The 72,089-nt window shown below is 38.4% G+C and overlaps 3 protein-coding genes across 3 annotated transcripts in view; 1 reads left to right on the forward strand and 2 right to left on the reverse strand.

Moving 5' to 3' along the window:
- ASIC5 (acid sensing ion channel subunit family member 5) overlaps positions 1-3,425 on the reverse strand; it is a 16,609-nt gene extending 13,184 nt beyond the window's left edge. The window contains exon 1 of the mRNA XM_074588862.1: positions 3,305-3,425. Coding sequence (XP_074444963.1) covers positions 3,305-3,344 — 40 coding nt within the window. The 5' untranslated portion in view covers positions 3,345-3,425. The remainder of the gene's footprint in view (positions 1-3,304) is intronic.
- Positions 3,426-14,257: 10,832 nt separating this feature from the next.
- On the forward strand, positions 14,258-26,597 carry TDO2 (tryptophan 2,3-dioxygenase). Its single transcript, XM_074589742.1, has 12 exons — positions 14,258-14,397; positions 14,758-14,857; positions 15,996-16,086; positions 16,919-16,989; positions 18,662-18,789; positions 20,427-20,613; positions 21,809-21,916; positions 22,863-22,974; positions 23,088-23,145; positions 23,673-23,752; positions 24,374-24,464; positions 25,665-26,597. Exons 1-12 carry the CDS (start codon positions 14,363-14,365, stop codon positions 25,816-25,818), a joined length of 1,215 nt encoding a protein of 404 aa, XP_074445843.1. The 5' UTR covers positions 14,258-14,362; the 3' UTR covers positions 25,819-26,597.
- On the reverse strand, positions 26,500-37,881 carry CTSO (cathepsin O). The gene is made up of 8 exons (XM_074589743.1): positions 37,456-37,881; positions 36,304-36,409; positions 35,188-35,321; positions 33,839-34,006; positions 32,235-32,356; positions 30,883-31,046; positions 30,332-30,424; positions 26,500-28,485 (listed from the first exon to the last, which is right to left on the reverse strand). The coding sequence occupies exons 1-8, from the start codon at positions 37,675-37,677 to the stop codon at positions 28,451-28,453; spliced, it is 1,044 nt and encodes a 347-aa protein (XP_074445844.1). The 5' UTR covers positions 37,678-37,881; the 3' UTR covers positions 26,500-28,450.
- Between the last annotated feature and the right edge of the window lie 34,208 nt (positions 37,882-72,089).

The raw sequence follows: 72,089 nt of genomic DNA on the forward strand, positions 1-72,089 counted from the left end.
AACAACAGGTTGCTGTGAACCTACTGTAAAAGGCTAAGCGTCTGATTCTTACAGTAACGTACCGTTAAAGGCCTGGTCCTTCATACTTGCTCTGAGAAATACGGTAGAAAGAGAATGATATGGAATTAGATGAAAGGGAATTTCACTCTTTCATCATTAAAAGTTTTTGGATAAAACTTGAAAGGTTACAGATTCAAAAGGAAATCTATTCTCTTTTCTTTAGGTTTGTACTAGCCTGATTCTATAACTTTGAAATGGGAATGATTTTAGTTTTCATTTTCCCCATGGTTTCTACAAACTGATATTAAAAAAAAAATAGTCAACATTTTAAATTCTAAGCTTAAGAGCTATAATAGTAATGAATATAATCAATACCTGGAAATGTAGTAATTTTCTTACACTTTTTGCTGAATGATCTTTTGAGCATGGATTTGAACAGAACGTTCTCTCTCAAAATATCCAAATGAGGGAAACTCAGTAAGACCTTTCCTGCATCTAGTCATAAATGGACCAGTCTCTTTACAAAGTGCTTCATTTACAGATTGCTATCTGCTGCTTTATTCTGTCAATAAGGAAGTCCATAAGAACAGCAAATCAAAGAATGTTTGTGAGACAACAATAATTAGGATCTGAAAATACATTATTTAGATCAGTGTTTAACAGCAATTGAATGCTCCCCTAATTCCATTTTTAACCAAAAAAATAGATTTAATAGTGTGACATGTTGTAGGAAGAGAAGACTGTAAGACTGTAAGAAGTCCCTTTGTAAGACTGATTTACTTGAGGCTATTGCAGTTGGGCAAAGGAGCAAAGGGGTGTAAGAGTCATCTGCCAAAGCTATCGTGACCACATCAGCACTCTGGGATGTTGCTTTGGTCTCTGCACAGGCTCTGGACTAGGATAATGAAGTCCCAGATGGTCCTGGATTTCAAAATGTTTCTGAAGGGAAAGGCTTTTCTTCATGCTGTTCTTTAAAGATCTACGTAAGAACTTTGATCAATACTGGTGTAATTTACTGTGACCCCTTTTTATCATGAAACAAGTTTCTGCTGGAAAACTTCAAAGTTTGTGTCCTAGCTCTAGTGACTATTGGATCCTTTTGCGAAGCTGTTCAGCCATGTGTGCTTTTGTACATCGCACTGGAATGGAGTGGATGTCTGGTTTTGCTGCACCTGAGATAGGTGGCATTCATAGGTTTCTCTCTCACCGGAGCATGTGCAGCAAGACAAGGACCTTGCGTGTTCCCTGAATAACAGGAGAACAAAGTACATTCCTGGCTTCTGTCTGCATCTGCTGCCCATAGACTCCAACAAGAGGCCACAAGCAGGTCAGACCCTTTTCTCCTTTTCTGTGTGTGTTTATTCCTACTATACGCACTCTGCTAGGTAAGAGAACAGTAGCATGGCCCCACATGAAAGTCCGCTGCCATCAAAAACCCCTAGTAAGCTTAATCAGCAGAAGTGTAACTTAGAATCTATGCAAATATGAAAATAAAATGTATTTCAGCTCTTGTGCATGGCTACTATGGTAAATAGGAAATGATGTTTTATCTCACTGTGAAAATTTTGCTGTTAATACATAAGGTTATCTAATATCATACTGCTGTTTTCATTACTGTCTTTCACCAGAGAAATTAAAACTGCTACTAGATGAGAATCTTTTAGTATCCTTACTCTTAGATTTTATTAGAAAATTATCTAATTAAAAAAAAAATATTATTAACTACATAGGGTCAAGTAGTAAATTTCTAATACGAAATTTCTCACATGGTGGACTGTAAAATAGTATGAAATGTGTAAGTCAGGACTAACCATTTACTTTGGCATTTGGTCTATTTATAAGGAATAGGCACCTTGCAGTTATATGATTAATAATAGAATGGTTATTTCAGATCTGAGTTAATAAATCGTAAAATAATACACCAAAATAACATCAGTGAGTGTGAGATTATAAATTATTAACTTTTCATCCTATGCTCTGTAAAACTTGGGCTGTGCATATCTGGGCTAAGGCTGTATAATCAACAAAGCTGAAGCAGCTGGGGGTGAGTGAGAGCATCCAAGCTGCTGCCAGATAGACGGTAAGGTCTTGCAAGACCTTAGACAGACATTAGGTCTTAGACATACTAAACAATAAGGTCGTGAGAAAGCTATGTTCTTTTAGTAGCAACACAAGATACATTTAATGTGGGCACTACAGTAAAAAAATATTTTTGTCAAAGACGTTAATAAAAACAATATGCAAGATCCAATGATTAATGGATGGATAAGTAAAAAAGCAAGGATGTAACTAAATGAGAGGAATCTACGTCCAGGAGAAAACCAGGTGTTTGGAGCAAAATACAGAATGTTCAGGTAAGAACTACTAAGGTAGCTCATGTGTTCAGGATGAGCTGCAGATGCTTTTCCTCAGGAAACACTGTTTACTGGAGAAGCGCTAAGAACCATTGTGGTTAGTCAGATAAGCCTGATTTTTCTAGTCAATGCTGTTAAAGAAGAAATTACTTCCCTCCATATATAACCAGGAATACATGGCCAGGGGCATACTGTTATAAGCTTATCTAAAAACCTTAGAAATTCACAATATCTTTAATGTTAACACTGTATGCTAAATTTAAATTATTATTTAAAAAAAATCACAACACTTTAGTCAGCAGGTAATTGACCACAATCTATAACTACTTGTGCAGGAAAGTGAAAGATAATAATAATAGGCTCTTTGATCAAGCGGGGAAAAAGATGGCAACAGGACCCAGAAGGAAGAACTGAAGCTGGAAGCTAAACTCTTGCATAGCAGAAATACAGTACAACATTTTTATTTTTGCGTTCCTAAAGTTTAATTGTGATTGAATTTTCATTGATGAACATATTTAAAAATAATGCTTTAGCCAGAGCTCTTAACTGGAAGGAGTTACTTTAGGGAGGCTATATGTGGCCCCTGTGCAAGGATTAGTTAGTCTAGATAGATTTGTGATTTCCTTTTTGCCCTCATCTAAAAATCATTAAGTGTGGTATCATTCAGAGAAATAATTGCCTAGTTAAAACTGTTAACTTTATTCTAAATGCATAAAGGACCAATAGCCAGAGACTTTTTCTCACTTTGTAAGTGTACAAATTTTTTTTCCACAAGCTTTTTTTCTCTCTCCCTTCTTTGTATCTTGAAAATGTATGCTGCTGCTATTTTTGGACAATATTACAAAAGAAAGAAGACAAATTTTTTCATTTGGTTGTCAATCCTGAGAAAAACTACCAAAATGTAACTAAAACTCTCTTGGTAAAGCGTTCTAATAAGTCTAGTTACATACCTTTAGCATCTGATTGAATGAATCTCCCAAGCTGGTCCATGAGGCTGTGCCTATTTCAGTAAGGAAGGAATGGGTAAGTAAGCTGCCTTATCACTGTGATCATTGCTAGGTAATGGCTTTTATAGAAAACTAAATGGGAGGCGACACTTGATGACACATAACACTGGGCAATTTACCTGCCAAGGTTGCTATGTTTTGCCTTTAAATAACATGGTCTGCAAAGTAAAAAAGAAGATTAGTTTTATGACAGGATCAGATGTAAGTATGTATATTTCAAGTACATACTATACTAACAATAGCAAAAGTGCAGGCTTGTCTTCTGTGTTTCATCACCTTAAAAATTACTCCCTTTCATAATTTTTCCTTTTATTTTAGTAAGACCAGTCATCTTTGCTGCTCAGAACTGAATAGATTCTCTTCAAGTAGATAAGGAGCCCTTCCTGCTCTGGAGGGCGATAAATGTCTGCCACTAGGTTCCCACCAGCAGCAGGATGCACTTCATCCACACTTTGAATAGCTGTCTTCATAACCAGCTCCAGATTTCATTTCTTGTGGGTTTTAGCAAAAACAAGCTGCTATTCCTGAGAATTAACCCTGTGGACAAGGATGAAAACATGTGCAGAGTCAATCATTCCAGTAACTCCTTATGAAAAAGGCCTACAGGAAGGATAGGGAGGGACTCTTTTTCAGGGAATGTAACGATAGGACACGGGGTAATGGCTTCAAACTGAAAGAGGGGAGATTTAAGTTGTATATCAGGAAGAAATTCTTTACTGTGGGGGTGGTGAGACACTGGAACAGGTTGCCCGGGGAAGTTGTGGATGCCCCATCCCTGGAAGTGTTCAAGGCCAGGCTGGATGAGGCTTTGAGCAGCCTGGTCTAGTGGGAGATGTCCCTGCCCACGGCTGGGGGTTGGAACTAGATGATCTTTAAGGTCCCTTCCAACCTGAACCATTCTGTGAAAAAGGAGAGAAACTGCTTTTGTGTTAGATGCATGGCATGATCTTGTTTGAAATTTGTTTCAAGGAAACAACTGAGCATCCAATAAACGGCAGTAGAAAATACTGTGAAATTCAGACCTGGGACAGACTTGATTAATGCTTTAGGAAATAAATAAAAAAAGAAACCCTTCACATTCCCTCTCTGATCCGCAGGGATGGGAATGGCTGCTGTTTCTTCCATTCGCTCTCTTAGTAATGGTCCAGCTGACTGCCCACAGTGTTGTTGGGTTATCAGTTATATTGGCTTGCCGCCACAGTGCCTCCCTCTCTAGTTGTTTGCTGACTGTTTTCTGGCCATGTTGTTCGAGCTATGAACTGCGAGGTAAAGCACTGAACTCCATTTAGTCGTTCCCGTGTGGCAAGCAGAAGATTTCTGTACTCAGCTTCTTGGAAATCTCTGCTCCGTCTGTCCCTTTTGCCTCACAGCTGAGGCTCTTTGCCAGGCCAAGCTTTGCGCAGCGCTTGTGCTCACTCAAGCAGCGAAGTGCTTAACAGAAAACTGGTTTTCAACATCTGTATGTAACTCAGCCCTATCTAATGCACTGCCTATTAATGCAGTGCTATTAATGCAAACCACTCTAATTCACAGTACCCAGACAACGCCTCTTGTTTGAGTTTTTTGAGTCCTTAAAGCAAATTATGTTGGTCTTTTATACTGCCATGTGCATACAATTAAGTACAAACTGTAAGTTGCTCTCTACACAGCAAATGTGATTCATCTTACTGTTTCGTTTTTTGTTGTTGGTTTTTGGTTTTCTTTTTTAATTCTGTGAGTTGATGCCTTACAAAGAGTCTTTATACTTATGTAACACTTTAGATGAACACGAATTGTGTTCTCTGGTTGTGTTTTACAAAAGAAATTAATTTATACAATGTTCTTTCTTTTATGGTTGTTTTACATTAATTCTTAAGCTAACACTAGGGGGCGAGGACCAACCATCTTGTATTCATTTTTCCCAGTGTGTGTCTGGTTATCTAAGCGGTACATTCCCTAATACTTAATGCAGTAAATTTTAGGAAACCCAACCAATGACAGAGGTGGTCATGATTTTTTATACTCATACATATTGTAAATTTTGTACTCAACCTCAGTGCTGTTCAATTCTTCTCTTTCAGTGCTAAATTAAACAAAAAATAATGCTGCAGCCAGCATAACTACATAGCTATTTGCTCAGACAAATAGCTAATGTGTTTCTGATAAAGTTATTTCTTTATAGTCTAGTTAGAATCATAGAATCGCTGAGGTTGGAAGGGACCTTTAAGATCATCGAGTCCAACCTTTAACCTACCCTGACAAAAACCACTTCTAAACCACGTCCCTAAGTACCACATCTACCCTTTTTTTAAACACCTCCAGGGATGGTGAATCCACCACCTCCCTGGGCAGCCTATTCCAATGTTTAATAACCCTTTCAGTGAAAAAATGTCTCCTAATATCCAATCTAAACCTCCCCTGACATAACTTGAACCCATTTCCTCTCATCCTATCACTTGTCACCAGGGAGAAGAGGTCAGCCCCCATCTCTCTACAACCTCCTTTCAGGTAGTTGTAGAGGGTGATAAGGTCTCCCCTCAGCCTTTTCTTCTCCAGGCTAAACAACCCCAGCTCCCTCAGTCGTTCCTCATAAGGTTTGTCCTCCAGACCCCTCACCAGCTTTGTAGCCCTTCTCTGGACACGCTCCAACACCTCAATGTCCCTCTTGTAGCGAGGGGCCCAAAACTGAACACAGTACTCGAGGTGGGGCCTCACCAGTGCCGAGTACAGGGGGATGATCACTTTCCTAGTCCGGCTCACCACACTGTTCCTGATATAGGCTAGGATGCTGTTGGCCTTCTTGGCCACTTGGGCACACTGCTGGCTCACATTCAGCCGGCTGTCCACCAACACCCCCAGGTCCTTTTCTGCCCGGCAGCTTTCCAGCCACTCTGCCCCAATCCTGTAGCGCTGCATGGGGTTGTTGTGACCCAAGTGCAGGACCTGGCACTTGGCCTTGTTGAACCTCATACCATTGGCCTCAGCCAATCTGCAAAATATCTTGCAGGAATTCTTATGGGCTGCTGAGAGAAAATACATACATACATGCACACACACAGATATGGTGCATATTTAGCTTTCATTGGACAACTTTTTTTCCCAGAAATTGTTGAAGTGTTTTCTTCCAACTTGTGTTTCATTATATGAGGTTCTTTCTGGAAGTGCTGTATAGACATTAATGCTTCTTATAATGTTTTGTCTAGCTGTCTTTTTTAAGTAGAACCCTCTCAAATATTATCTCCTTTTAAGACAGAACAAGTAATGCATTTGCTAATATAGGGGAATGCAAAAACTTATACTCCATTCATGCAAAAATATTAGTGAAGAAGGAGAAACAGAGCAGGAAAACAAGGAAGTGACTACCATCTGGATTGTAACAATGCATTGTCATTGCCATTTCATGACAAATGCTGGGATATGTAGAAAATGGTAACTAATTGTAAATGCAAGCATCTGTCTCGTACCTTCCTTCAAAGCACGTATGCCAATAGACAGCAATGGAAGGGGTTGCAGAAAAAGGGGCCCAAAGACAGTTTGAGGACTCATTTCGCCCGTCTCTGGCATCAAGGCAAAACCAGCTGTGCCTGGAGAAATTGAAAGGTCTCATGAATGTTTTCTAGTGCTCTGCAGATACTAGAAGTGTCTTTATTTTTTGTTTTCTTATGTCTGTCGTATCTTGCCATAATTTGAACTGGTTGCTCCTTTTTCCATCCCGCTGTATATGGAAAATTATTTTTTATTCTTCCCTTTGAAGGATAAGTATTTATCACTTTTCCCCGCAGTCTTCTATTAGTTACATAGGTCAAGTGTAATTCCCTTAATGGGCCATATTTTTTACACCAAACATTTGTTGTTCTTGCCATTCTTTTCTGATCTGTTTCCAAGTGGTCTTATCTTTCTTGAAGAGTGGTCCCCAGGACATAATACAACTGACAAATCCTTTCTGATGCTGGATGGAGAGGAGGGTTTCCATGCCATGTGGAAAACTTCCAGTATAAATTTTGTTCTTTTCACAGTTTTGCCTTTTGTTCCTTAATAGGTGATTTTTAAATATCTGAAATGCCCAGATAGTTTCTAAAGAATGTCATATTTGCTGGTTTGGTTGTCACAGCTGAAGTTCAAAGAACTACCCTTTGCATCACTGAAGCTGCACATAATCTATTTCAGTGCATTAAGATAATTTTGAATTCTAGCCCCCATCTGCCAGCATGGTATTATACCTGCCAGGCTGTTCTCATTTGTCAATATAAGAAGTGTGCAACCTATTCCGTCATCCTAGCCATTAATGATAATACTGAATAGCATCAGATTAGCAAATTGTTATCAGCGTTTGTCCTGAACCAGCCCTTTGCACTTGCTAGCCAGCTGTGCCATGGGGTAAGCAGCAGCACGAATTGAGCCACGTGGAGGCATGGGGAGTAGCTTCTGGCTCCAGATTTTGATTTCACTGACTGGTACCTGACTGGTAACGAGGATGCAGGTGTTTAGGAGGGGAAAACCAACAGCCTTCCTATACTAAAGAATTGCAATTCTGTGTCTGCAAGGCATTAAAAGAGGATAGGTTGGCTTTGGGACAACTCTGTGGCATGTATTCAAGATTTTTTGTTTTTCCTGAGTTTATAGTTTTGGCTGATATTGATACATTTCATTGATGAAAGGAGGGAGTTTTGGCAATAACAGTGAAAGAACATTTTATCCATAGTTGGGAAGTAATTATCAGTCAGAACATGAGGAAGATAAATTGTTTGTCTGGGACAATTCGGAGAGCAGGCTGCTTCACCGTTGGAGTACAGCTCGCAGGCAATCCGTGAAAGCACAATCAACATGAGTGCTGTATATTTAGAAAATACAGGTGTAGGAGGGACTGGTGGTAATCTAAGAAGAGTTCCTTTTTAAGCACAGGTTGGGGCAGGAGATTTGGTACCAGCATTAACAGGGCCAGATACCATGCAATGTGGTAGAAACTCTGCTGCATTCTGCCGAGCCACAAATGATAGATAGTAGGGGAGGGATTGTGCTGGGACGTGTGAAACGTAAATGGGAGTTAAAGGTATGCTGAGAAGTGACAACACAGTTATTTGTGTTTAAGAAGTAGAACAAATACAATATTAAAAAAAATAAAATAAAATCCTTGCAGCACTATCTCTTCTCTTTGTTTGTAGTTTGCAAGACCTTGAGCTCTGTTCCTCCCCCAGATACAAATGTCTGATTGGATTATTAATATTGCATCAAGCTTAAGCTTGTTTGTTTTAGTCTTGAGTCACTAAATTTTATTTTTCTTAAAGCAGACTGTTAATTTCAAATGCTACTTAAATAGCAATTTCAGTTTTGAAAATAACAAAACACTCATTTGAGCAGACGACATGTTCTGGTGACATATTTATCTTCTTCTCTTTACCTTCCTTTTATATGTATTTATTCACCTGTCTGTCTCTTGTTATATCATTAAATTGGCTGTGAAAGTGATTTTTGTTCAGTGTTTGTATAGCAGACAGCACAGTGAGGTTCTGGCTTAGGCCGGAAGTTCACCTGTGCAAATTGGGTGAACCTTGTCAACCAAAACCTACCAGTAGCTGCATTTCACTATTATAGTTGCAGTTTTATCCAAGAGACAAACACTTCATCAGTATAATATTATGGAAATAACTCATCTTGTATGCTCACATCTATAAATCAAAAAGATATTTGCCTTTTGAACTTTTCATCTCAAAAAGGTCGCAACAGAATCTGCACAAGTGCAGAAAAGGGTAACTGAGACTAAAAGGCATAGTACAGTTATTTCTCATAAGCCATGGCTTAGTAACAAATGGAAATTAAAATTATTTGATTACTTGGGAGGAAGTTTGAAACTAGCACAGGAAAATATTCATCCACATGATACATGCTTCAGTTATGGAACTCATTGCCGCAGGCTGTGGATTCACAGATGAAGGGTTATTAAATGCAAGGACACAAGTATTTTAGGAAGTCCTGGACTATCAGCATTGGAAAGTTAGGTGGAGATACGGGGGAGTTACCTCACTGTAAGCTTGCTTCTTAGTGGTCGGTTTTCTTGGTTGGGTTTTTTTTGTTTGTTTGTTGTGGTGTTTTTTTGGTTTTGTTTGTTGTGGTGGTTTTGCTTTTTTTTTTTTTTAAATGTTTGATTCTTTGTTTTGTCCTAATAGCTCTTCCCAAGACACCTGCTACTTTCTACTAGAAAGTCTTCAGCATGGCATGACCTACTTGGATCTTTTATCCAACTCACTGCAGCCACTGTTATGTAGGTAGAAGCCATCTGTGCTGGATAACTCCTAGTCTGTAATTGTGGGACGACAGTGTTGGGAAGCTTCAAGCGTCATTTGTTTGTAGCCAGAAGGTCTCCAAGCTCTTTGTTCAAGTTAATGAACATTGGAAAAACAAATTTATCTGTGATGATTTTGTAATCAGAATGAAAGTTTGAGAAGAAGAATGTGTGACACCGTCCAAACCATTTATGTGTGCATTTTTAATTCTCCATAAGTGATTTCATGTAAGATAACTTGAGATTTGGCTTGGGTGAACAGGTCACTTCTAATTTAGCAGGAGGGAAGACTCTTGTTGGCTTCATGATACTATGTAGGAGGTCATTCTTACCTACCTGTCCTCATCAGACTAATGTTTTAGACATAAAGCTCCACACAGTAAGAACATGCAGACTCTTGGTTCCATCTGTATCTACAAAATATGCTACAGGCTACCTCTGCCTTACATCAAACCTCTGCTTGGCCAGGCTAGAAGGACGCTCCCCTTTTTGCCCTTACAACTCACTTTTTCTGTCCAAGTAGGTTCAGTTATTCTCTGCTCTGTGACCTTGTTACAGCCGAGATGAGCAAAGCTAGCCCAGCACCCCATGTCAACAACTGGGGAAGGGGAGGTAAACAAAATAAGAGGACAAGGGTGGATTAAGAAGGGTGCTTAACAATTCCCATACTTAGTTATGAAGGCCACGACAGTTCATTTGAAGGCCATGAAGTACAGTTCTGGGAAGCTGTGGAGTTTTTTTTCTGCTGTGTTTAACTTTTTGCCTTGTATTTGTCCCAGTCATGAAGCAGAATGTTCTCACTCTGCTGAAGGTTAGAGTTCTCTGATATATTTCTGGGATGAACAGAAGTCTCTCTGTCTGATTTTCAAGGATTAAAAGTAAATAAAAAGAGTGCACACACTCTTGGTTTTCATAGCCTTGCTCAGTCATCCACAGCATGAACAGCAAGCTGCGTGTGTGGTTACATCTGCTCCTATGTGGTCTGAGTGTTCAGCATGAAAAAGAGAAATGGTGGCGCATTTTGAGAAAAAAGTAATACCATCAATTAAAATGAAGGCTATGTTTTGCTTTCAGGTATATTCACATGGAAGAGTTTTTTCATCAAGACTCATTTATGATTATGTTACTATAAAGAGATGGCAAAGTAGCTGTAAAACTCCTGTCAGGACATAAAAGCCACTCAAACCACTCAAAGAAAACCCAGGTCCCTACAATGATGCCCAAATTTGAGCAGCATGGCAAAAGCACATCTATTTCTAAGGGTCTTTGCAGCCAAACCAGAGTTGAAGGCTCTGAGTTGACCCAAACCTGAGGGCTCCTTCAATCTGTGCTATCATCTACACTGCCAACAGGCAATTTCATAATCAGGTAGTACAAGTCACTCTTTAAAAATTCTTTTTAGTACCAAGTTCATTACACGCTTGTGAAGCCTTACTGAGATCACATGAAGGTAGCCAGTAAGATCAATGAGTGATAGTTCTGTATTGTCTATGGGTTTATTTCAGGGGGTTTCGAGGTTTCTTTTTCCACTGCTCTTGGACAGTTTGAAGTCTGTTGTAGTTGGAATGGCCAGAGAGCAGAACTCAACTAGCATGAGATTATTTCCTTAGATGAATGGTTGCAAGGATAACATTATCCATAATATTAGTCAGTTTTTCAGGAATGGTCAATCTACAGAGCTTGCCCCAGCTAGATGTGCAATGCAGGGCGGAGATACCAACTTTCAGTCCCATACTTGCTTTTGCTTCTCTCTGTAAAAGATGAATACAGGGGTCTCATTTTGTTTGCTTGTTTTTGAGGCAGGGCAGGGGAGAGGTAAGGCTTTTACTCAAGAAGTTAACATGAAGCCACTTCCAACACTTCTAGTTTTCAAAATGAAACATGAACTGTTAAATTACTGCAGCATCAGACTGATTGAACTTATGCACATTTTATACTGAACATTTATTTCAGTCAGGGTTACCTATGAGAGGTAGAAAAGAGAGCAAATTATTTCTAGCTTGCGTGCAAAATCAAAGCCTTCATATGATTTGTCTGATAAACATGGTTTTGCATTCAATGAAAGAATGTAGTCTGTAGTATTCAATTTACAAAGTATATACAAAGTATATAGAGCATACACTTTAGATGCTAAAAACATTTTTAAACAAATTTACCAGATAGTCTTTTTTTTCTTAAACACATATTTGGTTTTGGCTTCTCATAAAAATACAGAACTTGAGCTTACCATCTTCATTCTGCATTGTGTATGAAAGTAAAAGCTTACTTATTTTTAATTATCTCTGCCGTGGAAAGGAATTGTTAAGTTGTTGGGTTTTTTCCTAGGATCTGAGTGAACATTTTGAAAAGTGTTTCATGTATTGACAGCACTGCAAAAGATACTTTTGTTTCCTATTTTAAATCAAAGCATGGTGTTGTGGTTAGAAGAATGTATTGGTGGCCCAACTGTGGGCTTGAAACAAACTGCTCATGATTCTTTTTTCCAATGTCTTTGCAGTTTTCTGATGATTTGGAGAATGGTGTTTTTGAATCCTCTCATGTATATCATAAGATTCTTGGTTGCTGGTGAAATACAAGGGGAACTGATGGAAAGGCAGATATTGATGATAAGGGACTCAGAGACGCTTGGGAACGTCCCCTCAGCAGGAGGGTCCTGGGGACCGCCAAGCCTCCTATATGCACCCGCGCAAGAGAGTTTAACAGGAGAAAGTGAACATGGTCATCAAGCAAGAGCAATGAGTAGTGGATGTGTTTCATTTGCATTGTCAAGTTTCACAAGTGATACTAGGCTGGTGGTTTTTCGGATGGAGGTGCTTTGGGACCAATCAGCTATGAGGTCCCTGAACAGAGAGTTTGACCATGTTGGAAATACTGGAAACAACTTTCTAAATCATTGTATTCTGGCTGATTTATTTGATTGACTGAAGCGCGTCTGTTGCTGAATCAGAAGGGGGTTTGTATAGTGCTTGGTACAGATAGTATCTTCAGCTAGATTTTTGAGAGAGTTTGATAATGCTGAACCAATTAAGGGTAGTATTACTTCCCAAATAGGTAGTTAATGTTTTGTTAAGCACAGTTTAAAAGGGTTCTGAGACTTCAAAGTCCTTCTTCTACTGGGTAGGCAATACAAAGGCTGCAAGTCAGAGGCTGTTGCTCTGGAAGTTTTTTAATGCTCTGTGTCCCACAGAAGAAACTAAATCTGTGCAAGAAAACAGTCAGTAACTTCTTTGGTGAGGTTGAGAGTTCAATATTTTTCAACTGTCCTTATTTTTACTGGGTTCACACTCTTTCTTTGCCTGTGCCGTGAGAAAAGGCAACAGAAAGTTTGATTTCACTGTGGAGGCTCAATCTTGATGTTTCAGGTGAAGGTGTATAGAAATGATAAGGTAAACCTTCCTTGTCCATGCCTTGAGGTAATAGTATAGCGAGCGACTTTATTATTACATTTGTAATCAAGCTGTTTGAGTGCAAACGGGATGGTGAAAAGCACAGTTTTTAACATGTGTGTGCCAGTGCACAGTCTTCACCTTCATCTCTACTTGCCCGTATGCTAAGCAGGTTTATAGATGTGTGTGGTGAGAGGATTATTTTACTCTGTCAGGTTTTACAGCATGAAGGAAGGACACCTTGACCTTGCTGACAGGTTGCCTCAGTGGGGTCCTACTTTTCTTGTGGCTTAGCTTAGTTTTAAGCTAATATTTGTCCAGCCTGACATACGGCATCTGGCTTAGCAGGGTGTACATCCCATCACCCATGCACTGCGTATGACTTTTTTTATGAGCCAGCTACTCTTAAGTGACTAGAACAGCTGAAACCACCACACAGACATCGGTAAGCAGCGTAAGTCTTGCAGAGAGCAAATGGTCTGGGGTCACAGGGGCCCTGTAGCTTTGTTTGCAGTAAAACTGAGCATTAACTTTTTTCTTTTTTTTTTCTTTTTTTTTTTTTGTTTTTTCGGAAAAGCCTGGCAAGCAGGAAAGAAGTGCACACTAGTTACATGTTAAACTGATGATTAAACAGAATTGGGTAACATTTGTCAACAAATGAGAGTGAAACTTTTCTGTGAGGAAATAAAATTAAGAAATTTTCATGAATTAAACGACTGGAAAAATAGCATGGGATGTGCGTGATTGTTTTTAGTTCTTTTACTTAATCTGTGTGCATTTTTTGGAAGTATGTGTATTACTTGAGATCTCTTACAAGTATTATTCAGTCTGCCATAGAAATATGTTCTCCTTACCTTACCCTCCTCTTTCCATATGTTTCACTTTTTAAAACAAAAAGTATGTTGGTACAAAGGGCAGCAAATTAAAGACCGACTTTAACAATTGCTGAATTTATTAAATATTGCCTTTTTCTCAGACACAGACCTCTCATTGATTTACCCCTTACATCTGCCTCGGTCCCCAGAGAAGCAACCGACAGACACCTTGCAGTAAAAAGCACAAAAAGTGTGTGCCATAGGACAAAGCAAGTATGCCAGCCGTTCCTGTTTTGACTGTCTGGAAAAAAAACCAACACAAACCTGGAAAGCCAATGGCACATGGACTTATTGACCTTTGTGCCGCGATAGTTTCTGTAATTATTGAATAGCAGGGATGGGCTGAGGACTAAGGAGGAGAATCTGGGGGTTGGCCTAGGTGGTGAGATAAGGTTACATATAAGGCAACTGCAGCGGATTTGGGAACACTAACGGAGTACATTCCCTGGTGCGCAGCTCAGCGAGTTCAGGTCCTGGAATCATGAGCGGGTGCCCCTTCGCGGGGAACAGCTACCTGTGAGTCCCTCATCCTTGTATTTTGCTTCATAACTTTAGTTCAAATGATATAATGTTAAAATATGAAAGCTCAGAGAGGAATTAATGATAGACAGCTGTAGCTATCGCTAAAGGAAAGGAGATTGTACAAGGACTTGCCTGAGCACTTGTTATTTAATGAACTAGATGTAACACTACCAGCCATTACTGTGACAAGCTATATTTCTAAGTGAACTGTTTTTCTCAAAATCCTGCTTTAGTGGTTCATATTTTCAAAACAAATAATTGTTTGAATTGTAGATGCACCTGTTAGTAAAAAGGCAGGCATATTCATAGCCCTTTAATTAGATAGCTTATATATTTACTTAATTTTCTTCTTAGATTTAGCAAGCTATCTTTGGAAGATGAAAAAGATGATAAATCACAAGAAGGGATAAATAAAGCCAGCAGAGGTGGACTTGTCTATGGAGACTACCTACAAGTAAGTTTAAGAGTTGCATGTTTATCGCCCTGGTCTCTCTTAACACTTGAGCCAGGACCTGTGATTAATGCTTCTCCCAGCAGTCAGCCAGTCCCTAAGACAGGACCCCAAGAGCCCTTCGTCTACCTGAGCTCTCCATGTCTATTCATGGGCACAGGTGTCTGTCTCAACTGGGATGGTACAGGTAGACTGCGGGATGGCTTCTCAAACTGCAGGGAAGCTGGATATTTTGGGGGGTTTCGTAGGGAATTATTTATTTTGGTAAACCTAAAATGTGAAGTGGTGCACCACAAAAGGCTTTCTTTGGTCTGACAATCACCACTTGGCAATTTCTCCACGTCAGCAGGCCATGTGCAACTTCTCCGAATTATTGCGTGAAAGCCCAGAATGTTTGGCAGAAAAAATATATTGCAGAAATCTAGGGGGTGGGATGTTGACTAGGGGTGGACACAAAAAAACCTCAAACAAAGAACCGCAACAACTAGAAGTAATTAGAAAGAAGTAAAAATAAAACACCATAAGTAATAAAAGAATCTAGACTTTTTTTTTTGGTGACAGCATGAACTGAAATGAGCGGAATTACTCTGTGCTTGTGAACAGAAGACTGATTTGTTGACATTCTACATGGAATCTTGCAAAGATTTATTTTAAAATGATTATGATTAGATTGTAAATTTGACTCAGTAAAAAAATCAGTAATACCAGAACTGAAATAACTGGTACAGCCTCAAATCAGAGCTCTTGTGTAGATGTTATTGCATAATTACCCAGACTTTTACTATAGGAACTCCATTGTCATGGAACACAACAATATAGATGCAAGATCTGGAAAACATGCTGGATATTTTGTTTTCTCCTTTTTAGAAATAAAAATACAATTAAAATGATTTTCCAAACTTTATTACTTGAGGTACCTAAACTTTTCTTTTTAGGCAAGTTTTTTATTTTTTAATTTAAAAAGTAAAAATGACACCTGAGACCATTTAGTCTAACTTCTCATACAGCCTGGAATATGAGGCCTATATATGTTTGGGTTTTTTTAAATATTATCCTTAAATATTAGCTGTACACAGTAGGACTACCATTGCTATTAGCAGAATCGAGAGTTTTACAAAACAGTCCTGTCTTTATTTTTAAGCTGAACAAAATATTGAATGCTCAAGAACTTCAGAGTGAGAAGAAAGGAAAAAAAATCCATGATGAGCATCTTTTCATTGTGACGCATCAAGGTAGGTGGTTGGGAGAAGTTCGGGGTGGCTGACTGGTGTGTTTGCCACGGGGAGTTATTTGGTACTGAAACAAGCAATGCACAATTTGTTTCCATTTTAGACACGGTCACTACAATTGCTCTGTCTCTTATGTGCATTTATGTTTGTATGTATCCCTATATCACTTGTAAGGCTGCAATCAGCACTGCTTACGAAGACATAAATATAAACTTTGGATTTGGTAAACCGTTCTGGTTCTGTTTCTAGAGAAATTAAGGTGGTGAAACACATTCTCTATCTTAGTAACAAGCCACTGTGCAGCTTATTGTAGCCGAATTTTGTGTGTTGGCTTGTGCCCCCTCTGAAACTTCAATCAAGCTTTAACCATCCAAAGGCTGTCTAGAAGCCAGCATAGTGATTATGTGCTCCCTAATATCCACGTGTTTTGCAGGCACTGGCCTGATGACATTTTCCTGTTATTGACAGTAAACATGTAGGTGACATAAAGGTTGTAAGCAGCTCTGGGGTTAGCTTTTGTTGGAATATCAGATCTAGATTTTTCTCTTCCCCCTTTTGTAGTGAACATTCTGTACATCAAATATCTGATGCGTAAGGCATGCTTTAAAAAATCTGTCAGCATTCTCAACATTAGATTATTTCATGTAACAATATAGGTAAAGGACAGCATACTGCAACAGGTAATTCATTTGTGTATCAGCATCTTTTTATACGCCAGCAGTGCAAATGTAGGCTACCCATTTCAAATCAAAATGTAAGTTTTACTTCTTAAACGCTATGAAAAAAAAACAAAGTAATGCTAAAGTTAATGCTAACAACTCCTTTTTTGTTGTAGCTTATGAACTTTGGTTTAAGCAGATTCTGTGGGAAATGGACTCTGTGCGGGTGATCTTTCAAAATGGCCACGTAAGTTAAGAGCAAATATTCATTTTAGGAAAAACCAGCCCTCTCTTGCCTCCTGCCTTCCAGCCTGATATATTTGGCTTTACTAAAGCAACATGTGCTCTTTTTTGAAAGCGGCATTAAAAAAACCCAAAACCAGTGAAATTTGGCTGAGTGGCTCTTATATCCTAATAGTACAGACATTTGATCTGCAAAAACTGCAGATGCTGATAACTGGAAAAACTTACCTTGGGAATATTCTACTGCAGAAGAAGCATGCTCAGAGGCAAAACTGAAAACCAGAGGGCTAACAGATATTTTTATGTTGAAAAGTCACTCCTGCCTTTGTTCAACTTTTTGAAGTATATGACTATATCCTTCCATCCAATACCTGCTAAAGAAAAGGAAAACTCTTTTCAGCAGTTGTGTATCATGAAATCCAACAGAAAAGCAATAATCAAAATCAGAACGTACAATTGTATGATAATTTCTGAAAATTACAAATATAACAATAATACTTTGAACATCTCTAACCATTTCCCCAAAGCTAAACACACCTCATAACAACAGATAACAAAGAAAAACTCCTGACCTGATACTACATCCACAAAAAAAGGCTGACTGCATGTAATTTGAGGAATACCTTTAACGTCATGAGTGTGTGTATATGAAGAAAATTTGAAAATAGACCAGACTGAAAGAAGGGACCTTTTTATCATAATGTCCAATGAAAATGTTTTTTGTTGTCCTCCACATTCATAATTTTGTTGGCTTTTTAGTTGAACGTTATATCAAATTATAACCGATCAAATAAGTTCCTCTTAAGTAGAATAATTTTTCATTATTTATTTTTGTGAAAAATGGAACGTCGCTTATAATCAGATTTTGAAATGCCAATGTTAAGGCTAAGTAGACAGCAAAATGATTAAGGAAATGGTTATCATCTTTCATTTTTGTAGTTTGGTATTTTCTGGTTGCATGCCCTGATCTTAGAGAGAAATTTGATTCCAATTAAGCTAATAGGAATTTTAGCAGAATCCTCTGCAGGCAAAATGTTCAACTTTTGCCAGAAGAAAGCTTCTGAGTTTTCCATTTAATATTTTTAATATCCTACCAGATGCAGTGTTCTCTGTTTTCCTCTGCTTGCAAATGCACATCTCTGATGAACATCTTTTTAGATGCGCTCTCCTGACGTACCTCTCAGGAGCGGTATAATACCTCTTATTCTCTTTCTCAACCTGCCTTATAACTTCTTCTTTCACAGTAGTGGAAATGATTATAGAAGTGATTGGAATAGAAAGCATAATATAATTATCATATTATATCATATATCATTGAAAATAGCATTATAATCATTGGAACTGATAACGATATAAATGATTTTGGTGTAGAAGATAATTTCTTGAGGTGACTTTTGTTTCAGTCAAAAATGTTGAAAAGAAAAAAAAAATCCTATGTATTTGGCCTAGTTGTAATATATTATCAGTCAGAGAAAAACAGATTTCATTCTTTTAAAATTATAGCTTCACTTAAAAACAAGGCTCTCTATTCAATATGAGATTCTGCTGCTATGGATTTCATGTGGAAAGGACTTGTGAACTATAGTGATGTCCAACAATGAAAAGCCCTGAAATAAATAGGTAGAATATAAAGAGAACACCATTCTGTCTGGTTATGATCCTTATTTTTTCTACAGGTGAGAGATGAGAGGAACATGTTGAAGGTTATTACTCGAATGAACAGAATTTCAATGATTATGAAATTACTTGTGGAACAGTTCTCGGTTTTGGAAACTATGACTGCATTGGACTTCTTTGAATTCAGGTAAATATTTATATTCCTCCATGGTAATCCACAAACTGGTATTTCCCATCCTTAGAACTGGTTGTGAATTTTGCATGTGCCTTGGCAGCTTCTAGTACGTGCATCATTCAGTAAGGTGAGAGCGCACCTTAGAGAGGCAACCGTGACGTTAGAGTGCAAGGGTCAATTGAGAAGAAGCTGAGCTTGAGTGTGAGTCCAGAGTGCTCAGCAAAGAAGGACAAGTTAGTTGTTGATGTTTGTGTGGTGCTACTGAACGGTTTCAGAGTAAAAAGTTAAAACAATAGAAACAGCTCGTGGTTCCATTAACAATTTACTTTAAACTTACCTTTGCGCTGTTGCAGCCGTATTCTATAGCAAATCATAGAAGTGCTTGGGTGAGAGAATGCGCTCTCCCTAGATTATCAAATACATATTTTGTCTGCCTTGGTTTGCATAGTGTTTCCTTGCATCGTCTTTTCAGTGTCTCTGCAGTGCTGGGGGCTTCAAGTGGATGAAGGAAGCATTGCTGACTCCTCTTCTTTCTCCTCAATAACCTCTGCTCTCCAGTAGCTGCCCAATGCATGGATGGGCCGGTGGTTGATAGCTCTTCTGCCCAGGCTTTCTTTGGGATCCCTTGGCTTGCCTCACTTCTCCCATGGCATTTCTAACTCTTGCTTCAGCTATGACCTTCCACCACACTACCGTGTGTTATAGCTTTATCCGCTGTCTGCCTTCCTGTTCTTGTTCTGCTTGTGTCCCTGACCTGTCTGACTCGTGACCTCAGTGCCTTCCGGCATCCTATCCACTTCTGCATTGTTTTAGTACCCTTTCCTTTCTGCCTTTTAGTGTTTCCTAACTAAAAAGTACATGAAACTACAATTTTGCTTCTTGTGGAAGTCTGAAACACCTGTATCCTCTTGCATTGCACTACAGCAGAGGAAATTCATGGGCTAATCCTCTGTTTTGGTGCATTCTTGCTTCTGCTTTTCAACAACATACTGTCATTCGATAAGAAAACATAAGATCAAATCAATGATTTGTTTCTGCCAAATATTACATTTCCAATTCAAAGTGCATTACAATTATCTAGGAATATGGGATTTCAGATTACTTTTATTAATAATTTTTTTCAGCATAGTCACGCTATTTAACTCTGAAAGAATCCCATTAATGAATCCCTCAAACGAAACCCACTAAATTTTTTTCTGAATGTTATTCTATTGTATACATAGCAATTGTTCTGTATAACAAGCCTATTTAAAATGCATTCATTTTCACTTTAATGACAGAGAAAATTTTGTAATAGCTATTTGGGGTGAAGCTGCTTGTTCTGTCTGGAAAGGATGTGTTTCCTCCTTTACATCACACACACAAAGCTGCCATTTTAACACACAGTACAAACATAAGTGTGTGTATATATATCTGTGTATGCACAAACAATATATAGCTAGAAAATTAGAATATGTTGTACATACATTCTAGTTGCATTAAAACAGCTTGGGTTTTTTTCTTAATTGCAACCATAAAAAATGCTCAGATATCTATTTGATATTCTTCAAATGTGAAATATGCATTTTTTTATTTTGTTGAGAACCAGAAAACCCTATCATTGTAAAATAATATCCCATATTTTTGTATCTTTTCTTCTGTTCCCAAAGATACTACCTAAGCCCGGCCTCAGGTTTTCAGAGCCTGCAGTTCCGCTTGCTAGAGAACAAAATTGGTGTTCCCCAAAGTCTGAGAGTCCCCTATAACAGAAGGCATTATCGGGATAACTTCAAGGGACAGGACTATGAACTACTGCTTAAATCGGAGCAAGAACCAACACTACTGCAACTGGTGGAGGTAACAACGTCCGTCTTAGACTGCTTTGTTTTCCCCCATCTCCCAAGAATGTCCTTCATTGGTGTCGCTGACAAATTCTTCTTCCTTGAGAGAAGCAAGCATGCGGGCAATTTCCCAGTCAGTTGTGTTTTGGATTCTTACCAAATTTTGTATGAAAGAGACTTAGTCATTAGTAAACCAACTGATTTTTCACAGCATTTCCTCTTGTCTGACAAGTCTGACTGTTAACTAGTAAATTGCGTTGTGGAAATATGAGCTCAGAAAGTAAATGTACTGTTTCATTTGAATTGGTTTTCATGACTGTAAAGCCTTTTTAGAAGAAAACTTCAAAAATATTTCCACTGTTACTGATGGCTACTAGAGAGGTTAAAAAAAAGAAAAGGAAAAATGAAAACCCAAAATGGAAAGGAGAAAAGGTGTTTAACAAATGTTGATTTAATGACTTTTTCCTCAAAGTTACGAATGACTCACAGTAATTTCTCTAACTCCCTTATAATTTTCATACACAAAATTAACATAACTTTCTAAAGAATGATGCAGTATAAACCTCAGTAAAACCATCCACTCTTATTAGCCTTACCCATTTGTCTAATGACGCCTGATACAGAATATAAAAGAAATACCATAAGAGAAGGACCTAAATTAAGTGATCTCTAAAGTGAGAAAGATTCCTAATTTCTCCCCCCCCCCCCCCCAATTTCATTCCCAAAGGAAACCAAAGGGAAAGCTTTGCTAAGTGGCAAGTAAACTTGTGTCCTGTATCATCACATATTGTGGTGTAAGTTAATGACAGACTGCTTGATCACTATTCAGCCTGTCTGACATGATAAAAATAGGTTGTAGAGATGGTTCTGTATCTTCCTTCTGAGATTTATCTTAACAATGATCCTATATATGTGGAATAAGATTGTTTTCCTATACCTACAAGAGAGTTGATTTTAAAGATACTCTTAGAGTGAGACAGCTTTTGTCTTCCAACACTGGTCATTTAAACTGGAACCTGTGGGTGTTTGCAGCGCACCATTACACAGGTATAAGTCATCTCCGTGGACATGCTCACTCCAGCAATAAGCAACTCTATGGGATATTAAACCAGAACAACTGCAGCAGTGTCATTTATGTTGTTAGAACTTGTAATTCTAGGGTAATGCGCTTGCATTGTTAATGTTTGAACACATCATTGTTATTATTGAAGGCATGGCTGGAAAGAACTCCAGGACTTGACGCAGAAGGATTTGATTTCTGGGGACAATTTGAAGTGAATGTTTCAAAAGGTCTAGAAGAGGAATTTGCCTTGGTGCAGGTATATATTATTCTCTTGATCTAGCTATAAGCAAAGACAGCTGGCAAAATGACATCCTGACATCAGTTTGACTTTTGGCCCACTCAGTTTCTCACTGACTCCACTTAATCGTCAGCAGCCACTGTCTGCAAGAAGCAGAAAAAATTGCAAACTTTTCCAGGAAATCTGAATAAGTTTGGAATTTGATATCTACGGTGGTTTAAAGCATGTGATACATGGATTATTTTATTGCAAAAGGAAAGAGACAGTATCAATGGAAGGGCTGAAATTGATTTTACTGAAACTACAACTTTACTTTCAGTTAGAACTTGCATTTACAGTTCAGAGTAAAACTCCACAGAGTCTGGGTCCGTGAGCTGAGTATTCAGTGTCACTATGACCAGCCCGTTTCTATTTAACAGGATTTGGTGATTTGCTGCCATGTGATCATGTGAATTACACTAGCAAATAAGCACAAGAAAATCCTTGAATATTGTAAGACCTGTAGCTTTAGGTACATTTATAATGGGAAAAAAAGCACCATAACATAATAATTAATCGATTTCCTGAGAATATCTGTTTATAACTTTCTAATTTATCTAAACTTTTTTTATTTCAATTTTCTTACCCATAGCTGTGCAAAAAAATCAGACTTCAAACAAATGAAAATTAAGTGTTTTTAAGGCCTCTAGGCCTAAAGAAAAGTGATAAGCTGCCAGTCTGTTTGAACACTCATTCAAGTGAATTATGTTGACAGCGATTTAATTGTACATTTTGTGGTAATTGTGTTTTTTAAAGGACAGTGACTCAATGACTCATCTACCTTGTTTGAAAATACAGTTCTTACATTTAAGATGTAAACTTAGAGAGTACTTACAATGAAAACAGAAATTACATCATGGGTCATTCAAGTGCTTAATTTTTCGTATTGAATACTAAAATCTGGTTTTTGTTTTAAATACCAAAGGCCAAACCAGAATCGGAAGAAAAAGATGACTTATTATCTGAATTCCAAAAACAGAAAGATGTATTACTTTCCTTATTTGATGAAAAACGCCATGAACATCTGCTCAGTAAAGGTAGATTTTTTTAATATACGTCAATATGCACTTTTTATACATGATACATGTTATCACATAATAGCATTAAATTTGTGGGAGAATCAGTAACTAAAGACACTTGTATTTTGCAGGAGAAAGACGACTGTCTTATAAAGCGCTGAAGGGTGCCTTAATGATCTACTTCTACAGGTAATGTTAGAGGATGTACCTTTAATGCTTACTGGCAGGAGGAGAGGTGAAGGTTAAGGACAGCAGCACAGGTTCATTTAGGTTAAAACGGGACTTGGAAAGTTACCTAGTCCAACCCTCCACGAAAACCCAGATCAGTTAGACCCAACTTGAAGGTCAGATCAGGCTGCTCAAGGCTGTGTCCGGTTGAGTTTTGAGTATCTTCACGGGTGGAGGTTACATGGCTTCCCTGGGCACACGCTTCATGCCTGACCAGATGCTGCTCCTCAGATTGAAACTAGCAAATGCCTTGTTCGAACTGCTCTACAAAATGTCCTAGAGAGATTTAGAGTATTTTTCCAAGTATGAGGGGAGAGGCGCAGATCAAGACTTACGTGGCAGAAGCGTTTGTTAGATTATCGACTGACATCTCAATACCAATTGAGGAAAAACATAGGTTAAGTCACTGTTATGCACTGGTGAAGCAAAACTTTGAAAAATACAGTGTATCAGAAGAGGTCTCACTGTTTTCCCTTTCATTTTCCAAGGGAGGAGCCTCGTTTCCAGGTTCCCTTTCAGCTCCTTACCTCCCTTATGGATCTCGATGTGCTCATGACCAAATGGAGGTGTAAGTTTCACTTTTTGATGGTGACACTCCCTCTTTTAGATGCAAGTCAACTGTTTTGTTTCATCCTCTTTGAGACAACTTATACATAGAGTTTTAGAATTGAGCTTCTGAGTTTGTACTTGAGGAATGATGTTTTTTCGTTTGTACTTCAGCTGAGAGGAAAGATGAACAGCTGCTTCTGTGCTCGTTAGATACATAGGTGTAGCTATCACTTCTATGACATGCTTTAAGTTAGGTGAACAATTTTAAGGGACAGGTATGTATTTTTCCAATGTCTGCCAAAATGTCGTCATGACAACTTCATATGCAAACATTCCTTCTGCTCCTTCCCTATCTAGACATCCATAAACGAATTCATTCATTTCATATTCATATTCATTCTGTATTAACAGAGCATAATAATGGAAAATAAATAAGTGTATTCATTCTGTATTAACAATAATTTTGTATTAGTTGACTGAAGAGTGGCACAATTAACTCCTGCATTGCTGAAGACCTAGTAGTTCAGTATCTCTGTAAAGCCTCCATATGATCTTTAATATCCGTGACGCACCTTGATGTGACCCTTTGGTTATGTCTTAACACCGAACATGCGCCATGTCCTTCTTTTGTATTACTCAGACAACCACGTCTGCATGGTGCACAGAATGATTGGCAGCAAGGCTGGCACCGGAGGCTCCTCAGGCTACCAGTATTTGCGCTCAACAGTGAGGTGAGAATAACGCGTTTCCCCCATTACCTGCAATAATGCAGTCTGTAGATACTCTAACGCCAGGGGGCGGATTTCAGACGGCTCATCGGAGGCCAGAGGGCTGCTCTTTCTCTTTTGGGACTCCAGCGTTTCCTCCTGGCTGTTGTACATTTACTTATCAGGTTGACATGTATACATTTTAAGCCTTTTGAGGCAATAAGAACTCCTTTTGATCACTCATGCAAAGTGCCATTCATAACTCTCAGTCAAGGGATCTAGGCGTTACTGTAATAGCAGTAATATTAATCCTGCACTGTTTAGTTTGTGTGCAACCTAGCCCAAGCTAATGAGGGGATACGGGCTGGAAGTGAGCCCCGTCTACTGTGCAACTGATGACAGTGTCTTTATTCCTTAGCGCCACCTCTAATCGTACAACCTACAGTACTTCAGAGTAGGATTGAATATATTCTTACAGCTGATAGTAATTAATACTCTCAAGCTGTGCAGGCAACAATCAGAAGCATGTTTCCTTCTGCTGAACGAAGCAAAAAAGGAACTTAAAAGGGATGGTTGGGGCCTGAGCACAGAACTCTCTGGGTAGAACTTCCTTTACACCAAATGTGAGGATTCAGCTAGTTAAGACAATTCAAGCCTTATTCCTGCAACTATGTCCTGACAGTCCTGAACGACATTATGTCAAAAAGGCTGTTTAAAACATCATCTTCTAAGAGGACCTTCTTTGAGGTTTGTTTTCAAAGAGAAACCGCACATAGCTGGTGACTGCCGTGTATGGCTGTGGGCAACGATTCCCATCACAACCATCAGCACAGACAGTGGAAAAGAAAGCAGTCGGTTATACTGAATTTGAAGATTAAGGATTCACCATCTTTTTCAGCAAGGCTTCTCACTTCCTTAATTTCAGGTTAACGTTCTTCCTTGATAAACTCTGTTTCATACCTACCACAAGAGCGGAGGTCTGGAGATTATAGCCTCTCCATACTCCGCATTTCCAGAAGATGTGACTATAGCAATCGTCTCTCCTTTAAGTCTAATCTGCTATGCCCTAGGAACAGTTAGGATTGGATTTTTTACTTTGGAATATTCAGGAGGAGGGTTAGTGCAGAAACCTCATTAAATAAATAAAAGAGATGGAATGATTCCTGAGGATTTTGAAATTCATGCTGGTATCACAGTATTAATTGCTCCAATTGTCTTTTTCAGTGACAGATACAAGGTGTTTGTGGATTTGTTCAATCTTTCAACGTTTCTAGTGCCAAGACACTGGATACCAAAGATGAACCCGACCATTCATAAATTCCTTTACACAGCAGAATACTGCGACAGCTCCTATTTCAGCAGCGAGGACTCTGACTAGCCTGCCTTTCTAGACTGGTTGCTGTAAGGAACTTCAGGACTTTCACCTTGAGTGGTACTGCCCCTCAAATACAACAGCCATTCTCACGCAGTGTGGGTGTGTAAATACGTATTTATGTATGACAGCTCTGTGAATAGTGTGAAGAAACTTAATTGTTCATAGAAAAAACAATCGAGTTATCATATATTAAGACTAAAATGATACCCCAATTCAACTTGATGACCAATTCAATTCTTAGTTGGGCTTCTTAAAACCGACACCGAGAGAGACATAGCAAATGATACAGAATTATCATGATCGTGTCTTATTTGTACACATTTTTGTATTTGTTTCTTTGCGTAATGGCTGTTATTAATTTACTTCTAGCTGAGGATGTAATTAGTCTCATCATCTTCAGAAGAATATTAGTTTCTGAGCTTCAGTGGAATTTCAAAAAAAACTTTGGGTTAAGAGTTTCAAAAGCTAGATTTAAAAAAATAAGTCGATAGAAACCCAAGCATCTTGAACTTTTATGTACATCAATAATCATGTTGCCATCTATGTGTTACATATAAATGTAAATCCCTTCCGTAGAAATATAAATAAGTACTTACTTTGACCTTCAAGTAATGCAATGTTAAAGCTCATCTTTAGCTAAGTCGTCTTCTAAAGCACGCATAAAGTTCAAACAACAGTATGACAGGCATTTGAAGTGTTTTTTATTCAAAATATCGTTGAAATAAGGACAACATGGATATCTAATAAAAGTGAGGCAAATTTGGCCATGGAATATTGATAAAGCTGTGTCGTCTTCTCATTAGATGGACTCGTCTTTTTAAACGCTTCACTTGGAAATACACGGTAGGCCTTAACTTTTGGTGAGTTGCTCTGTGTCTTAGCACTTTAGATACTTACGCCTGGTAGCACCACCTCAAAAACACTGGTGGAACATCTGTGCATGATTCTACTATAACAATATTACTCTTATCAATGCTAATTAGGAACTTTGGCTATTGTTTTCCAGTTATGGAAGTGTGCTATTTGTTGTTTGTAAACTGCTAAGGGAAGGCCATACTACAGACAACTGTAAAACTATGGAAGACTTCCGCTTTTGTTCATCTGAAGTTTTCAGCCAGTAAATTCAGTAAGTAGCAGAACCTGAAGTAGTGAAACATAGCACTTGGTCTTCCTTCCGTTTAAAATATTAACACTTAAAAGTAGGAGGACTAAAATGACAATACTTACAATAGGCAATTATGATCGCATTTGTGATAAAAAGATAATACCCTGATCTATTAACATGGTACAAATGAGTGCAATTGAGTAACTGACTGCAAAAATTACAGAATTGCTTCAATACTTTTCATGGTAGTGCTTCAGAAAGGATATAGGTAAGGCATTCCAGATAAAATATTCAGAGCATTCTAGAATGACACGTTCAGTTGTGAATTCTAGTTACATTTGCCTGCAAGCGCAGTTTTACAGGTCAGTGGGGCTGGAACCACCTTTTGATTCCCAGAGAGGTCCACCTATGAATTCAACTAATGGAGGGAAATTTAACATCCACTCTATTTGGAGTATTCTGTAATTGCTGACTTTCTGAAGGTGGCAAATACATATTAACAACCCCCACCCTCATAATTTTTTCTGTAATGCATAAAGTTTTTAATTTCTGCTTTGCAACGGGCTTCACTATTAGTTGTGAAGTAGAGAAGAGAGAAGGCATGGAACTAACACAGCTCTCAAAGCAGTGAAAGGCTGATTTGCAAATACATCCTGCCAGGTCACAGGTTGTTACACCACTGTAACTGCCTTGGTTTGTCTAACTACAGTTACTTCTTACTTTTCTGTACACCTAACAAATTAATGCAGAAGACTCTGATATTCCAGGCACTTTCCAAAATACCCTCCCTACTCTGAAGTCCTATTTACCCAAAAAAAGTCTGAAGACTGAAACTGGAAGGCTGCAGCCCTTCAGAGACAGCGGGTGCTCAGGAAACAACTCTGACGCTCCATTTCCCTCTTCTATTACTCTAGCTCTACAGAAAAAGTAGGATTTCACAAAAAGGAGGAAGACAAAATGTGTGTGTCTGTCAGAGGTGCCAGAAAAGCCAAGACAAGGTATCAAAGGTATCAAAGCAAAGGTATCAATACAAGGTATCAAAGCAAAACAAAGGGAATATTTTCTTCCAACTGCCATTCCTCCCCTGCAATATAAGCAGACCTAATCATGGTGGTTCTTATATTCAAAGCACTTTGATTATATTCTGTCATACTATTGATTATTTGATCCAAATTCCTTATCATTTGTCATCACTTCTTTCCTTTTAAGATTTTTTTTATGGACCAGTTTTCAGACACCTGGATAAGGGTTCACATTCACAGTTTCAGTCCATCTTTGTAACTTCTTTTTACGTACTCTGCAGTTGATTCTGAGTCTTCTTAGTCCATGAGAGATTTGATATGCAACGCACATGCCAAATAAAAACACTTTTAAAAACTCAGGCCAACCCATTCCTACACTGCCTAAAAGCAGGAATTGCCCTTACAGTCATTTCTTACTTTAGAAAAGGTTGCTTTGAAGTATATCTTCACATAAAGTGTGTGCCAAACTATTATCCAAATGATAATCGTTGTCTTTGGCCAGCTAGTGTCAAACAAATACTGATGAAACCGTATCTGCTATACCTACAAATGAAACAAAAAAAACATTTTAAATAAATACTCTAAGTGGAGACTTGCCAGAAATAAGATCCCAGAATTCACATTCATATAATTCCCTCTCTCCATGCCATAAGAGTACGGACATGCATGACTGCTGGGGTGGAGGAGCAGGGAATGAGCTGCAACCCTTTTATTTCTTCCTTGCCTGACACTATTTTAGCTGTGCTCTACGCTCCTTCCCCCCTCTATTTTCATGTTCAAAACTTCAGATCCTTTTTGAGGATTCAACATTGGTCCAATCTGGGTGCTGAAAAGCCATCTAAACCTTGGTTTCATCTTTCCTTTTAAACACTTTCATTAGCAATGGATAGACAATATGAAGTTATGTAGCTGAAAGCTCACCAATAGACTGGACATCACTAATTTCATTACAAGACACGTTTCTGAACTCTCATATGCACACAAACACAGAGCAAACCAGGCTTTTATTCATGCTCAGTCCTTTTTGCATTGTTGTACTCCTTCCAGCACTAAAAGCGAAGTCTGACTACAGCCTGTGAAGGTGTCAAGGGGTGATGGCTCTCATACCCTCAAAAGTGGTGTCAGAGCACCTCTAAATCAGAAGACAATTTCTGTGGGGGAAACAGAGCAACTACTGACCTTTGCTGGATTGTTCCTGTCAGACATGCTACAGAAAACGTGACAGATTCTGCTTTTTGAGAGAATGGATTTTGAAAATAACACGGCTGTTCCTCCTGACCACTTCTACACTTGACTTGCTTTAATTATCACTACTTCTAAATTTCTCTTTCCAAACAGTTTGTTTATACAACAAGAATAAGAACAAAAGTTTCAGCAACATGGAAAAGCTATGATTGGATACGTTGTCCTGACCTTTACTGAGTGCAGGCAAACTGAATATTATCTATTCTTATTTGCAGAAGATTTACATCATCTAACACCTCTTACAAAGACTGAGAGAGCTACTGTGAAACATCCACGGAAGGGAAAGACAACAGAGGACTTACAGTGCTAATCTAACAGACAAAAATTCAATGGACACACAACACTTACTATTTAGTATTCCAATCCCAGCAGTTTGGCTCAGCAATCTTTGCTGGTAAACAGGAGCTTCCTCTGCCTTACCTCCATATCCAGTCACTCAGAAAAAACTGGGTACGTAACACTACAAAACCCCCTCAAACGCCAAGAAAAATCTCATGCAGACAGTAGTAGGGCAGGAGATGGAACTAGCAATAGAAGTATACACATCTATCCTACAAGAAAAGCCACAAGCAGGGTACGCAATTCCCCAGCACAGGCAGATCCACTTTCCATATTTTTTTGCTAAACTGAGCTCAAAGATAATTGCATCCACCAGACCAGGACAGCAGCTGTTCTACATACAGAGTACAGCGATGGCACTAACCTAGTCCATGACTAGGTTTGTCCATGACTTGTGCAAAGTATTCAGCACTGTCCCGCATGGCAGGGGGGCTGGAACTAGATGATCTTTAAGGTCCCTTCTAACTCTAACCCTTCTACGATTCTATTATACACGACTGTATACTTTACAATGCCATTACCTCTACATGGTAAGGTACAATAGCACTTTAATTGTTATGCCTTATATGGCTTTACCATTGCATGGTGTTTTTCAATCATTCAACTATACGGCTTGGTTGAACTAGCAACCACTTTATTTACTTTTCCACCTGAACTCATCTAGCCTCTTTTGAAACATAGCAATGATTTGTATTTCCTCTCCGAGGATCCCATTATATTCAAATTATTATTATTATTACTTACGTGGAGAAACATATCCCAGCATGTGGCCTTTACCACTTTAATTATTTTTTGTCAGACTTACCACAGACGTTGCCGCCTATCTTAACACGAACATAGCCGTCTATTCCCCATGTAGGCCCCCACGAGTTCTGTACAATCCAGTAAGGGATACTACCTGGAAGAGACATTTTTGTCAACAAGAGACAACATAAGATGTGGGAAGCATAAAAACTTCTAACAACACTCTACAGAGTTACCGTTCTAGTACCTCATAGTTTCTGATGGTTTGATGATACAGTACAGTGAAACCTACTGCTGTTTGCATGGAGGACAGAGCTTATGCTCCAGTGTTGAACAGACTGGATATATCCTCTGCTAGCATAAAGACACATACAACTGTGTTTGTGACTTTACAAGGACATGAAGTCCCACAGAACTGAAGAAGTACAGACAAGATGAGCTTTTCTCCTGGGATCAGGATGCAGTTCCAGAACTGATGTGACACCAAACCAAACAGGTCTCACCAGAACAACCAGTTCTGGATTTTAATCACCTGCCCCACAGGAGGCAAGTTTTAAGTAAGAGAAAAAACATAAAACCCACTGGGTTGAAGTTCAGTTGATGGACACGTACCTGTTCTGTCAAAACCAGTGATTAGAACAGCGTGATTTGCTCGTCCACTGGAGCAGTGATATTGTATGATCCCACCAAGATAATCCTGCCAGCTAACCGCATCTACTGTTACTGCCAAAGGGCCCCAGTTAATGAGCATCCTCATCATTTCTTCTTCCTGACCACTGTGAAAGAAGTGAGAATGACAAGTGACTTAAGTTAGCACACTAAAGCAATTGGAGAGGTAGTAATCTACCTGTTAAGTACAATTTAAAAACCAAATAATTCAACTGTTTCCTATAAGTTCTATACACCACATAACATACATCAATGCATGTGTATTTCATATGCTACAACACAATAATACAAATACAGGGCACACAGACTACGGGAAAGGTGCAGATCCAAAGATATGATGCTATTAAAAAGAAGCAGGTTTCTGGGTCAAGTCAGTGGGCAATGGTGAGCACTATGTACCTTTTATACATCACTCTTCTCAATTAAAAAACAGCGTTGGACAACCCTCAGTCTATATTATTTCCCAGTAGTTTTTCAAACATGCAGAAGTACCTCTCATATCATAGATAATAACACGCTAAAATATGTATCAAAACAAAGGACATTACCCCTCTCAGACATTACCATTAGCGTCCTCATACAGTTTTACTTATGTAATATACTGGAACAGGAAATCTTTATCGCTGGCAAATACAGACTGGGAAAGCTGTAATTGATTTTAGTTACTTCTATCTGGCAGTAATTCAATTCTAGTCAAAATTATATTTCTTGTCTTGAAATTCAGTATGCAGCAGTATTGTACTGATAAAAATTAGAAAAAAACTTTCTTGCTACAGAAACCTTAAAAACTACCAGCTGCCTTGGCAAAATTCAGTTGACAACACTGTTTGCTAAGTCACAGACTGGAGGAGGATGCGGGCGGGTATGTAAACAGATGAATACTGAAATAATTGAATACTTCCTAAATTTTTCAACAAATTCCAATTACTATTGGTAGGATTCACCTTTTCTGATACTTAAGCAATGTAATGTGAACTTAGCATATATTTAAAATTGTAACTGACTCAACGTTCCAACTGTAACACAGCCAACTGAAAAGACCTAATTGCAAGACAGTGACTTAAGCTTTCTAATTTGAACAAGTTTAGTGATGGCAGGGTTGAGTGGATTCATTGAGGCAAGCCATAATCCTAAAAAATGTTATGTATTCATTCTTATCCAGTACACAGCTACAGAACTGATGCAATCAACCTCATAACCTTTGGCTGGTCAATGCACTATTGGCTCTGTCTGACTCCACCGTTAGTGAACAGAAGGAAAAGTACAGCAAATAGAAAAGAATCAATAGCAGCTACCTGAAGTCATATGCAGAAAATCCTGTTATTGAAACTCCAAAATCTGAGTGACCAAAATAATGGCACAGTCCTGTCTGAGCTTTAAAAGTGTATTCTGAATCTCTCACAAGTTTTACTTTTGTCTGCAAGAAGATAAATGAATGAGAATTTAATGCATTTGACTTTAACACTATGCAGATCAAAACACATTGAAAATGACCACAAAACTCACTCAAAATTCATTGTATTCTTGGTGTGATTAGAAATTAGCATGAGAATGTCATGTTGGGAAGTAAGTTATATACTATCTTTAGTTTCCTTGTTCGCAGAGAAAGCTTCAGAAGGCATTCAGAATTCTTTAAATAATGAACAGAATTTAAAAGGTATCTCTGGTTTAAACTAGTCTCATAAGCAATCTCATCAATTTAAAGACACAGAGACTGCGCATTCATTTAACGAATGACTATTCATTCTCTTCATATGACAGCCACACAGAAAATTATCCTTCCTTTGGGACAGTTCAAGAACCACAAACATCCCAAGAATAATTACATAAAATATTGAAATTAAGTCCAATTCTGCTATTAGCATCAAATCCTCATGCCAGTATATAATGTATTATAATAGCTGCAACAGTTCAAAGTCCAGCTACAAAGCTATTGCATCAACCTTCTATACTTCTTGTCTTCTGTAGTATAGTACATTTATAGTACATATTGCCAAGCAAGAGGGAATTTTGCTTCAGAGGAATCCAGATGAATATCCTCTGTCTTTCTTGAAATGCAAACTTAAACGAGTTATCTAGACTGTTATTAGATGGGGTTACGTGAATCTTCATCGATTACAGAGTTTCTTAAAAAGGATAATCAGCTTTTTCTGAGAACTTAAAAAAACTAAGGAATTCTTTTTATATTCTTGTAAATCAAACTGTTACCCTAGAGAGTACTTTTTATTTCAGAGATATTAAAATGTTTCTGCTTACATATGTTGTTAATACACACATTTCCCATGAATGAAATGTGTTAACTACAACTAAAGTAGAAACTATGTCTGCATTTTCATTGTTTTGGGTTGCAAGTGAAGCAAAGGTATTTATTCTGAGGTTCTCCTCACTCCTCTTTGATTTTACAGCGTTTGCAACAGAAACCACAGAAATTTGAAAGTTGAGTATCTCAATATCCCTCATTTTCCCTAGATGCTGGTACCTAAACTGGAAACTCAAATCCACAAAATGACATATAGATAAATGGGTCCTTCTACACTGGTACTGTATATTTGCAGTTCCAACTGAATTCAGTGGAAGTACTGTAGCTTTCAAGGAACATTATTTCAGCCCCTGTGGGATGACTTGTTACATTCGCAATAACACATAGAGACTATAAAATTCCAGTCAAGTTTCAGTTCTCTCTGGACAAGCTTTCTCTTGATTCCAGACTAAATAAATATGCTTACATATGTACACACATACGTATGTGCCTACATACATACATATACACACATACATAAAAAAAACCCCAAATCAGCTGTACACTCCACCTTCCCCACCACTTTTCCCCAGTAAAAAAAAAAAAAAAAGTTAATATGAAAGCTAAGGAAGGCTTCAAGATTTATGAAAAGTTTCAAACCTGGTTCAGCCAGTTCAAAGCACTAACAGTGGATCCCCCGCTGCATCCGTAATTATTGTATGAACAGTCAATAACCTGCTGTACGCTAAGTTCTTCCAGGTTATTTCCTTTAATTGCATAGGCAGACTCTATACTACCCACAACGCTGAAAGCCCAGCAGCCTCCACACTGGTACAAAGGGAAGGGAAATGGGAGAAAGAAGTCAGCTTTGTTTTTGAAGCCTGATATGAGAAGAAAAAAAGCATCAAAAAGCTCTTCTAATGCTCTTCATTTACTACATCATCCTTGAACTTCATTTTTAAGGCAATTATCAAAGAAATTTGATGAGCCATTTAAAATACTGAACTTTTTTTTCCCCCTGTGCTGCTCTCTGAAAGCTAGAAATGCATTATGGGTATCTTATTTCAGGGATTCCTTCCTGATTCATTTTTGCCCTTTACAGATAGGTCTGAGGATGCTTTTTACTGTGAGATATCTATTTTCTTAAAGAAAGATTAGGCCTCAGGATGAAATTATTTTTTAACCGCATTAGTTAGTAAGTTTTTGAAAGGATGCACTTAAGGAGACAGTCTACAACTTCCTACAGTCCGAGAATTTAATATAATAGATTCCAGTTTAAGAAAAGAGTAAACTGAAATTAAACACAATAGAAAATTTCTTAGACAGTAACGGAATCTATACTGTAGTTCTAGGTTCTTTAAATTGCCACATTTAAAATAGGAATCAGAATTTATTTCTAGGCAAGGTCCAGGTTACACAACATGAAGCACAGAAAGGAAAGACACTGTGGATTTAACAGCTTGTTTGTTTCTCACCAGAGACCATAACCACTCTGTGATAAACTATAATCATGTGGAGTCTGGTTATCTTCCTATCATGAATGTATGCCCTGAGTTGTTCAATGGTAAAGATATGGGTGTTGACCAGCCAAGGGGATTCAATCATGAGAGAAAAAAACAGCAAAGGATCTATACCCATCCAGGTGAAACTGGGGAATGAGGTCAGGTACTGAACTTACCTCAGTCTCTTCAGAAAAATACAAAATACACATGGTGCAAAATATTTGCAGATTTAGTTAACTAGATCAAAAAATGTATTTCACAGTTTATAACTGCATGATTTCTAAATGCACAACTTTTACGTCTCATGCTTTTAAGTCTAATACCGCTTCATATAAAATGCTACATGACTTTGTGTATGTTCAACTGTCCATACTTGTGCCAGCGCTCCTTCGAGTCTTGAGGCAGTGCTGGTCCCTTCCAAAACCTTTACTGTGCTCTACAACGTACCTGCTGGAACTGTTTCTGAGCAGTGCTTGAGAACCAGGAAAGGAAAACACCAAGACTTACTGTTTGCTGATTTCTCACTTCTGCAATGACTTTCTTGTCCCTCCAGTCAAACTTCTTGGGCAAAGGTTTTTCCTTTCCCTTTAGCACTTTTACGTATCTGGGAAGTTTGTGAGGTATGCTTCTTAAGTAAATAGCTAAACACAGAATACAAACATCTATAAATCTACTAACTAAAAAAAAAAACCAACCAAAAAACCACAAACAACTGTTTCACTAGAAGCTATACAGGCAACTTTGATCAGCAGTTACAATCATTAGACTACATCTCATTCTCAAATCCATAGAAAATTCATTTATTTTAAAATAATCATTATACTCCAGAACGAATGTAAGTACCCCTACAGTCCTAGAAAGAACAGAAATATTCCATGGAGGGAATATGGGTAAAATAACTATTCCATAAAACAGGTTTTGTTTGAAAATTTTCACATTTTACTTACTGGGAAAATATTACTTTATTTTAGTCAGGAAAAAGGGGAAAAATAAAGAGGAGAATAATGTAAAGATTCTGAAACACACCCAAATTGCTAGCTTTTCACTAAAAAAAGCTGCTTAATTACTTAAAATAAGAGAGGTGTGAAATCCCCCAATGAATAGAACGTATAACAGCAGACTTTAACGGCAGGAAGGGAAGGTTAGGTTAGGTATCAGACAAATTTTCTTAGTAAAAAAAATTAAGCGTGTCATATTGCTCCTGAAAGTCACAGCTATCATTGTACAGCCTTGGATCTCCTAGCATTGTTTGGATTGTAGTAAATTTTGTCTTGGAGTAGGGAATAGGAGCCTGGAGTACCCAAGAACCTTGTGTATTTTCCAATTTTACAACTGTTGAAACTGAAGAAGTCTTTAAGACCCAATGACTTCTCAGGCAAGAAGGCAGCCAGAAGAGTCTGCATACTAAATCATATTCAGGCTCTGGGCAATTCAACCTTGCAAGACTAAAGAAACATGAAGAGGACTGTTGCATCCTTCAGAAGTACTTACAGTTTGGTACCAGGCATTGTAAACTAGCTGACTACCAGCACTGGAAGAATCTGTAAATGTGAAAGATACGAGGTTCTGGGAAAGAATAAGAAAAATAACAGAAAAGGTATTGGCAGCAGCCAGAAAATGTACCTTTGAACTCTTCAGGAAACAGGTGAGAAAACTGATTTATTCCATAGAAGGCAGTTGCATTATCTTTCGATGGTGAATTCAGTAATCTAATTCTTTTAGCGCTTTCCTGACGGGAAAAAAATAATATTGTGGACATTATTAGGTTAGCAGTAGTCACAAAACCCTAAGAGCAGAAAAATAAAAGGTTAGCAACAGTAAACATGAATTTAGATAACAAGACAGCTGTTCACCTCAGATTCATCGTGGATTCCTATCGAACCAATATGAAAGCCATTAGACTAATTTCAACTATAAGAAAGATACCAAAAAAGCATTTGTAAAGGGCATGAAGGGTAAAAAATTGATATGAGACAGACAAAACAGGCAAGCTGAGAACAAACTGTGTCAAACTCATCTGATGCCCTTCTTTGACAGCACAACAAAGCATGCGGTTCAGAGATACATAAAAATACCTTCAGATAAGAGTTACCCCTATCTTGCTTTATGTCCAAAAAACCCAGTATAATGGCCTAAAGACATTAAAAAAAAACCCTTAGGTTTTAAATTACCAGTAATCCTAGATCTGTGAAAAAATGTTTTTAACCTACAAAAGGAAGACGGCCTGACACGCTCACAACATCATCTGCCGGCGCCGGCCCTCAGCCCCCCGCCGCCCCCTCAGACGGTCACCCCTCGCCGGGCACGACGCGGAAAGGGGGGCACCGCAGCGGGCAGTGGGGGGGCGCCCTGCCAGACCTTCCCAGTCGCCCCATTTCCCTGCAGAGACACAAGCAGAGCCGGAGCCGTGAGGCGCGGGGCGGGGTGTGTGTGTGAAAACCGCCTCCGACCAAGCCGGGGTGCGAGGCGCCGGGGTGCGAGGCTCCTCGGTGCGAGGCTGACACCTGCCGTCAGAAACCGGGAAGGGGAGAAAAAGCAGCGACACCCCAGCCCCAGCCACTCGAGGGGAAGCCGAGCAGGCAAGGGCTGAGGAAAACGGAGCCGCGAAGGATGGCGGAGCGGGTTTCGCCACCTTCCTCCACCTCTCGCCCCCCAGTCAGCCGGGGAGCAGCGGCAGAGCGGCACCTCGCCATCCCTCCTCCTCCGGCGGAGCCCGCAGCCAGGGCCCGCTGTGTAGCGCGGACGGCGAGTGTAAGCGCGGGGAGGGACGCCTACCCGGAGGGCCGCTGCCATCGCTTCTTTCTCCCCGCCGCCTCCGTCCCACGGAGGGCGGCCCGGGCCACCGGCGCCGCCGCCGCCGCCGCCGCCGCCCTCCTCCCCAAGCCGGGTGCCTGCAGGCGCCAGGAGGGCAGCGCTGCCCGCCTGCAGCAGGCAGCAGAGAAGTACCAGCACCAGCACCCCCATCGAGCAGCTGGGGCAAGCGCCGGGTCGCGCCATGCCGCGCCGGGCAGCGGGACCCGCTCCCTACCGGGTCCCCATCCGCCGCCCCTCCCCTGGCCGCCATGTCATAGCGGGGTGGGGCCTGGGAGGCGAGCCTCCACCCCGCCGAACTGTCCGGCTGGGCTGTTTTCGAAAGCGGAGAGGGGGCTGAAATCACCTTTCTTTCAAACCGCTGCTGGGAGGCAGCCGCCCCCCCTTCCCCCTGTAGCTGGCCTGGGGGCTGCCCCGCCCTGGGCCGGGCGGGGCATGAAATGGTGGCTGCACCGCCCACCTTCAGGCGTTGCGTTTGCTACTGCTGGCGGCCGGCCGGCCCGTCCCGGGATAGCGGCTGCCTCCGGGTGTCCCGCTGCCGGTTTTGCAGTGTTTCGGGCTGTCGGCAGCGCGTGGTGAAAGCCCGCGTTTCTGGCGGTGTTTTCCCGTGAGGGAGATGCACGGCGAGGCGCGCAGGGCTGCAGATGGGGGGAGAAGAGGCGCTGAGCGTTAACTATGAGGTTTAAAGTTAGTGCCAGGCCTTTGTTGAGAGGAAAGTTAGTTGGTACTTGCAAACGGGGCTGCCAGTAGGAAAGAGAAGGCGTAGTTTCTTCTTTGGGGCAGCAGAAATACGTTTTATAGGCTTTAGCAAGGGAAGGCGTCGGTGGGGAGAGAAGAGCACCCTGTGCTGCAAAGCCAGCGTCTGCAGCCTTTGGAGTCCAGTGCGATTTGGTTATGCTAGAAGAAAATATTTGAGAGAAACCTGTGTGTGGTTATGGTGGCTCATTGGTGACCTTAGAGACTAGTCAGGTGCTGGTACTCAAACAAGCAGGTTAGTGTTTGGCATTTAAAACCTCATTAGGCTGGTGTAAGTTAACCTTTTTGTTAATTTCCATCACTGTATTTTTACATGGTGCTTGTAAGTAGAATACTTGTGTGTTTAAACCTGCTCTATGTTTCAGTTCTTTCTGTTGCTTTTCCCCCCACTGCCATCTTGTTACCACAGCACAAAAGCGCAGGGGCCCTGCCCAGCGCTGCCCTTGGGAAGCAAGAGGCTTTCCTCAAGCTGAAATGTTAAGTTATGGGGTATGAAGTTTTGCTGCCATCACTGTGTGGTGTAACAGCAAGCTTGTGTCGGAGAGTGCCTCGTAAAGGGTGAGGTGCGGAATTGTGCCCATGCATGTTCTCTTGGTGGCACGCAGCATTTTATCCGATAAAACAAGTTCGAAAGAGAAATTGTGCTGTATGAAGTGCAACAGACCAATGTATTCTTAATTTCTAGATGAGTAGGTATGTACAGACCTGGCAAGTGAAAGACAAAGGATTAAACTATGGCCTGCGGAGGGTGGCTCGGGGCTGCTGTGGGTCGGTGAGCTGTGCCTCTCCCTGCCCTGTCAGCGCCAGTTCAGACCCGGGCTTCCTGACTTTTGAGAACTAGCTTTTTTGTAGCATTCCTCTCTGGGATGGTGATCCCTCTTTGAGGGTAGCTTTGGCAATCCGAGTGCTTGACTGGTGTCTGGCATGTCCCCGCTGGTGACTGGAGAAGGATTTAAATAACTTTAATTAGCAGCACTGTGGAGTCCACTGCATTACATAAACATTCAACCCACTCCCCCTTTTCACATAAAAAGGCCTTTTGCTATTTTCTGTGACTAGAATGGCAAAAGTATTTTGATGTTGGCAGTACTTATGCTGCATTTGCTAGTTAAAAGAAACAACTAAACAGCAATGGCAAAAAGCTTTTCTACAGTGAGACCACAGGACTGGAGTTTTCATCTGTCAGAGGAAGAGAGAACAAAACCCAGTACTTTATTTTGCATGTAGACTTCAAGAGCTACTTTTCCTGTGAAACACATGAGGGCAGCAAAGGACTTTTGGAAAGCTGATTGCAAATCATGCAGTTTTAATTTTTATTTTAATTAAAATAAATAAACCCCCAGATAAGCAAAAAAAAAATTAGAAAACATATATATATATATCCCAGATTGATGCGCATTAAAAACTCCATACAGCCTATCAAGAGGAAAAAGCGTGTTTCTCCTGGATTTGCCCTCTCTGTGTGCTAAGTAGATGTGTCAATTTATCTTGTTCAAGAGGAGCATTAGAAAAGTCAGTCTCTGATGACTGGCTCAGGGCACAGCAAAACATAGGCGACTGACAGCCAAAGTGTTTCAGAACGCTTTATTTTTCCACTAAACTGCCATGCTATTAAAGCATTTTGTACTTGTGCTTAGATGAACAAAACCCCACTGAAGTACATAAAGAGAGCTCTGTCTATAGGCACGTAGTCCTTGCTCTGTTTTGAATTACCCCAGTGTAAATCTAGCTTTGCTTCATTAAGATAAAAGAAAATACGCTTGTAAAAATAATATAAGAACCAGACCTATAAAAAGGAATACGATATAAGTTTGTGGGGTTGTTTTTACTTTTTTTTTTTTTTTAAAGCTTTTATTGATACCAATTCTATTGCTTCATTGACACACATAAGTCATATATTAGTTACACAGGTCACACTGGTGATTAAAATCTTTTAATGCAAATGTATGCTTTGCTTATGTTGCAAGATATTTTTTTTTCAGAAAGTCTGATTTAGAATTTTATAACTGTAAATCCTTATTTTAAAATATATTTTAATAGCATTTTACATATCTCTATGTTATTCTGGCTATTCATTAGAAGTATTTCATGAGCCCAAACAATGCATACTAAAGGAAGAAGCAATAATGAATATATATTTAAGAACCCCCAAACTCATTGTAAGATGTTTTCTTTAAATGAAGATACATCTTTATTAAGAGAATTTGTGTCTCACCATGTGCAAAACACCCATTACTATAAGTTACAAATTACTTGTAACTTACAACAGTGTAATTAGTGGGTGGATTTTCCCGGTATTACAGGGTCAGATTGAGAGAGCATGCTCATACTCAGTAGACTGGCTTTTTTTTTTTTTTTCTTCCGAGTGATTTTTGTGAAGCTGTTTGAAATAGTTAATTGAGTCTTGTTAGGCTGCCTAGCTTCAGTGCCCATTGGCCTCTCTGTTTATAATTATTGTAGCAAACAAGGGCAAAATACAATAAATTACTTTTGAGTTGAAGACAGGTCTTACAAGGATGGGTACAGCTGCTGCTAATGTCAGTAATGAGATGCGTTAATGGACCTGGGGGGAGGAGGGATGCCTTTCACTTTGATAGGTGTCTACATAGCAGCAGTTTGAACTTTTGCATATGTATAAAATGTTTAAGAAATGAAAAATAAATCCCTTTGTATTGTGCAGTCCTCAGCCCCAGAGAGAAATAATCTAAATCCGGCAGCAGATGGAGCTGATCGCCTTTTCATAGAAAAACTTGGGGAAAAATTATTTCAGGATAAATTGGAGGATTTGTTTATTTTAAGACCTTGCAGTGATGGTGTTTGCTAATACAGTTGCACTGGTAACAATTATTAAATGTAAGCAAAGCAAGTGAGAATTGCAATCTTGGGATGAAATCTGGTCCCTTTTAAGCCAATGCGAGGGTAAATAAGCAGCATTACTGCAGCTTAATGTTCAGAAGTCATTGTTTTTGAGCCTCAAGGTACACTTTGAAGTTTGTGAGAAGCAGAGAAAATTATGCACGGTAATAGTTGGGTTTTCAGGAATAACCAAGCTGTGCAAGGAATTGGCTTAGCTAGATCGTGATAAATATCTGCGTTGACCATGTAGTCTCTCCTGGTAGAGCTATCTTCCTTTGCAAATAATGAAATAACTGTAGGATCTGCTTCTCAAACCTGACTCTTCTGTATCTCAGGTGAGTCTCCTGAACACCAGTAGGTCTCTAGCTCTTTTTAAAAAAATTTTCTGCAGCCTTTTCAGTAGAGGGTGAATTACGAATAAAGAAGTCTAGCAGCAGAGCTAATAATTCAAACCAAATGGTGAACCAAAATTTGAAAATGCAGAAAGATGTGGTTAGGCATTACACTTTCACAAAAGGAGCAACACCTGTTTTGAGTGAGACTGAAGTGAGAAGTCTTGACAGTTTTAGGGATTTGAGAATTGGCTTTTAAGATGGTGACTGTGCCAGTTGTTATTTTCTCTGTCCTTGTAGCCAGTACAACTTGACAGTGTATGTAATAGCTTGACATTAAGTATTCTCAGCTGAGAAAACTTCACAGATCCAGGTCACTCAAATCTTATTTTTCTGTTGACTTTTTCTTTTTTTTTTTTAAATATATAATTATCCTCAGAAAGTGGGGTAGCGGTTAGCTTTTCAGGAAGAAATTCAGGCAGTATTGGGTGCAGCCTGATTTAAGGGCACAAGCATTGATAAACATTTATTCACTTTAATTGTTCTTATTTCTTCCATCAGACTGTTTGATTATGGGAGGTGTACAGAGTGTTCATCAGTAGAAGTAATGCTGTTTTGCAGAATCTCCTTTGCAAATTTCTGTAAATCCTCCGGTTAATTCATTTATGCATTCTTCATGAATTCATCAGTGACTCTGTTGGTAGAGGAATCTAGCAAGAGGGTAGGAGGACTTGCCAAATTCAAAGAAAAGGAAAAAACAAAATTAAAGAAAAGAAGTATCATTCAGGAATCCTGATATTTCTTTTCTACAGGGATTTTTGCACTCGTTTTTGTAGGATTTGTTTACTGACTTTCTCCACTGGTGATTATAACTCAAAAATGCTGTTGAACCATCCTAACCTTGTATGCTTTTTGTTCTGTGTACGATGCTTCTACATTTGTTTTACTGTGGAAGTTAAAAGGACTGATTTTTCCAGTCACTTTGATGTGAATCAGTTGTTACCATTACTGCTATGATTATAATACTGTGAAATTATACCTTGTCCCTGTAGTGCTTTATATCAGTAGATTTCCAGTGCTCTGTGGGAAGGTCAGCAACGTAAAACCTATGTCAAATTTGCACCTCAAGCATGAGGTCTGTGGCCATGACTAACCTGCACACAGGAGTAGGGGGTCTGTTTTGCGTCAGTGGCCGACTTCAGTCTTCCTCAGATTTTGTTGTTTATGTGCCACATGCTGTTAAGGTCTGGCATAAAATAAAATCCTCACAAGAAGTCATACTATTTTTATTGTGTAAAGTTTTTGTGGAAGGTTAACTTTTATTTTTTGTTGTTGCTTTAGGCTTTGTTCTAACAGCAGGCTTTTGTGCAAGAGGAGAGACTGTCCTGTCTTCCCTACTGCTGCTTGTGCAAAATTCACCCCGGTGTTGTCACCGTTCCCATATGAGTTGCTGAAAGTGCTGAGCTTTCTGAAGACTTGCAGCTCTTATAAGGTAGGAGGGTAGGACTCAGCTGCCTGTTGTGAATGGGAGGATTAGTATGCAGGAAAATAGATTTAGGGAAAAAGTGAGGAATAGGACTGTGTCCTTGGTTTCCTCTTTTGTTATCATGGGGAGCCCATAACCTGGCATGGCTGTTGTCTTGTTCAGTCAGAATCTACAGCCAGTATATCAGTCCCATGTCCTTGTCGCACTATTTTAGTTCTCTGATCCTGAGTGGTGTGCAAATACACCTAGAGAATTTCCATCTTTGTCTCATTCCAGTTTGCCTACGTATGCAGTATTTAATGAGAAGAGCAATGCTTGAGCTATTGCATTTTGATCCATTTTACTTCTGTCCATTTTAACCTTTCCTTTGTATTCTTATATCTGTTTGTTTGCTGGCTTTATTTCTTGATTATGAAACCTTCTATGGGCTTTGGTTAGGATGCGTATGTCCATTTGCATATATGAACTTGTTCAGACAGTAAATATTAATCAATATTGAAGACTTTACAAATATTTTAAGTTAAAATAGAATGCACTTACAGCATGGAGCTCCTAATGAAGAAGATGCCCACTGGATATTTATAAATGATATGTTGGAAAAAGTCCACTTACTGAAGGGCAAGGAAATTAACTGGATGACAGACAAGGACCCTTGGCTTCTATTTCTGTGATCCAATGGTTGTTTTTCCACTGGAATCCTTTACTTATTCTGGGCTATTTGCTGTTCAGTTGTAGGAACTGATTTGCTATTTAGAAAGAAAAAAGTGCAATAGGAATGCGTCATACACAGTTATTTTGCTGATTAAGAATCTGGAGCCAAGGAAAAGGCAAAATGCTTTTATTATGCGGAAAGGCAAAATGCTTTAGTGTTCATATAGGTTTCCTTTCCCTGAAATTAATGCAATCATTTTATGAATCAGAATTTGAGCATATTTGGAAGTTAGGGGGTTATAGGAAAATAAATTATGCATATGTAAATTAAATGTCAGTCAGTAAATAAATTCTGGGCTTATAGTTGTTTATATGTTACCTGATTTTTGGACTTAGACAGTTATTTTAACATAATTTCAAATAAATGTCGATTGATGTATTAAGCTGATGCTTTATTTAAGACTGTAAACAAAAGTATAGTTCCACTATTATGCTGTGGTCCTAGTGGTGGCTTTAGGTGGTGTAAACCAGGAGGAGTTCTGTTTAAGTGAGTGTGGAATTATACTGATGCAAAACTAATGCCATGGTGAGCGCAGCTGTGTGTTGTATATTTATCTTAGTTATGGACCTTGAACTTGCATCTACAGCTTGTGAGGGAGAAGGAAGAAATCCCATTAGAGCTTCTAGTTTTCTTCTTGCAAATCAGTACTGTCATCTCTCTCAAAGACCATACATGGCAGTGCAAGTAGAGTTTCCCAGACGATTAAATTACATTGTTTTGAAAAATTTAGATGATGTCAGGAACTGTTGCACAAAGAAACAAATTTCCATTAATGACTCAAATATTTATTGTATTGGGGGTAATTTAAAACATAATGACAGCTTACTTCATTCTTTCTCTGTTAGCAAAACTTAATCCTAGTTTTCAAAAGGATACTGCCAATTTTGAGTCTTAAATTCTGACTTGTTTTGGTTCATAAGGATACTGCACTGCTCTTCTAATTTTCCCAGGAAGTAGAAGCTTTATAGGTCATATTTTTATAAAGAAGTTTCTTAATGATACGGTTAGCATTCCCTGTTCTATATCTCATGGTTTCTTATATGTAACTGAGCACAAAGAAGAACTGGAGAGGCAATTTCTTTTGAAAATCCTGATAATGGCAAGCGTTACGTGTTACCTTCTAGAGAGGAAAACTTTCATTTAGCTCAGCTTTTCCCTGGGACATTGAGAATTCATGCAATTTGAAGACCTTCATCCCAGAGATCATTGAAAATGTCATTCTTTAAAAAGGATTTGAAATACATTGTGCTTTTACAGAAATCATTTGACATTTTAATTTTTCTTATGTGCTTTTTTTAGTGTATTTTAATTACCAGGCTAGCCATGAACACAGCGTTTATAGTGCATTTGTTGCCATAGCTAAGTATCCAAAGAGTATAAAAACACAATGTAGAAGAATTTGAGGGAAAGTATTACTTAATATTAGATCTAAAGGATTTAACATCAAATTTAACATCTACGTTTAAGTCTCAGTTAAGGTAAACAACATTACTGTAATACTTTTTTAAAAAAACTTTTCTTAAATAGATTGAGGTAATTCTTAAGAGAACATATTGTCTGAAGAAATAAATATGTATTTAGAAGGTGTTCAAGCTAAAACTACATGAAAGCTACATCGTAGCTTTTTATACTTTGAGCCTATCAGCCTCATCTAGATGTCTGTGTGAAGTAACCAGTGTGTCTCTGGGTTGTAATACTGCTGGTGAAACGTAGCATCTTAACTCTGTTTTTTGTTGTTGTGGGGTCATTTGTGGAGAATACAGGCATGATATTCATGGACAGATGTGAATGTGTGGCTGCGATCAGTACATGCTCTGGATTCTTTGACTAAGAGAAGCAACTAGTTCTGCTAGTTGTTCATGGCATGCTGCCATTTGTTCTGTGGTAGAGAACTGCTCTTTATTGACAGGTTATTCTGTACACATACATAGCATTTTTATTTTGTGGCTGAGATGCTTATCCTTCCATTTAACTTGAACAGAATTTCTTTTTGGGGTGGTTAAAGAAGTTGGAGTAGCCTTGCTAGCAGGCTAGAGCCAGCACCCGACACATATATTCATTTGTTTGACCATGAATGTACAACAAAAATGTTAGTATTTTCTGTGCTCAGAGACAGTTTGTCTCATTGAGTTATTCATACTTAAGTATTGTGAGATGACTGAAAACTTCATGAAATTGACTGATGTATAGTTTGAGCTGAGGAGAATTGCAGGTGTGTTTGGAGTATGTTTCTTAAATCACTTAATTTTGATAAAAAAAAAGAGAGTATTTTTTTCAGTTACCACCACCATTTATTCCTAGCCAAAGTGAATGCAAAGAGAGTATAAAGTCCTACTGAATTAGATTTCACGTTTGTAGACTGCAGAAGGAAATGAGCACTAATGAGTGCTTAGGAGTTTGTTATTATGTACCTTTGTGGCCCAGTATTGGGAAGAATACGCATCACCTGAAATGTGGTCCATATTTAAAGCACAGACTGGCTTGCCCTAGCAATTAAATAGCTGAGATGTTATTTGCCTTAACAGTTTATTGTAATTTGGAGCCAATGTTATGGTGAAGTGTGTGCAATTAAAATGGGAAACTAACTGCTGTGGCAGGAGATGCTTACCTAAGTCCAGCTTCAAGCGTTCTTGGGAACTCATTCTACCCAGCAGCCCTGCCAGATTACACTCTACCCTAGCTAATTATACAGGCAATCTGCCTTAAATCGTGCTGGGCAGGGTTCAGCGCTGAGCTTAAATTACCAGAGGAGTTTCTCTTTCTATATAAAGAGGAGTGTATTAGGTTGGAGCCCGCAACCACAGTGCCTCAGCTATAACCTGTGAATTCTTCTTTGCCATGTGGTAGGCAGGCTATGAAGCAGAAATAGAATGCTTACCAGCAAGGCAAAGGCTTGGAGTACACTTCTCTTTCAGGCTGGTCTCATAGCTGTGGGAGAACTTTATTCAGACATCCTTGGGTTTGAGTTTGTGTAGACTTGGGTTAATTTTGCTCCTTTGCTTGAACTTTATTAAAGGGAATTTAATAATTCTCATGCTTCTGTTCTGAGTGTGATGCTGCATAGTCAAAGATATCCTCTGGGTCATGGAGCAGGTGGGGAGCAACAGAGGTAGCCAGCTGGGCAGGGAGGCATTGCAGGGAAGCATGGCTGGGGAAATGGTCACAAAGCCATGATTTCCAGGTAGGCCTGGCCTGGCTGTTTCTCCAGTGCATTCCAGGAAAGGAATTCTCATTAGGGAGGGTTGAATTTATCCCTTTATATGCATTAAAAAATACTTTCTTGATGGAGGGAAATGCATTGAAGGGAGAGAGATTTCTGCCTGCCCAGACAGGATATGGCCCCTTCAAGAGTCTCGGTTATGTCCTGCAGCAGACTTGGCAGCCACCTGTGTCACTGGTGAGCAGCTGGTGCAGCCATCCCATGCTCAAGAGATATCAGGTGACACACAGACAAAAATGGAGACATTCATTGTTTTGTTTGGATGTTAGGACAAATAGCTGATACTTTATCATTTTTCTAATAGATTTTCCTTTTTATCAGTGTTGACCCTTTTAAGGACTGCAAAGTTAAGGCTTAAGCTTAATGCCATCTCACTTGAAAGCCAAGTATGCAGTGTACTATGTTTTCCTTGCTAATTAGAAGAATATACCATTGGTCTGCAGTGTTTTGAACACCTCTATTTCTAATAATCTTGGAAAGGGGAACCTCTTGCAAATTAAAATATGAAGACAAAGACCAGCATCGGGTCTTTTTGCTATAATCTAAGCACGGCTCTTTCTGAAATTGTGGATATACTGTCTAGCTAAAATAGCAAGAACTACTACACCATGAAAACTTGTTAAGTCAATAAGTTGCACACCCTTCTGTCTTGCCTGGTTAGCCTTCCTTAAATTCATTAAAAACCCCTCAAGTGGCTTTAGCCTCTGACTTTTTTTTTGTTCTTCTGGATTAATCCTGCAGTTATTGAATTACCACCTCTGGGGACTAGGAAGAGAGTATATAACAAGATGATAAAAATCTAAAAATGTCTCCATTGCTCGCCAAGTGAAATATCGCTACAAATGCATTTGGTTCATTGAAGTATCAAACTACAGATTGTTGAAGTAGGTTTCAGTAATTGTGAAGAAGAAAGATGAAGTAGTTTGAATACGAGCTTAGCACTTGAATACTCGTTAGTCATCAGAGATGACAAAGTTTGACTTCACAACTTAGTCCTTTATAGTTCAATTTGATTCTTGTAACCATTCTGAAGACTGAAAATGTCGGGGCAGCAGCTGTATCGCTAACCAAAACGTGGTACTAAATTGGATGCTCAGTGGACTGCAGTCTTATGTAGTCCTTGTAGGAACAAAATCTTGAAGATAAGCAGTCCCACTAAGTTGGGTAAGAAATAATTGAAAAGGATGATTAATTTGTGATTTCTTTTCACTTTCATTTTAAATAAATTACAGTGGAGGCAATTAAAAAATTCTTCCCATGTAATAAGTTAAGTTGATGAATTGTGGTGGAGCAGAAATGGCTTAGATTTATTCTGGGTAAGTACAGTCTGTCAAATTAAAGTTAGTCGTATATTTTCTAATAGGCTTTCAGTAAACAAAGAAGCCTCACTGGGACTGGTTTTATAAACGCTGTTTGTAAGTGATTTATCTTCACCTCACTCTTTGAGGGTCTTGTCCAAGAATTAAGCGCAACTTTTACCTGATATTATTTCATGAAGGAGAACCGTCAATACCTATTAGTCAGTGAGTTACAGACAAAAGACATTCCTTTGCTGAATAGTTTTAATCTAATTAAAAGCTATTTAATGAACTGTTTATAATATCTCAGTTACCACTTTTGAAAGTACTATGAGCAATGTTACTTTTCTGCACTGCAGGTACTTAGCAATAGTCATGTGGTGTGCTAAAATCCTATGGAGGTATATAAAGAATTACAATAGCTTCATTGTGTTAATTTACAGGAGAAACTAAAAAAATTTTTTCACGGAGTATCATTTGAGAAAGATATTAGAGCGGGGACTGAATAAAAAAATTTGACCTTAAAGAGTCTCCATATGTAGCTGTTTGGGTGGCACTTTTGGAAATTCTGATTTGAAGCCTCTGGAGACTCTCTATCTCTTATCACGAATTTCTAGTCCTGAGAACTTTTGCATCTTTACTAAACACAAAGACAAACTAATGGTATACTATGGAATTAATTTACTATAGATTAATGGAACTATAAAACAAGAAGGATCAAAAGTAAGGTTCTTACAAGAGGACTTAAAACAGTGTATAATTTCATCAAATGCCAGCTAATTCTCATTAACTGGTAGCTAAAGGAGGACTGAGGTGCCGCAGCCAATAGCATAGTGTCTTGGGTATTATGGACACATTCAGGTCTGTTCCTGCTGTGAGCAAGGAGAGAAATCCTCCAGGAAAGCCAGTGGCATAGAAGAGGGCAGTGCAGAGTCAGCAACTCTGGTTTCATTGCTTTTCAGTACTCTACCACTATGGAGCAAAAATCTACTTTTTCACAAATTTCTCTGTTTTAAAAGCTTAGCTTGATCAACCAGGAAAAAAAAAATCAAACCCCAACAACCAAACTAAACCCCCAAGGCCTTTTATTTTTAGTTCTTATCTTGTGGGGTTCCCACTCTTCCCCTCATCCCTCCCCACCCTGTCCCTAGTCCTACAAAACTTGATTTTACCCAGTTTCTGTGAACAGCAAGTGAGCTTTGTGACAGTGTTTTTTATATTGTGTCAAGCTTAATATCTGAATTTCAGATTTAACTAAAATTGACTTTTTCTTTCCTGTCCTAGGTCTATACTGTACCTATTTCCAGAAGAAAAGTCTTAAGTTTAGAGTGGCAACTCAAATTTTCATCTCCAGTTTCTTCCCTGTGAAGTGGGCATAGATTTCAAAGAGACCAGTGCGCCTAGAAATACGTACAGACTAAGAACTGACAGAAGGCAATATTTCCATTTGCACTTCCTCAGTCTCACAGGTAAGTCTGACTATTGGAGAGATATATCTAACTGTGTAACTTCTTAATGTGCCATGTGCCAAGAACTATCAGTTGTGACTGCTACTTTTGTTATTCCTTGTGCTGCCTGCTGACCTAGAGTTCTGTGTGGGTTAGAACTCTGAAGACTCTCCTGACTCAGCAGTCTGGAGTATCGCATCTCAGATGCTGCCCAGTTATCCCTTTCCATATTCCTCTTATTCTGCTGTTATTCTAATGCGCCTGTGAAGAGAGTTCCTAAGCCTATACCTCCCTCCTTAAGGGCAACTGTCCCAGTCAGGCTGGCAGTACTGCAGTGTCTGCACAAGTAAATGTTTTGCATTATCTTTTCAGTGCTGCAGTTCTTAAAATGGATTCTTCTTATTAAATCAACACCATAGAAATAAGTGCTTTAACCACTGCCATAATCTCATTAACTTTTCTTGCCACTGGAATAGACATATATATTTACAGTGTTCTGAAATAGATAAGAAAGTTAACAGAAGGTGAAAGTAACAAGAAAACCATAGAGATTAGTAGTATTTAACTTCCTTAAAGTGTGATTATCTGTAGAACCCTGTTAGCTAGAGCAGATATTGAAACAGAAACACCTGGTATTAAGTAGGTGCTTTATAATACATAAAACGGATGTAATGAGCGTGTTTGTAAAAATGGTAGGTGAGGGAATGGCTTAAAGCTGTATTAGGGGAAGTTCAGATTGGCTATTAGGAAAAAGATCTTGAGGGTGGTCAAGCATTGGAACAAGCTCCCTAGGGCAGGGGTCATGGCCCCAAGCATGTTGGCGTTAAAGAAGTGTTTGGACAATGCTCTTTTTAGGGTGCCCTGTGTGGTTTCAGGAGTTGGACTCGGTGATCCTTGTGGGTCCCTTCCAACTCAGGATATTCTATGATTCTGTATGTGCATACTGTTGAATTTTCTCCTGGAACCCTCTCTTCTCAAATCTTTATGCATATGTCACCAGTCTGTAATACATTTCAGAGTATTCAATGCAGGAATTTTCTGCCGTCCTATTTGTGATTCTGTAACATATCACAGTTAATGCAGAGCTTATATTAATTTATACACATATATAAAATGGCAATTAAGAAAATGATGTGTTTTACCTTTTTAAATGCATTAGTAGAAGAGGAGGTAAGAAGTAGGAGTCAGCGCCATGTGACTGTTCTGCTGTCTTTCAATAGCTGATGTGTGCATAGTTTATTGCAATTATTTCCCAGTGCTGTGTTAGGATCATTTTACTATGTCTTCATGGAAGTCTTGCCCTTCACTAGAATAATAGAAGATCTGTTCTTCTCTGTTGTCAGCCCCTGACTGCGAATTGGACAACATACTTGTTCTGCCTAGCAGGGACTCCCTCAAACACCTAGCACATAGCTGTATAAGAAATTAAAGGTTTATTGCCCCCAAACTAGGGCCATATATTTGTACTGTTGAAGCCGACCTATTTTCTGGGAGTACAACAGACCAGTTGGAGTTTATTCCTATGTTTTGCCTTAAAATTTGTGATAGTCTTTTCTATCAGACAAGATGTTCTATTGTTAGTGGGTTTTTTGAGGTAATAAGGTATTAATAGCGCTGAAGAAATTTGTAGAGCTCTTCAAAACTTTCTCCATTTTGTGGATTAAAATGTGAGGTTTGAATTAGAATACATGGGTTATTTGTCCTTTTTTAGACTGGCAAGGACAGAAGTAAATCACACTTCTTGTGAATTAATTCAATAGTGGACTGAGAGATGCATGACACAAGTAGGCTGATATTGAAAACTGTCTTGTAACTTCCTGCTGTGCTTCAGCCCATCAGAAGCTTCTCCTGTTGTGTTTGCTGCCTCCTCTCAGGGGAGGAGAACTTTCGTGCAGGTACCTGTCTTGGTGAAGACTCCAGTCTCAGTGGAAAAAAGTTACCAGATTCTTATATTAGAAAGCGATGAATTTCTTGCATACAAAGTCAACTTAATACTTTCGAATGCTTATCTGATTAGTAACAGTACATTTTGACAATAATAGGATTATTTAAATTGTTGTTTAGAGCTCCAGAGGTTAAATCCTCTGATTTGTTTATTCACCATTCACATGCACGTCTTAGGTTGCAGTTATTATTTTTTTCACAACAGTTAAAATCAGGGCAGGGCATAGGATCAGGGCAGGGCATAGGTAAAAGGCAACTGTTTCTTTTTTTTTTTTTTCGGAATTATTTGCTTACATAATTTTCTGAAGAGAGTTGAAGGTACTGGTATTCATCATAGAGATGACAGTCATGCCCACATCATTTGTACTTGTTATGGTAGATCTAAAAAAGATGAGGAAGACTAAATGAGAAAAGGGACAAAATCTATTAACTTACCGTAGCAAAGTAATTAAAGCTGTGTAAGTGAACAGGTTATCACAGTGTCATCTGATGTAATGGACAATTTATCTTGTAACCATGATGAATGCTAATACTATATTCCTTTTGTCCTTGTTTGTGTTGACAGGAAAAGAGATGCTATTGTAATTAAGGGGAACTCTTCATCTTGAGCTGCTCAGAGAGCAGTAGAGTTTTTATATATGAAACGTGTGTCCATCTGGTGATTCCAGCCTCCCCATTCCGTTTGTTTGCTTGTGTGTTTTCACTAGCTTGTTTATATATCTAGGAATGAAATACTACTAAAATTCTCAGTGTCCTTGTTTCTAAGCTGTCAGAAATCGATAACGTTTTCATTCCTTTGCATATTATAAAATATTTTTATGGATATTTAACTGAGAATTTGTTGTTTCCAAGAACTTCAGTCTCTTTTGTTGCAAAGAAAATTGGCAAAAAGAGCTCTTTTTGCCAAATAATGCTCCAGGCTGTATTGATTTATTTGGAAATGTAAAATTGTTTAAAGTATGCCTACATTTAATTCATAATGTTGTAGAACAGCGTGAACCAAATTTATGTTGTTGTGCTACAATTTGTGCAAATATATATATACACTAGAGAAGAATTTGGCTTTCAAGAGTAACTTATGTGAAAGGAGTATAAAGAAATTAAGTTACTTATGGCCATTAAGTATAGATCCCATAATATTTTTCACATATTAGTAATTATTTTGTTTTAGTATTTTCTACAATATTCATCAAACACAAGAGGGAAGCTGTGGATTGCAACTTCACAGTCTTAGGCCCAGTTTTGTAACTTTCCACATATCTAAATTTATTTGCTCTCAGTTGTTCATTAATAATTTTGTTAAATTTGAAAGGTTTCATAGTGTATAAAGCACTATACGCTTTGGAGTTATTAATACTATCAGCACTAGACGATTTTAATCGGCTATCTTAATCACTTGTTGGGTACAAAACTTTACAGTGACTGATTGTTTAGTAGCTGAGAGTAGGTGGTATGAATGTTTCATGGTTTCTTGAGATATTTATCTAATTTTTTCAGATTCTGAATTATATCTTCATCCATGCCCTTTAAACTGCAATGAATGTGACATTTCTATTCCCTTTTATTTAACTTTCGTTAAATAAATGTGTCTTCTTTATTCAAAATTCCCAAATGTAAAAAGAAACACAGGGGGTGTAATTGTGAAAACAGTGTATTTGAGTGTGCCAAGGTGTAATGGGTTGACTCTAGCCAGCAACTAGCTTACTTCCTCCCCAGTGGGATGGGGGAGAGAACTAGAAAGGCAAAAGCTGAGAACTCCTGCGTTAAGATGAAGCAGCGAAGCTGCGTGCACAAGCAGAGCAAAATAAGGAATTTGTTCACTGTTTGGCATTGGCAGGCAGATGTCTGGCCACTTCCTGGAAAGCAAGGCCTCAGCATGCATAATGGTTACTTGGGAAGATGAAAGCCATAACCACAAACCCTTTCCTCCTCCTTTCTCTGAGCTCTTATTGCTGAGCACAATGTCGTGTCGTAGGGAATGTCCCTTTGGTCAGTTTGGGTCTGCTGTCCCAGCCGTGTCCCCTCCCAGCTTCTGGCACGCCTCTGGCCTATTCGCTGAGGTAGGCAGAGTGGCAAAAAGGAAACCACAATGCTGTGCAAGCCAAAACACTGGTGTGTTATCAACACTGGTTTAATCGCAAGTCCAAAATACGGCACCATATGGGCTGTACAGGATTAACTCCATCCCAGCGAGACCCAGTACATCAGGGAAGGCGTTATTCAGAGTAGTTTGCTTTCTCCTGGTAATAAAGTTATTAACAACAGAAAATGTGAAGATCTGTATGTTATAAATATGACATCTGCTTAAAACTCTGCCGCCTCCTTGCTAAAAATGTGTTAGACTAAAAGGAGGGAACTGTAAAAACAGGTATGCACTTTTTTAAGAAAAAATTAACTGATGGATTGTCTTGAGCTCCGTGGCTGTGCCACCATTAAGGAACTTAGACTGTTTTCAGCCTTGCTGTTGTTTACTTCTTTCACATCAAAATCACTATTAGTTGTCAATGTTGAATTAGCGTGATTTGTAAACATGCGTTTCACATTATGTTGGCCTTCTGTTAATTTCATTTGTGATTATGTGTAATATTATATTGCTTTGTATGGAATTTTTTAAAACAACAGATGGAGGTTAAAAAAAAAAAAAGAAAGGCTTTATTAATAAATATTTTCCTAAAACTAACCCACTGAAGAATTTCTGGCTTCATGTGAGTACTAGAACCAAAGGAGGAAGAGGGAGAAAATAATGGATCAAATGCTGTGCTTCTGTGCATACAATTTTGTTTTTACCTGAATATCTACTTTATGGTAGAATGAAGTTTTGCTTGGTTTGAAGGAGCAGGAAAATGCAAGGATGTATATAGCTCTGACTTTGGACTCTTTCTTTGCTAGTTGTTTTTAAGTCCTGGCAGGAGGTTGCCATGCATGAGTTCTGTTGATACACAGCCACCTTTCATGCCTGTGGATATTTTGTGTTCTGAAAAAGGTGGCTAAGTCAGATGGTTTTAAAATTCCATGGAAAAAAATTATCATCTTGGTAATGTAAAGGCCATAATGCAGAGAACAGACTCTTAGGTCCCACAAACACACTTTCCCACATCAGTAAACCATTGTGTGGTTTGAGCAGTGAGATTTGCCTGCTGCTTATAGCATGAATGTACAGGGAAACAATTATTTTATTAATCTATAACTTTGACTTTGCAAGAGGTATAGTAGTAAAGTAAAGGGTACATATGGTCCAGTATTGTTGACTTCAGTATTCATGTTTTTGCTTATTGGCTGAATTTCTGTCTGTGGCAGTCTTCTGTCTCTGTGTTCAGGATGTAATTCAAGATTTATTCATCCTGTCCCTCTCCAGATTGTTGCATGCAAACCAACAAAGAAACCTAAATCAGCTAAAATGTCTCATTTTGCTAATAAGAGTCCTTGTTAGGTTTCATCAAAAGTAGTGCAGTATTTGTCCAAGATCAATGTAATAACTTTCTAATTATAACTTAAATGACAATTCCCTGAGATGGTGAAAACTAATACCAAAGCCATCCAAATGACATCCAAATCCAAATGCCATCCAAATGCAACACCATATCTTGCTACTTTGGTATTAGGTTATGTTTAACTTTATAAACCCATAAAATAACAAATAAATACATAGCCCTCCATCTGCTGTTTGCCATTCTCAAAAGACTTGTTGCATTGCAAATAGGATGATGAAGCAGCACAGCGTCATATTAAGAGGAATAGAGATGTTTTACTTTTGGTTATGTTTGATGCTGTCTTTGATTTCAGTTCAGTGAGAAATGTTTAAATCTACCTTTCTTCATGCAGTCACTTTTGTCAGCAGGTAGGGATGGCTTGCAGAATCTGGGCCTTTGTTTGAAAGAAGAGTTTCTGTGAGATTGGGTTGTAGTAAACTTATGTTTAACCCTTTTGACTTGCCTATGTCATGGTAAGAAAAAAATATTCTTAAAGGCTTGAATTTTGAGCATTACAAGGAAATTCTGTATCACATGCCATGTAGTCTATTTGATAATCTCTATTACTGCTGTTAAAGCATTGGTTTTTTCTTTCCCTTAAGCAGTTATAATATCTCTTGATTTTCTCTCTTAGCATTATCATCAAGGCCGTAAACTAGGGCTCTATCAGGCCAGGCAAATAAAATGTGCTATTGCACACTGTCACAAAGAGATGAAGTGTCATTAAGCTTGGCCAAATGCATTTTTCCCAGAAGAGAGGATTAACAAAGAAATGAACCATATATGAGAGATGTTGGTTACGCTGCTCGTTTTATTTTTTAGAAAGTTTTTAGATGATGATATTTTGACAAACTGAATAGAACCTGTATAGTTTTTAACAAATGATTGGAGAACAAGCTTATAAGCGATTTTTCCATTGTTTTTAAAAACTCTTAATCTCTTTAATTGTAGCTAAACATTGCCTTTTTCATAAAGGACCACATGCCTTGTCCCGCACATGTAGAATTCAATTTAAATCATGTTTCTTTTAACCTATAATTAAAAAAAATATTGTTTTAGACAGAGCCTTAAAATTTTCACAAAACCACCGAGAGTATATCTTACTGAAGTTTACTTATGAGACATTATAATATGTTCTATTTTGAGTTCCGTTAAATCAAGTAAGTGTACAGGAGGAATAAGCTGTTGCCCCAGGTGGAGAATTGGCCCTTACTATCTTGCTGCATATGCTCATTTGTCTGTCTAGAAATAAAAATATTTGTATACTGTAAATATGATTACTTTATTTCCTATTTTACTTTCCAACAAAATGTTTTTGTTATATTTTTCTTCTGTTCTTAGCAAAATTATGAAATTGCTGGCTCATAAGGCTGCTAGAGCTGTGTGCTGGTGAAATTATATATATTACTCTTCCCACTTTCTTTTCATTGTAGAACATAAAGGACGCATTTCAGGTGGCCATGCTTAATTAAGCCTTCAGTATTTGAGCAAAGAGTTGATTTGCACACTTGAATATATTTTGCACCTTATTTGATCACTAACTAATCAGCACATACAGATGGCAATCAGATTTCTGATCTGAATACACAAATAGTAGCTTATGAATGCAAGCAAGGGCTGTGAAGCTGCAGATTGGGAACACTACTCAGTTGGAATTAAAAATTATTAATATATCTCCTGTGATTATGAAAGTGGAGGAAATGAGGGTTTTTTCATTAGTACTTTGAAAGGACTTGCTAATTTATTCATATGTGGAAGATGTTGGTGAGAAAGTAAAAATTGGCCAAGGACTGACTCCAACTCTGTATCCTAATTTTTTGTTTTTAAACTTTATCTACAAGAGTGATATACATCTTATCACTTACTGAGGAGCAAGTGAATGGAATGAGTACTTTCAAAGTATGTTTACCCTTTCTCAGTCTTTCGCCTTCCCTGTGAAAAGGAAAAGTTTGTGTGCACACTACGTGAAGGGGCCCACGTGGTCTTGTATATTCCATAGATCATTGAGGTTCTAACATTGTAATGGATTCTTGCTTCCTAATTGCTGTAACTTTTGTTAGCAGTTAAACAATCTGTATGGATGGGTCTGGATCCCATCTTCAGACAAAATGGCTCATCCCATTTGCCATTTTCCTCTTTCTCCTTATTTTTTTCTGTGTTAATAGATGAGCTGGTAAATTGTAACTGAAAAGCATGCCATTTTTTCTAGGGTACTCTGTTGTGCTGTACCTTCTTATACGTGTTCAGTCTCTTAAAATAATTAGTAAGCTAAAAGCTCTTCGTATTTTCAAATTTGAGTATGTAGAGCAGCCGCACCACAGTGTAATGTACACAGGTTCAAAATAGTGAGATTGTAGGAAAAATTGATCTTGATTCTTTATAATGTAAGTTATTTGTGACACCTTGATTTCAGGTTTAGTTCCTTTGCTTACTGGACCTGAAGAGTCCAGCTTATTGCTCTGATTAAAACGTTCAAAGTAAAATTCTTTGACTCCTGAATTGGACAGTCAGGAATATCTAGAACATCTAAAGAATTTTATATGATCTTAAGAACAAACTTTAGAACTATATGAAAAAGTCTGTTAACTGTTATCCTGGGAGAAAGGTCAAGCTCTGTGTTTTTACGCACTGTAACACTTACATTTCTTTTTACATTTCTTCTAAAGGATTATAGGCTTTGAAGGCAGTAAGGAGGGGGGAATTAAGTACAATAGAGGTGAGGTCCAACAGCAGTTTGTGTGAGAAAAGCATGGATCAGTGGATATTTTATAATCCAAGTACCTTGTCCAGCCCATTACAATACGGATTTGAAGGGGCAGAGGAAGCTCTAATCATTCTGCCAGTGAGACGAAGTTGAACTTTTAGATTACTGTTGCTGTCAATATTTCTTCAAATATTTCTATATTGTCTTGTAAAACATTGTATTTTTGCTGTCTATTTCAACAGCTTTTGAGAGTGAGGAGCATTAGGCTGCTTTACTTGTCAGTCATGCAAGTAGCATTTTTTGAAAGTTTCTAAACAGCGAGCCTAAAAATGTCTTGACTTCTAGAGTTACTTTTTTTTCATCTTGTTGTTCAGTGGTCCATAGCCACTTCAGCCAAGGAAGTGATTTCTTTCCATGAATGTTGTCAGCTATAAAACTCAGGCTATTGACCTATCAGCAGAGTTCTCCCTGAAAATAATTAAACTTCAGAACTCTGTTCTTTCAAGGAACTTGACCTCTAACTGGCTTGACCTTTGATTGACTCCCCAGCCTGCTTTGCACTTAACTGAAGTTTTTGTGATGGTAACATCATTAAGGATACAATTTCCTTTCCTTCTGAAATATCATCTACATTGGCAAAAGCCTTCCTACAAGCATTTTCATATGTGCGAAAAGCCACTTTGTTAAGGGAAAACACTGATGTTGCTTGTTGCATTAGGGTATTCATTAGATATGCTGCAGTGATAAAATGAAACGGTCCCTGCGTTAGGTGAATCTACTGGCATATTTCTTATGACTAGTGAGGTAGTAATCCAGCATTGTAATCTGGCCAGCATTTTAATACTTGTGTACTTTACTGTAAATGTTCCTTTGATATGCAAACTATGTTTTAGTAATCCTTTATATTGCAAAACAAGCTGCTGCTGATTTTTAACAGAAACTACTGCATAGCTGTTTCATTACTAGAAGTTCACTCAGCAGCAGCCTATAACACAAGATTGTTTCTCATGTAAAAATTGTAAGATAAATGGGTTTTATATGGTATATTATTCAATTTACTTTCCTATTAAATGGGGTAATCAAGCAGAATAAGGCAGCTTTTCAAAATAACAAGATTCTTTCATCAGAATAGACATTTGTTTTAAATAAGTCATTAATCATGTAATTAAAGCACTTATTAAGAATATTCTTCGATTTGCTTTCCTTTGTCTAAATTCAATTTAGGAGAGAGGCTATGATAAGAGATTGATAAAGCTATTTATTATAAAGGAATAAATATTGCTGGTATTTTGTATATCTCTTGCTATTCATCATCTGTGTTCCATTTTACTTATTGGACCAAACCTTTCAAGCTCTGGGGTAGATTGGTTTAATATTTTCTTTTTTGCTAACTCAAATGAATTTGACTAGTCCCATAGTATTTAAAATACTCACACCTGCATCTTTAAACAGAGGTGTGAGTGAGTGCTCAGAGGTCCAGGGCTCTGGGGTTCTCCAAAGGCCTTTGCTGTTCCCCATTAGCTTTGCTGTGGTGACCACATTATATACAGCCTGTGTAAGTGCACACCTAGTCTCCAGTGCCTGTACCAGAGCACTGAATCTGCCCACAGTTTAGACTCTGTGTTGTTTTTTGGGTGGGGGGAAGCGCCTTCTGCATGTGAACCTCCTGCTGCCTGGAGCACGACCTGCTTTTTCACAGGCCACGGAGTAGGAGGCTTGAAGTTCAGAGACGTGAAACTTCAAAATTATGGCGACACTGTAGAAAATGAAATCTAGAAATAAGAATAGTTCCAATAAATTGTCTTTTAGATGATTAATTAAAAGACTGGGGTACTGGTATCAGCACACATTTCTATACCCTGCTGTTTGAACTGCTTTTTGTCTCTCAAATTTGAGCACGTAGGGAATTGGGGAAGAAGTGCAGTGAGTCACCACTACAGCACGCAGAAGCTTGATGTGAGCATCCTGCAATGGGCTATGCCTGGTCACTAATTCTACGCTGTCCATCTCTCAGCCTTCTTTAACTGATGCTAGGATGCTAGGTGTTTACATTTTCAGGATCGAGGCTTCTGCTTATATGCAAAAGCATATGACTTTTCTTGTTTGCCCTTTTTCTTTCTCACTTGCAAGCAAACCACACTATTTTTCTCTTTGCTTGAATAAAATAAAAAAATCTAATAATACACTCCACCCTCTTAATTCTGGGGACAGGTACGAATGAGAAGTTTGCAAAATATCTCCCTTCCTCTATCCCTGCTTCCACAGACACACTTCAGAACTGGAGCTTCTGCTTTCATAAATTTTAGAAAAATTGATTTCTTTTCACTAAAACTTAAAGGCTCAAAATATAACAAATAGTTCCCATATGAAATCTCACAAAGCCACTGCAGGGTGAGAAGATTTTCATGTGACTGTAAACATATCTTATTTTTCCATGGCTGAGCAGCACAGAAGTATAAAATATTTATTTTATCTCTTAAGCTGTTATCAGCTAAAAAGGACAAAAAAATTTAAATCTTTGTAGTAGGTTTTCAGACTCTAATTGTATTTCAGAAGCATAACTCTTAAATGGAATTCTTGTCTAAGAGTCTTAAGCTCAACATTTTAAAATCTAAATGTAAACCAACACTTCATAGATGTAAATTGTGAAAGGGTTTTTTGTTACTTTCTTGCTTTCCCAGCTTTGAAATTTTACCTCGAGGTCAAGTTAGAAAAGGGCTGTACATGGACAGGAGTAAGTTGCTGGAATCCAGTGTAAATTTAAAACAGGCAGCCCCTGCACAATTAAATGGTGTTTACAGACAGGGTTACTAACATCACTTTATAAAAGCTTCTGATAAAAAGAATGTGACACTCCAACACTACAGACCAGAGGAGGATAAAGAACAGAAATTTGTCTGAAAGGCAAAACAGCTTCTTGGTGCAAAACTGGACAGTGGTGCGTCATAAGTCAAGGTCTTGCAGGTGTTGACACTCCCTCTTCTATTCCTCATGAACACAGAGACCAACTCACAATAACCACAGATATTCTCTGCAGGAATCTATGGCTGTAGGCCATTTTTTCCTTTGCTTATCCTTGGTATATGTTGTCTCAATTTTGTTAAGTTGCATTGATAGATCTGACAGTGACATGTGTTCCACAGGGCTGTTTTAGTTCAGCAGGTGTATGCCAGGGTGGATTAAGTTTTCTTATATGCCTAGCTAATCAGATCTAAAAAACAGTAAAAATGGGATTCCAAGTCAAATGGTCAATAAGTATTTTCTAAGGTAATTTAATATTTTTTTTTTTAAGGCTATCCTGTTTTGTGATAAAGGTGATACCATTACAATTAGGTGGCAATATTTATTCAAATAACTTTCAGAGCTACACAAACCTGTAGGAGAGCTGTAGCTCACCACTCCTAGGGATGCCTCCCTTGTGGTGGCTGCCTCTGAGCTCCTCGTCCGGATCCATGCACTGGATTAGGGTAGTTGTGCACCTTGGCTGTACTTGAGGCTTCGGCTTGTGTACAGGCTGCTAGTTATGATTGGACTTGGTGATTTGCCTATTATTATGTTATTCTGCTTTTATTGGTATTGTCCAGTATTACAGTCAAAGCTTAGAATTGGATTCCTTTTGTTTGTTAGGTGAGATTTTTTTTTTGAAACTCTTCACTGTTGCTTTCATGTCAGGCAGTGATTCTTGCTGATGCTTGAACATCTCGCGTGCAGAATGACATAAATGGCAGTGCTAAAGCCTTGTTCTGGTACTATTTGTTGGAGATGGAAGCTGTGTGATGCGTCTATGAATCTAAGAACTCCCTTGAAAGCACAGAAGTGAAAAGAAACAGGTTGGTGATGGCTCTGCATGTGTATTTGTAGAGGGCTGCCCTAGGGAAGCATGATGAAGCCACAGAGTCTCTTAACTAGGGGAGATGAGGCCATTAGCTATGTCAGGGCACACTGATAATTCCTCAGAATTCATACTGGTAGCAATGCACTGTTTATCAACTGCTGATGGCCCAGCTGTCACCCTCATGGCGGAGCGTATTTGCTCTCCAGCCAGAAACTTGTCCTATTAACTTAGCCTTGGATTTCAGTTTACAGCACACTGGTCTTCAAAGATGGCAGTAAATTCTGTTGATGGAGCGCAGAGACTGTGTTCCAGAGACCAAACTCGCATCTAACCCCTCCCAAGGGACCTTACTGTGGCTCAGAGCTTCATGCTGATGCAATGCACAGCCCAATTCACATTTTAAAAATGATTGGTTTATTATTGCTGTGCTGAAACAATTTGACTGGTTTAAAAGGAAAAAAATGAAATAAATCTGCAGCCAGCATTTTAAAATTGCAGGAAAAAACGGTCTAAAAATATGAGGACTTGTAATTCTTTTATATTTTTCTATTTTTCTGTGGTCACTTTCCATACACTCACGGGGAATTATTTCTCCCTACAGCTGTTTTGTGATATAGAAACAATTCTTTCTGTAACAGCATCTTTATACTTTCCCATAAAATAGTTATAACCAATATTTGGGTACTTTTCTACATAAGCTAGATATGATTCTGGTGCATTGTGGATTTCTTTTTAGAGTGACCTTTAGAAAAATGATACCTGTGACTCAGATTCCAGGCAAGATAGCAAATTTGCAGCAGGGGTGGCAGCTTTTTAAATTGTTGCAGTGGGTATCTCAAATCTATAAATGTGTTTGGAGCAAAAAGGATAATAAAATTAGAGAGGGGGAAAAAAAAAGCAACAGATACTGGTGGAAATACTGTTCTTTGGGAAGAAAGAAAAGAAACATGGGGTAGGAGAGGGAGACAAGTTTTGAGGAGTGATAGGGTATTTAAGCCCTCAGTATTTGATCTGGGATAGATTGGGGCAAGCGGATAAAGGAAGAAAAATAGTGTTGCAGAACAGAGGTTCTGGAGAGAGATCTGAGGCTTTAGAGCACTCGGTGCCATGAAGCATCACTGTCTTGGCGCCTGTAAATAGAATTCTGCTTTTGGAAAGAATGGGTTGGGTGACTGTTGGTTTAGAGCTACTGCTGTTAAGAGTTCTTTGCAGAATAACAGGTAAGGAGGGGATCCACAGGGGGGTGAAAAACTCATGAGCTGGATCAATGGTCTTTGATCCTTAAGGAGAAGTTCCTAGGCCAAACCTGAAAAACTGGAGGCAACAACTGCCTTCCTGAAAATACAGGTGTAAGAGCAAGAAATGCCCCATAAGCCACCTGCAAGGTTTCTAATGTCTAGGTTTGAACTGTACTGGAAAGAGATGGTCTCCTGAAGGACCTGTGGAGAGAGTGTCATTCTGATGAATGCCATGTCAGTCTTGCTGCAGTCTTGGATACTTCTGCAGTTCTATCAAAATTATATTTGTTGCTGATTACCTGGTTCCTTTTTCTAAATAAGTGAAAATAAATTAAAAATTTACACTGGAATGCAGGATATATAGCCATTTCTTGAGAAACAAGGTTAAAGAGAAAAAAGATTTAACTTAAGATGTTGTTTCATACCTTACTAAATTGCTTCTAGTGTATGTATCCTTCTTCTTGCAAGAAATATTGTAGAATAGGAACGGTTCATTAATATGCTGAGCAATGTCTTACACAGACTAATGTTACCATGCTGATTATTATTCTAAAAATCATCCATGGTGCCTGATTTCCTTCAGTATACTTGACAGTGGATGTGATTGCAGGGAATATTTGCATTTGTAACAGTGTTTGGAGTATAGTTCAAACATCCTAACTCTTTTACATAATCTGCAAATTGGGTAGGTTTGATGTATCACTTAAATGTCACATCTGTATTTATTACACAATATCCCAAATTTACTCTGAAGTTGTGAGATTATGGAGCTATTTAGGATCTCTGTATTTATGTTCCTTTAAACCTAGCTGTCCATGCAGAAATGTTTGTGCCTTTCAGAGTGAATGGTTTTTCTTTTGCTTATCTTTGCTTTGTGGAACCCAGTCTCTGGGATTTTTGGAAGTTGTGAAAAACATCTTCGTTTCGGTGGTACAGCACGGTTTCACTTCAATCCGTCTGTGAATTAGTATGTTTCATCCTTCTCTCGTGGTGAGAAGGAAAAATAGTTCTTTATGGCAAAACATGCAATTCAAATGTAAACAATTAATTTTCATTATTTATTCCTTCAAGTGAAAATTTCCTTTCCTCAAGGATCTTTGTACAGGTCAGGAAAATGCAGACATCCATGAATAATACTTGATCTAATTGTGTGTATTCATTACTGGAGCAACATCGTGTAGGAAAAGTGAGAGTTCTGTGGTGGTTTTTTTTTAATGAATAATCAGATTTTTATCCTTAGGCCACTGTTTTCTCCCTTTAGTCCAAGATAAGTCCAAGATATTAGTATATAAATAGTCTATTAATAACATTCTTCACTTTCTAGGAAAATACTCTGCATTTGCAGTGGGCACAAAATTCCTCAGTAATTGTACAACTAGGTGTGCTATTACTATTTTCACTCATAAATCCAGACCAGCCAATATTTTATCTGCTAGTACAATCCTAAAATGAAATTTCTAACATCAAGCCTGCATAGAACAAAACTTTAGCTGCCAATTATGAACAGGCACACTGAGAAGCCAGAGGGCTATGGCAGGAAAGCGCTGGTTATCCATTTGGTGGCCAGTCTTCTGCAGCTGGAGTCCTGGGCAATCATTCCAGTGGAAGATGTCAGTCAGCTTGCATGAAATGATGCCGTGTAATCATACAACCACATGTCAAGTGAAAATGCACATTACTGATGTATTAGTGATGATAATGCAATAGGCGCAGTGTCTGGATTGATGGTGGGATGATGGAAGAACGATCAGAGCAGGCTCACAATACCAGTATGTCGGTGAGGAATTTTTCAAGCAAATTTGACATGTGGGCCCAGAACTCCCATCAGGCGTAATGCATTGTAGGATCCCTTTTGGAGAACTGTCTGAGAGGCTGCGTGCTGAAACAGCTTTTGTAGTTCATAGATATTATGTGCAAATCGAGCTGTCATAGTGGTGAATACTGACCTCCTCACGTGGCAAAGATAATAATTCTGTTATTGACAGAAGACTATAGATGCAGAACTTCTTGAGAACAAATAGATTCTTATTGAAAGACTACTTGGGATATTTGATCTCATAAAACCAACCTTAGATCATTACTTATCTTGTGTGCAGTTCTCTATATTTAGTCAAAAATATGTTTTCCTTATTAGCAAAATCCTTTAATTCCTCTTGAAAACATAGTGAATTAGGGGATGACCTGAGACTGTTTTACAATAACCAGTAACTCAGTTTTCTGTTGTTTGTAACTGAAGAAACCATCGTGATTGTTTTCAGAAAGCATTTCTTAATAACTTAAAGTTAGCATGAAAAAGCCGTGTGATTATGATGAAGTGCAAAGTTCAGGTAAGACATCACCTGCAAATGTTTTGTTTTCATCTGGCTTATAGCTGGCTTATAGCTGCTGTTCCCCATTTATCCCATGATATATTTCATATGTGTGTGGGAGAGGAAAGGAAATGTGCTGTAAAGCAAACTATTATACAAGCTCCAGTTGAGCAGGTATTTTGAATGCCAGTCACTCGAGCACATGGGTGTCTGCTAAAGCTAAATAGAACATTGACTCACTGCTGAGAAAGAGAAGTATAATGGCCGTATACTTTGATGCTAGCAAGTCAGATTTCAAAAATCCTTTATCCCATGTAGAAAAAACCCATGTGATTAAGGAATTTAGTGAATTTCTACTTATTTTCTAGTGTTATTCTGTATGCATTTCAAGATCACTGTCCTCTATCCATGTCCCTTTTTTGAAACCAGAACATAGCACTTCTGTTTTCAGTTTTTGTTAATGTTTTTTTTTAACTTTACTCCATTGAACAATAACATGAATATGTAGTACTCCATTTTTAAGGTTACCTCTTATTATTCAGATAGCATTCTTTACATAGAAAGTAAGACTAAGTGGGCCATTAAGCAATTATCAGGATCAGGTAAAAATGCTAAAATAAAAATGTTTATTATTTGCACAAGGGTTGTGCTGTTGTCTAAGCTTTTTCTTACTTCCCTGGCTTCCCTGCTATACACGAGGGTCATGCACACAGGATCACACAAGATTTGAGCTTTTCTTTGCTGCGCTCGGTTATCGAAGTCCTTTATATTCTCCCCTATTGGCTGATGTAGAGATGGTTTTTTGCATTCCAGTACTGGTATTTTCTGGAGTTGCTTAATTTGTCCCTGTATAATTTTCTCTTTGATGGAAGTTAAGAATTCTACTTTATTATCAGTGAAGTATATTAAGTGGAAAATAGTTCTGTACTGAAACAGAACTGTTCAAAGATATTTGGATAGGACAACCACAGCAGTGTCGCTAAGAAATAAAATGTGAATTGAATTCAGGGAGTGAGAATTGCTCCCTTTGTGTCATGTTGTAACATGACAAGTGTCAGGTTGCTAGTGCATTGATCTCCTTGTTTCCAGGGTTTCAGATTTACAGAGGCTCAAAAACATTGGTTATCTCTTATCTTGTATTTGGACAGGACACTTTTCAGTGCAGATACTGACACTTCATTCTCTGTTGGCCCTACGCCAAGCCTGAGCATGTGACTGTTGTAAACGGTGAAGTCTGTGAGTCAATGCTAATTTATGGAACTGATGTGGAAATTAGTAGAAGGTTGAAAATTGGAGGGTGGGTGGGGATTTTGTTGTTGTCATTTTGGTTTTTTAGCTTACTGCAAAGAGAAGGTTGTTTGGCTTCTGAAATAGGTGAAATAAGCATTCAGAAAACACTAGTCGCTCCATTATTCTTAATAAATACAGTAATGCATCAGAAATATGCTGAATTATGTTGTTTTGACTTAAGTTGCCATAGGAAAATTTAGATATTAATTTAAGGGTGAAAATTAAAAGTGGAACAGTACTCAGTTTGTTTGTAGTATGAGTGGCTGAGAGTTGCACGGCAGTTAAATTCTGCAACTACTAGGAACAGGTTCACACAAGCTCATTTGTTTTATGAACATAAGGATTTGATTACTCAGGGAGTCTCCTGGGAGATTAGACTTGGCCACAACAATAGCCTCGGAGAGTGTTTTCTTGATCTCCTTGCATCTGGTAAGTATTAATGCAGATCAAAATAAAGACTTGTTTACACTGTACATGTGTATTTGTATCTTACTTTAAAAATGAAAGCAGAGGTTACAGCAGCTTCTGCTATCCCCAGATTCCTAGAGCACGTGCTAACCTAATGCCCTTCCGTAGTGCATTTTCTTTACTCATTCATCTATTCCACCTTGCAGGAAAATCTAGTGGAGAGGCATGCACACATTTCAAGTGCAAAGTTCATATAAAGTGACAGTACAAAGCTTAGAATAAATCTAAACATCATTGTAAAATACCACCTTTGCATTTAAAAATTCCGTCATAAGTATGTGGCTCTAACTCTCCTGACAAATCTCTTATGTTTGTTACTAGTGATGTGTCGTTGTCTTTGCAGCATGTGTGCACACAGACGCCTATCTCCCGTGTTCACCCTACCTGCCACCCACTCAGTCCTTGCAGCACTCCTGTGCTCTCAGTACTCGATGGATTCCCAGAGCTCTGACTCCACTGACAAAGGCCATGGCAAATGGTGACTTTTAAGTGTGACTCATGTCTCTAGTCCTTTTAATATTAGGACTATGTAGATTGAATGAATTACTGATTATTTGGAATTCTGATACTAATTATTTGGGAAAGTACTCAGTGCAATTTGGACGTACAAGAGGCATAGTATCTCGCTTGCAGTCCTAAAGTCCAAGTTCAGAGAAGTGCCCAGCATATTAAATATATTTTTTTGAAGAACTTGAAAGCTCTGTAGAGTGGGCACATGATTAATTTTCTACATATGAATAATCTCATCACTTTCAATTAGATTTTAAACGTATACTTAAAGTAAATGCCTGAATACTTAAATGGGTTGAGCACCATATAATGTTTCTAGTAATCAATGATAAGTCTGTCAAAAAGCAATGTATTTTCCTTAATCTCTGCAAGTATGACTATTTCATTACTGTGTTTAAGCACTGGCAGATTTCATGTGAGATGTGTTTTTAAGGTGAGATTTATGACCTATTCACTTTACCTTAGTATGAAGTTACATTTTCTACATGTAAGGATTGAACGTAATGCAACTTATTTGTTCTAAATAAGCAACAAATGTTATTGTTGCCCAGGTACCAGGGAGGAGAAACTTTTGCATGTTTAACGCTCCACCCCACCTCCTGCTCCTTTACTGCAATGTTCAACTGTTGTTTTCTGTAGCCAGTAAAACTAAGGATTGATATCTATAAAACAGCATTCCTTCAAAGTGTTCCATAGTTCATATTCACACTCCTTGCTATAATTACAGATTAAAGGCAAATTCTCCCTCCCCTCTCACAGATTTATAAAACTTTGCCTTGTATTACTTGTAATTTTGAATGGAAATAAGTTTGATGGGTTTTATACCTAAGGGAATGGTTTAAAGAGGCAGTGAATGGTAATGAGCTGATAGCTCCACCAGACATAAAGTAAGTGAGAACATAGCATATAGTTCCAGTCACAAGAGCATTAGAACAAAATGTTGCAGTGGTAGTACCATGAGCAACATGCCTTCATCCTGTTAACTATTAAAGATACAGTGCATCCCCTAAGCATCCTCTGAATTAATTTAGTGACAAAGGATAACTCTGGTTTTGGTTATAACTTTAAAACACTACTATACAAGAAGAACTCATAAAAAGGCTTTGAAAGGGCAACAATTATTTATATTTCCACAGGCTTTGCTGAGGAAATTCAGTAATTCTGTGTGCATTCCCATAAAGGCTTTTGTGATTGGATTTATTGTTTTTATAAAACTTTCTTCATTATGATGTCACACTGGATCACTTTGAATACTGGTGTTTAACTTATGCAGCATTCACTACCTCAATTGATACTGTAATTTTGAGAGTACCCATTCCCAGTTTTCAGGTAATGAGTGCTGCCTCGTTTCAACAGCTTTTAATTGCCATGTGGTATCAAATATAAAGAAGTTACTTTTTTTTTTCTTTTTTCAAATTGTCTTCACTAATTATAGATCACTGTGCGTGTCATGATTCAGTAGGAGTAAATGGATGTCTATAGGATAATTACACACTTTTCTTCTTTTTTTAAATTTCTCTAGAGGATGTTGTCCTGATACTTTTAGAGAAATGTCTGTATAGAAGAATAAATAATTATGCCATGTTTTCCTAGGGAGAACTGCAGGTGTATAGTTTTTTTACTAATTTCATATGAATATTTATACTTTTTAACTAATATAATGTAAATGGAGCTGGGATCTGACTTGCAGTCAAAATGATGTCTACACTGTTATTTAAGTAAATGCTGCTGAACGTGTATGCATGAGAGCTTTAATTTCGTTCCTTTTCTAGAGATTGTTTTTGTTTTGTTAGCTAAGAGAAATATTTTCCTCTGAGAAATAGATTGTAGTTGTCTTTCTGGACTACAGCATCTTGGTTTGTATGTCCAGTAAAGTACCTTTTACATTGTTGTGTCAGTGAAATGAAGGCTTAGGAAAAAGTAAACCTCACTGAATTTTACATTTTTATTCTTCTCAATACTAAAATAATATAAAGTGGCTATCACAGAAATGTAAATTAGGATTATTTTTGTTGTTGTTGTTCTGTGCTAATGATGATACAGAATCACGGAATCACAGAACCACAGAACTCCGGAGGTCATCCTGTTCAACCCCTCTGCTCGAGCAGGGTGCCCAGGACCATGTCCAGATGGCTTTTGAGTATCTCCAAGGAGGGAGACTCCACAACATCCCTGGGCACACAGATTTCATCTGTGTTTCCACATTTGTTGAGATTATCATAGAATGATAATGTATTGCATAATTTATAAACTTTAGGAATCTTAAGTGCTTTCTTGCAGTGAATCTGTATCAACCTAAATACTTTGAATGTATGTTATCATAAATAATTGCTTTTTTCCCCCCTGTCCTGGTTCCGGTGGGGATAGGGTTAATTCTCCCCAGTCTCTGGCAGGGACACAGGTATTCCATGCCATGTGAGCCATGCCCACTTGGAGCTGCGGGGGGGAGGGGGAAGGAAGTCGCTGCTTGGAGAGGGCTGGGGCATCCTGGGTCCAGTGGGTGAGCGGTGGTTCCGTAATCGTGTTTATATATTACTCTGTCCCTGTTATTGTCGTTGTTCCCTTGTTCCTTTTGCTGTTCTGTTAAATTGCCTTTGTCTCAACCCACGAGTTTTGCCTTTTTCTTCTGATTCTTTCCCGTATTGGGAAGGCTCGAGAGAGCGGCATATGGTTCTTTGTTGCCATCTGAGGCCAAACCACGACACCCCAATTTGTTAAATTATTAGATGCGCTGTGCAATAATAGTTTATTACTGTTTTCTAATGGTTTATTACTGGTTTGCACTAAAAGCTGTCTTAGATATATATGGTTTTTTTTGGTTATGGTGTCTTCAAATACGTGTTGGTATATTTCATGTTTTACTCCATGATTTCATTGAGTCTGTCACTAATTCATCCTTTTCACCTTGTTTTACTTCCAGTAGTGTCAATAGCATCAGTAGCGTTGTTTTACCTCACCTCATATCGTTTTGCTAAAACTTGCAAAGGATGAACTATTTCATGTTTTTATATTTAAAAAAAAAAATTCCATCTGTTAGCCTGATTCTGTCACTTACTAAGGTTTTTGGGGTTTGTTTTCATTTTTGAAAATGTCAAAAATTTTGGTGGACTAATGTGCAGGAAAAAATACTATGCAGGGATTCCTGCTATCACTTGTGCTTGGTAGAAGTTCACCATATAAATGTGGTGTGGAATATTGAGCATGCAATAATTTATTCAAATTTATGATGAGCACACAGTGCCAGTGAGCAAAAACAAATAAAAAGTTTGAGGTCTAAGTCAATACTACTGAGGCCAATGGGAAAGTTTCAGTCAATTTCTTAGATTAGTCTGAATGGAAATGCAGCACTCGAATATTAGCTATTTTGACATTTCACCTGATGTATGGGAACATATCATTCATTACCATAATTTTGCACAGGCTTGTAAAAGCAAATCCTCAGATATTTGGGAATGCCTTATGTGAGTTACTGAGGACATGGTTGCTTTTCTTGTTCTGTTCAGGTCCAGATTGCATATGAATCACAGGGGAAATTCCGTGTGATTGTCCAGATGAGGTGGATTTTGCTCACTAAAATGTTCAGTATTTTTCTTAAATACTTCATTGCAATGGGACTTATTACATTATTTGCTATATGTGATACAATCATCTTTTGGCTCAAAATGGTTATTTTTGTACTATTTTGTTCTAAAATTTAAAAAAAACAGCTAAATGATATGCAAAGTGTAAAACTATTACAATTGCTATGATTTGTGTGGTATTCTACTTCACAGAAGGTGATTCAGCACAGAAAGAATATTTAAATGATTTGCAAAACTTCATGTAAGAGCTTTGTATTAAGTGTAGACTGCAGTTTTCCAGGTCATTGTTCAAAGACCATTCCCATTTGGTCATCTTTTTCTTTTAAGTTTTCGGAGAATGCAGTCCATTGCATTCTCAACCTTTGCAGAAAATAAAGCCAAGGATCTTAGATTTTTATTTATTATACATCCCTGTTTCATTCCTTAAGCACCACTTACACTTTCTGTGCATCAAACAGTGTTTTTTGTGATAATAAATTATTTGAGCTGCTGAAGAGGTTTTTTTGACAAATTGTTGGGTAGTCTGATTTCCTCCCCCCGTCCTGGAAAATGCACAGACCTTGTGTGGAAATTCAGCAGTAGCTGAAAACACTATTTCAACTCAGGAAACAGAAAACGGCACTTGAGGAATCATAGGCTGATTGCTCAAGTGTCCCATGAGTGACCAGTAAGAAGTATCTGAAAGTCAAAATAAGGGCCCTATTGCCTGTCTAGGTAGATATAAATGACGTTAAAATGGGCATACAGGCAAGGAGTCATTTCTGTCTGGCTGTTCTTGTATTTTGTTCGCTGCACGAAAATGTCAAAACGTCTTAGGTCCATTATGGAATAGTGTAGGAATTGCTTACGTTTCAAAATACATCATGGGTCGTGAAAGCCAGTTCTCTTCAAGCTCTATGAAATGCAACCATGTTTCAGTGTTTTCGTGTACAGAACCATGTTGACCTGTCAGAGCAGGTAAGTGTTCTGTGAAAGTTTTTGTTCAGTAGGACAAGAACTGACCAGTAGGAACTTGATTTATTGCCTTATCCAGGTTGAACAGAGTAGTGTCACCTGTGTCTGGAGTCTGGAACTTCTGTCAAGGTAAGAGCTTTGAAATGCAAACAATCCATTTTAGTAATGCGCGAAGGCACCTTAGTTA

This window comes from Larus michahellis, chromosome 5 (genome assembly GCF_964199755.1).
Source record: "Larus michahellis chromosome 5, bLarMic1.1, whole genome shotgun sequence".
Classification (NCBI taxonomy): domain Eukaryota; kingdom Metazoa; phylum Chordata; class Aves; order Charadriiformes; family Laridae; genus Larus; species Larus michahellis.

Bases quoted from the DNA above. Each gene is read 5' to 3' on its own strand.
- TDO2 (XM_074589742.1), top strand. From the start codon at position 14,363: ATGAGCGGGTGCCCCTTCGCGGGGAACAGCTACCT. The intron at 16,087-16,918 runs GTAGGTGGTTGG...TTTTTGTTGTAG, and splicing joins TTTCATTGTGACGCATCAAG to CTTATGAACTTTGGTTTAAG. The intron at 16,990-18,661 runs GTAAGTTAAGAG...TTTTTTCTACAG, and splicing joins TGATCTTTCAAAATGGCCAC to GTGAGAGATGAGAGGAACAT.
- CTSO (XM_074589743.1), bottom strand. From the start codon at position 37,677: ATGGCGCGACCCGGCGCTTGCCCCAGCTGCTCGATGGGGGTGCTGGTG. The intron at 34,007-35,187 runs GTAAGTCTTGGT...CCTTTGTACCAG, and splicing joins AAGTGAGAAATCAGCAAACA to TGTGGAGGCTGCTGGGCTTT. The intron at 31,047-32,234 runs GTAGCTGCTATT...CTTCTTTCACAG, and splicing joins TTTTCTGCATATGACTTCAG to TGGTCAGGAAGAAGAAATGA.